We start from the raw sequence: 72,089 nt of genomic DNA on the forward strand, positions 1-72,089 counted from the left end.
TGGAGTTTGGACCGGCTGGAGTACAATGACATAACTATGGTGACTTACAGCTGAGTTCCCTCTCATCATGGATAAAGGAAACTTTTCAAGACCTCTCTTCATTGACTTTACCAAAACTTTTGGTTTCATTAAGTACTTCCTGCTCTTTTACTATCACCAAGAAGTAGAGGTTAACCCCAACACTGTCACCTGGTTCCAGCATTTCTTATCAAATAGGTATTTCGGAGTTAAAATAGGTTCATCCCTATCATTACCCCTTACCAGTGGAGTGCCCCAGGGATCCATATTTGTCCCACTGTTGTTTTCAGTCTTTGTTAACAAACCACCTTCTGACCTCCCTAACCTTCCTATTAGTCATTATGCAGATGACATGGTTATTTTTTGATCCATTCCCCTCACATTCAACTATTCATACCCAGCTTCTGTCTGACCTCCACTCCCTTCTTAGCTACCCCTAAATCCCTCCAAAGCAAAAAGTACATTGCAGATCTCAATTGTTCCACAAATAGAAACCACCACATTCTTTAAATACTTATGTTTATGGCTAGACTAGTCACTTAACTTCTAAAGCCACACTGAAAATACCAGGAAGAACATCTGTTCTTTTTTATTCTGGTCCTGGGAAGTATCTCATATTCTATCCAGACCAGTTAGAGCTGCAAAAGACAAAGACGTCCTCCTTGTTTAACTGGAATATGGAATCCCCATCATAGCCACTACCTGTAAAAAAAAAAAAAAAAAAAAAAAACTTATTCACCCAATAGTTAATTGAAAACAATATCTGCTGATTCATTTCCAGTCCCTCTCCCCATCAGGAATACCCCTTCACCACCCTCTCCAAGGTAAAATGACTACCAGTCTCCTACAGAACTGAACTATTCCTGGGGAGCTCTACTTTTCAAACTACTTCAGCCAGGTGCCTTCCCAACTCTTGCTACAAGCTCCATAATAAAACTACCCCCTACAACCTCAGCAGCAGCTCCCAATTAACTCCCTTGCACCATAGACCCCAAACTAAACTGCACTGTACCAACCACTCCTTCTCCATTCTTGCTCTCAGATTCTCTTCTGTCCTCAGTTTAGGACTCTACTGCAAAGACATCTCCATCAAACATCTGACAGCAAGTGCTTTTTCCACTGGACACATAACCTAACTGAATCCTCACCTGCATCACTCCTACTTAGACTCCCTGTTCTCACCCGCCGATTCCCTCTCTTACTTACTACTAAAACTAATTCACGTTTGTTTTTCTAATCTGTTAATGATATTTACATATTGTATCAATTTTCTATGGGATTGTCTTACTCCTACGATTACTGTGTTTGTGAATTTGTGAATTTCTTCTTCCAGGCTGTGCCTGCAAATGGTCTATTGTGATCAGAGTACGACCCATGCAAACAAACTAAATAAGAATAGCATTGGTGCAGCGGTAATTTTGTCGCTTTACAGCAAGAGGTTCTCCAGTTCGATTGTTGGCTGGAGTGCCTCCTGTGCAGAGTCTATATGTCCTCCCTGTGTTCATGTGGGTTTTCTCCGGGTACTCTGGTTTTCTCCCACGTTACAAAGACATGTGTCTGCAGCATTTTTTCCCTGGGCCTCCACTGAAAATTGGCTTTGTTCCAAGTCGGACTTTCCCGGTAAACAAATGTTAAATAAAAATATTGATCTGGTTTTGGTGCATGAGTTCCAAGTGACTTGCCAATTTGCATGCAGATTCTTTTGTGTTCCAATGTTGCTGACACACTGTTGCCTCATTTAAACTTAACTCACCACTTCAAGGCACCAAACTATTTAAACATGACCCCTTAGTTTAAGAGTCTATTGCTTTACAATTTCATCCACAGCACTTGCAGAGCTCAGGTCATTCATAACAGACTTTTGAGCTCTGCATGGCAGTTTCATTTTTATATCATTTTATTTCATTTATTTTCCCCCTTACTTTTTATAAGTTATTACGGGCTTCAGTTAACAATCATTTTCTAGCAGCTGAACTGACCCAAGCTTTTCAATCAAACATCCTTTCACCAGCTTTAACTTATTCCAGATTTGTTTCATTTCGCTATGCCACCCAGACATTACAAGTGCTTTTGGACTTTGTGACCAGTGACCCAATTCTACCTATTGTCCTCTTTCATTTGCATTCTCAAGTCCTTTAGGTCTGAGGCAGTTTTACTCATGTTCTGAGTTGTAGCATTCTAGTATTCATCTCTGCTTTATTGAGTATATCAGATATTTTTTTTCTCTAAAAAAAAAAAAAAAGCCTACATTTCCTTCACTGACTTCAGCTCATTTTATTACCTGAGATGAAGCTTCCTATACCAACTGTACTTCAGATTCTGCTTTAACCAGTTTCCTTTACGCATACAACTTATTATGCCTTGTTTCAACCCCTCTTTCTAAATCCGTACTCTGCTGACCATTTTGTTTGAAGCCATTAGCCAGTACACTAGAAGTCTCAAAATCTGCTTATTCACATTTATATCACCTTGTGCTAGACGCTCTGACACCCTTCTTGTCAAATTACCCATGTTTCACCTTTCAGTCTCTCAAGATCATCTATCAGTCCTTTATTACTTTCTTTCATATAACATACTTGCCCCTGGAAAGGTGGGAGCTAGTAGGAGACACTACTTCATTGAGCTGATATCCATAAAAAACACCATTTAATGTTGTTGGAATTCTCCTTTTTCAGTGGGAATGGTCAGGTTTGAAGTAAAATTCCCATGAAAAATAGTTTTTATCCTGAGGATAAAAGTTAATTGAAGAAAGCAAATGCAGAAGCCTGTTCTTCTTCTTTTTCAAATTGTTCTTTATTAGAGGAAGATGAGCGCTGTTTTACAAAAAAGTGACTGTAGCAGATTGTATTTATTGCAAACATGTTGGGGCATGTTCATCACTCGGCCATCCCCATGGGTGTTCCACTTTTGGAGGAGGGCCTGAGAAGGACAGACCCACAGTCACAGCCTACTGTAACATAATAAATGTTCCTATGCTCTGGGCTCATCACTACTTACCCAGGTGGCAAGTCAGCATTTCCTCAACCACACCATTTGTGGCAGGGCAGGATATTATATTATTATTTTTATTACTTTATTGGAAATCGGGTATCACATGCTCTGTGTCTGCCATCACATTCTTGTTTTGGCTTTTTTTTTGCCAAATTTATTCTAGTTTTGGTAACCATTTGTTATATATTTGCTCCTTTCTCCATATTCAGCAACAACATTCTCTGGTTCTTGACTCCACAAATCAACACTCTTAGCTATGGCAACTCAGCTTATTTACCACTTTTTTCTTTCATAAGTTCCTTTGTTGGCAATTCAACTTCAGTTTGCAAATTCTGATGTTTTGCTTTAATATCATTCATAGTTTGAAAATCTGGCAACATTTCTTATTTATCACTCTGTAATGTATTGCCTCACTTTGAATTTGTGCTTCAATTTTCTTTTTTATCTCCAATTCTGGAATTAGCTCACTTTGCTCTTTTCTCATTTTTCCAAATCTATTAAGATGGGCTTTTTTACATTTGATCATAGCTTGGAGTTTCTCTAGTTACTCAAACTCTTTCTGTAAATCTATCATCCTTTCCAAAATGTTATTTAATAATTTACACAATGCTGATATTCAGATAAGATGGATCAATTCTTCATTTTCACGCCTACTTGTCTGCTTATATGTGTTGTATCAACTTATTTGGAATTTTCAAACTTGCTGTTTTGTTTTCTAAGCCACCTTCCTCTGAGAGGTCAAAGAGCCTTTTGGACAAACCAATAATTTCTTTGTCTGCTTTAGTTAGAGTTATTTTGCTTCTCATGTTCAGCGAAGAAATGTTTAAAATAATATGTCACTTCTGAAGCCATATGTTCCAACTTTACTGTGGTTTTGTTTTGCATGGAGGCAGCATTTCCTGGGTGCCTTTGTAGTTCTACATGCTCAGGCAATATTTTGGCCTTTTTGTACAGAGCTGCAAAACACTGGAACAGTGTCTTATTTGCTCCAGCATGTTTCTGTTTTGTTACCAAAAAGGCCTACTTTACCTTTTAATGGCACCTGCTCTTTAATACCACTATCTAGTTTTGAAATCAAGTCCCGCTCCTCATTAGTATTTATTTGAGCTCTCAAAGAACCTTTAGGATTACAGTCATCAGTCTCAAATCAGTTTGACTCATGGCACCAAACTGTTAAGGTGCCAAATAACTTTCAGAGGAGACAGTTTTGCAGAGAAAAACAGTCTCCTTTATTGCACAGAAATACATGTACATGGGAGACTAGAAAATGAAGATCCTTAGGTTCATAAGTTTATAGATTAGTATTAGGCTAACTGACCTTGTGGGCCAATTTAAACCTCGTCAGTTACCCCATGTGAGAATCAAACCCTGCATATTGTGTCTGTAAGGTAAACATCTTAACCATTATACCAACCTCCCACCTGTATGCCAACCTCTCATCCTGTCTCCTACAGAAAACATACTATTTTATAGGTTCATAAGTTCATAGGTTCATACTAGGCTATCTGCCCTAGGGCATTTATAAGCCTAGCCAGAGTGTGTTTGGCTTTCGCCACCCATTTTAAATTAATTTTGCTATGAGGTTAGTATACTGTGCCTCTGACTAACAGTGACACAGAAGTGATACCCGGGGTAAACCTACGATCCCCCATCCACTCATCAAGATTCCTCTTGAATAGAGTCAATGAGGGACTCTGCCTAACCTGGACTGGGATTTTATTCCAGAGTGAATGGAGCCTCTGGGTTATGAATCTGTCCCTCCAGCATGTCCTATTTATTTCAGTGCTGAGGTTCAAGTCTCTAGAGCGCGTTGCTCGATGGGATTTGGATTTTCTGAGGTGCAGCATGTCCATTAATTCTGGGTTGGACATGGCTTTATACGTCAGGCACAGATCGCCAATGAGTAGAGCTAGAGTTTCTTTAATCGGGCAGCATATGGCATCTGTTTGAGCCCTTTGATCCTCTTGGTGAGGTACTTTTGGGGTCTTTCCAGTTGCTGCAGGTATCTGGTAAGGTACATCCCAAAAGGGGCATTGTACTCAATTATGGGCCTGATGAGGGATGAGTAAAGAGGCACGATGACCTCCCCTGATCTAGATGTGAATCCCTTCATGATTAGGTGGGCTATATAAAATATTTTTCTAACCACTTTGACCATGTGGTTGTCAAATGAGAGATTGCTATCAACTTGGGTCCCCAGGTCCCTAATTACTTCTTCCGTACTTAATGGATTACCACCTATGTGGTAATTTGTGGGCACTTTGCTTTTGCCAAAGGGGATGACTATACACTTTTTGGCATTTAGCTTAAGGCCATGGCTCTGGCACCAGTTGTCTGTTTCTATGAGGCCCTTTTGGAGGATGCTTGTGTCGGCTGGAGAGTCGATTATGGTGCCTAGTTTGCAGTCATCTGCGAACTTGGTCAGCCACAGTCCTTCCGTGTTGGCCTGTACCTCCGAGAAATATATACCGAACAAGAGAGGTCCCAGGACTGAGCCTTGTGGGATGCCACTTGTAACTGGTTTGGAGTCTGACATGGCTCCAGCAATTCTAACCATGTGGGTTTTGTCCTTGAGCCAGTTTGCAACCCATCTAGTGACATAGGGGTTTATATTTAAGCTGGTGAACTTATCTATAATGCCCGTGTGGGGTATTGTATCGAAGGCTTTTGCGAGTTCCAGGTAGGCTGTGTGGACCACCTTCCCCTCGTCAATGGCCTTAGTGACTGTTTCAAAGAAATCGACCAGGTTTAAGAGGCAGGATCTGCCCTTAACAAAGCCGAACTGGGTAGGATCCAGTGCCTGTAGGTCCCCGATATCTTTATTTATGAGGTCCATGTTGATCCTTTCCATAGCTTTGCAGACCAAGCTAGTCAGGCTTATGGGGCGATAGTTTCCAGGATTCGTTGAGGCACCACCTTTGTGGAGAGGGACCACTGTTGCTATACGCCACTCTTTGGGTACATAACCTGTAGTAAGGCTGAGATTGAACAGTAGTTTTATGTTTGGGTTTAGCTCTTCTTGGAGTTCATGTAGGATGCAGCCCGGGACACCGTCTGGTCCCATTGATGCTGTGTTTTTTGCTTTGGAGAGGGCGGCTCTTAACTGAGCATCTGAGATGTCAGGGGGGCAGTACTCTGCTGGGATAGATATTTGCCCTTTTGGTGGGGGGGGGTTTGCGCTGAACCTGTCAGCTAGGATGTTGGCAATGTCTGTGGGTTCGGTGTATTTTTGTCATTTTGGACTAATTCTGAGCATATCTGGGAATTCCCACCCAGGTTCCTAACATAACTAAAGAAAGCCTTGTGATTATCCTTAGTGTCCTGTGCAATTTTTCTCTCAAAGCTGGCCTTAGACGATTTTATGTGTGCCCGTAGTTTTTTGCTAATACTGATCAGAGATGCCTTCCCTTTTTGGGATTTTGCTCTATCATGTAGTAGCTTCCTCCTTCTATTGTATAGTTTGTTTATGGCTGGGGTACACCAGACAGGACGTCTGCCTTTGGTGGATTGGGTCTTGGTTTTATTTGGGATTGCATGATCCATGCATTCCTGATGGTGTTCATAGAATGCGTTTATAAAGGATTCTGTGGTCTGGGCCGTATTTTCCACAGGCCTGGGGGCTTTGAAGGATTCCACCTTGGTTTTGTGGAGTGTGAAATTTGCTTTAGAGAAGTTTTTCACTGTGGTTTTCTGGGCAGGGGGTGGGGTCGGGATGTGAATATCCAGTGAGATTAGTTTATGGTCTGATCTTACCAGTGAGGGATACACTTCTGGTCTGGAGCATAGAGTCCCCATGTTGGTAATGATCAGGTCCAGTATGTTTTCCTCTCTTGTGGGAGTGGTAACAAGTTGTTCCATAGCATTTGAGTTTATAAATTCTAGGAACCTTTGGGCTAGGGTGTTGGAGCTAGATTAATGCTCCCAGTCTATGTTTGGGTAGTTGAAGTCGCCCAATATAATGGTGTTTGGAGAGACCTTCATATTTTCCAGTGTTCTCAGGAAGGCTGAGTGGGGTTCCTGGGTTTGGGAGGGTGGTCTGTAGCAGACTATAAACTGGAAGGCAGTTTTACCCACTGTTAGTTGCACATGGATAGTCTCTGATGCTTCATGCTGTGCCACCAACCTGGAGGTGTGGGTATCTTTGACGAATATTGATACTCCCCCTCCTTTTGTGGTTCGGTCCAAGTTTTGGGGCCGAAAAGCATGGTATGAGGTATCACCTGGTAGTGCTGGGGTGCTCTTGGGAGCCTTGAATCAGGTTTCTATTAATGCACAGATATCGATGTTCTCCATGCTAAGGAGAGTTTCGAGTGCATGCATCTTGAGGTTTAAACTTCTGGCATTGAGTAGCACTACTCTTAGTTTCTTATCCCTTGTGATACCTATGGAGGTGGGTTTGTCTTTTGAGCCTTGCCTAAAAAAGGCACTATGGGGGTAGCAAGAGCCTTTGCCAATATCCGAAAGCCCAGGGGTGATAGGTGCAAGCCGTCTCTAGTGAAGCATCGTGGCTTGTCGAGCATGTCATCCCAGGCTGACAGGCATTGGATTCCCTTTGAATGACACCAATACTTAAGCCAATTGTTGAAATTGATCATCTTGTCTTCATATTGTGGCATCATTCTTTTTGAGGGTAAGCTGCTACTCAAGGTCAGGGTCATACCGGCCTGGGCTACATGCTCAGAGAGCTCCTCTATGTCTCTTTTCATGTAGTCCAGGGAGGTACATCTCAGGTCATTCACACCAGCATGGACAATGACTGAGTCATATTTGTACTTGCCTTGGAGTGACCTGAGTGCTTGTGTTATGTGGCAGATCCTAGCACCCGACAGGCAGCTCACCATGACCTTCTCCTTGTTCAGCCTGGTGAGCAGGACGTCAGTGTGCCTGATGATAGAGTCACCTATTACAAGTGTATCAGTTGTGTTGTTTAGCCTTAAGGGCTGTGAATGTTTGGCACACTGGCTTTGTGAGCTATGTGTTGCACGTGTTTTGTTTTGGGGTAGCGGTTGCTTGGGTGTCTGCTTTGGAGGTCTCTGCTGCTTAGGCAGATTTTTATTTAGAGCCTCCAAGTATGTTTTTGTGTGTTTATGTGTTTGGCTTGCTGTCGTGGTAGGTCTATGTGAGACTGGAATTGTAGTGAGTGTGGTTTCCTTCTCCTCCTGACTGGTTACTCCAGTACTGAGTTGAGAGAGCTTAGCCTCCAGTTTGGCTATATGGTTGCATCTCTCACATGTGTTGGAATTTGTTGGGAGGAGGAGAGGGTTGTCTGTGTACATGAGGCAGTTGTAACTTTGCCTCAAGATTCCCAGATTCACCAGCTGGACCAGAGAGGAGACTGACAACTGACCTTTGGACATGCTAGAATAGTATTGGGAATTCCTTTATAATTGAAAAAAGGGCCAATGGGGAACAAGGTACTCAAGGGGAGTTTGTGAGGGTGTAGTGCTTTTAATTTTTTAGTGCTGACTTATATAATTGCTTTAGTGAGCAAGTGCCAGGTAACTTAAATGCAATGTGTTACAGGTAACTTAAATGCAAAAATGACAAACAGTAACTTTCTTTCAAGTGAAACAAGGAAATAAGTACAGTAAGCAATGCAGATATCACTAGGGATCCACAGAAGCGCTGAAAAGCCGTGTTTTAGGTGGAATTAGCGTTTCAGGGAAATAACAAGCAAACAAACAACAAGCATACAAACAAAGCTAGATTCAGCAGGCCTGGATCTAGTCTATGCTACAGCAAACAAGGTATACCAATTTCAGTAAGAAACATTTCAAATATGCAGGCACTATAAGCCTTTAATCAGAAATTCCCAGCTCAGAAGGGCAGAGTCCAGCCTCTCCTCCCACAAGAGTGCAGACCACGAACCTTCTTAATGTAAAATAACTGGCCTGTAGCCCAAGTGCTTAAACCAGAACTAATACACTTTTAGAATAACAGACACTGAGCCCTCAATCAGCAGTTCCCAACTTAGAAGGATGTAAGCTACCTGTCCTGCCACCACAGTGCAGGCCACAAACCTTCCTAATGTAAAACAACTGGTCTGAAGCCCAAGTGCTTAATCCAAAAGACTTAGAATGATAGCTACACTTTAATCAAGTTACTACCAAGAAGTAATAAATACAATTGAATACTTTAAAGAATGCCTGGATTAGTGCTCAAGTTATACAAACAAAGCTAGATTCAGCAGGCCTGGATCTAGTCTATGCTACAGCAAACAAGGTGTACCAATTTCAGTAAGAAGCAGTTCAAATATGCAGGCACTATAAACCTTTAACTAGAAATTCCCAGCTTAGAAAGACAGAGTCCAGCCTCTCCTCCCACAAGAGTGCAGACCACGAACCCTATTAATGTAAAATAACTGGCCTGAAGCCCAAGTGCTTAAACCAGAATGAATACACTTTTAGAATAACAGACACTGAGCCCTCAATCAGCAGTTCCCAACTTAGAAGGATGTAAGCTACCTATCCTGCCACCACAGTGCAGGCCACAAACCTTCCTAATGTAAAACAACTGGTCTGAAGCCCAAGTGCTTAATCCAAAAGACTTAGAATGATAGCTACACTTTAATCAAGTTACTACCAAGCAGTAATAAATACAATTGAATACTTTAAAGAATGCCTGGATTAGTGCTCAAGTTATACAAACAAAGCTAGATTCAGCAGGCTTGGATCTAGTCTATGCTACAGCAAACAAGGTGTACCAATTTCAGTAAGAAGCAGTTCAAATATGCAGGCACTATAAGCCTTTAACCAGAAATTCCCAGCTCAGAAGGGCAGAGTCCAGCCTCTCCTCCCACAAGAGCGCAGACCACGAACCCTCTTAATGTAAAATAACTGGCCTGAAGCCCAAGTGCTTAAACCAGAATTAATACACTTTTAGAATAACAGACACTGAGCTCTCAATCAGCAGTTCCCAACTTAGAAGGATGTAAGCTACCTGTCCTGCCACCACAGTGCAGGCCACAAACCTTCCTAATGTAAAACAACTGGTCTGAAGCCCAAGTGCTTAAACTAAAAGGCTTAGAATGAGTTACACCAAGCAGTAATAAATACAATTGAGTACTTTTAAGATGACACAAAAGCAAAATAAAGTAGGAAGAAACACAAATACAGTAAAAGCAGATCATTTTTTTTTTTGAGTGAGCAAATGAGATGGGCCCAGGAGGAGTATCCAAGTGCAAATTTACAAGAGGGGTGGGCAGTTTCAAAGTCACCAAGATTAACACCAAGACAAAAACAGGGAGGGTGGGTGGGGACCTACTGAAAAACCAGTCACAACTTCCAGCTAGATATTGCTCAATGCAACACAAACAAATTACTTTAAATCGTGTATTATTTGATAAAAGTGCAGATAAAAATTTACTTAACTCCACTTATGCGTTCAGTTGATTGTATGCAGGTATTAGCTGGCCAAAGCTCACAGTTTAAACAGAAAATAATTCACTGTACCACTTGTATAAGACAGAAACTGAATAACAATGAAGTAAACTACCCCCACCCACTTATCACTGGCTATGCAGGTTTTTTTAACAAGCCTTAACTGAAAATACCACTGTATAAGACCTACTGAAAAAACAGTCACAACTTCCAGCTAGATATTGCTCAATGCAACACAAACAAATTACTTTAAATTGTGTATTATTTGATAAAAGTGCAGATAAAAAATTACTTAACTCCACTTATGCTTTCAGTTGATTGTATGCAGGTCTTAGCTGGCCTATACCTTCTTAGCTGGCTTATACCTTCTTTCATTAAATACAAGATTACTGTAATGATCAAAACTGTTACTGGCCAATTAGAAATGCACACTATAACATTAACTTTGCTTAGATCTCCTGACAGTTTATGGCATTCCATATTAGGCACAAGTTCCAAATTCCATTATATAATATTTTGCTCAGAAGAAAGCTTATACTTTTCTACATTTCTAATCCTGTTAGTACTTGTTAATATTAGACAGGAAGCAAACTAACAGATGCATGCACTACCTTTTTCTCTTCTCTGTACTTACTTGCTCTTCACATTTTGCACAGTTGTAAGAAATGAGTATAAAACTCCCATTTGATGCTGAATATCAGGAATGTTCTGGTGTAATGCATTCCCATTTTCCTGCACCAGAGCAATGTCAACCCCATGCTCTTTTGGAAACCTATATTGATGCATTTTTGCTGAACCTGATATATTTTCCCCCTTTGTGATATAAGCTTAATTCCAATCATATCTTTGCACGCAGCTTGGCTTTGCAGCAACTCCAGACTGGCCTACTTATTCCCATTTTTCCTTTCAGTTTCAGTACAAACATCGACTTATATTACAAATAAAAATCATTATACTTGAACACAATCCATGGTACAGGCTTTGTTTCAACTGTTTATCAGTACTATCTGTTGTCCGAGCTTCTGCACAGCACTTTTACAAGAAAAACGTTTTTGCACAGATTATAGACCGAGAAGCACAATATTGTTCACCATAATTTTAGTGTAGTTTCAATATAATGAAACACAAATCAAAATAACTTTTTTAGAGCAAAAATGTGATGTTATATCCTGTGAAGGCGAATGGCCAAGGTAACAGATTGATTGGCAATAAAAGGTGGTGGCTTGCTGAGCAATTTGGATTTCATTTGTTTCTTTGTTTTTTTTTTTTGTTTTGTTTTTTTTTTGCTTTAAAAAAGTTATTTTGATTTATGTTTCATTATGTCGGAAGATCCAGATTTTGCTGCTGTGGATGTATTTTGCACCCTAGCTGTGCAGGATAAATATGTTTTTGTGGATATTCTTCAAGAAAGAGGAAAGAGGCTTGCGGTAAATGACCCATGGTTTATGATGAATAATGATGAATCATGGGGCAAGTTTGAATGTTGGAGAGACTGATGATTAAACAGATATCATTATTTTAGGATACTAAATTGCTGGAAAAATATGTGAGTCTTAATATTACTCCCAGAGGTTTGAGAGTTGATCACCTTCCTGTCAAGGACTTTGTTGAGGATTAGGCCAATTTGCTAGAGGAATGGAAGCAGGCTTCTCAGCAATGTATGCTTGGTTGGCTTCATGTTTTGATTAAAAGGAATTTAAAGTTGTACAATAAGATTATGAATGAAACTGTGCATTTGCAGAACCAGTTATTGATGGAACAACCACATTTGGTATATGGTGAGAAGATGTTAAGTATAAAACCTAATGTGGAAAATGTTGAGTCAGAGGTTATTCATTGGGAAAAGAAAAAACTCTGTAAGGATATTAAAGATTTTGAGAATGGCCTTATATTTCTGTGGCAGCGAAAACCAAAATGTGGGAGGTCAACGGTGAGAAGTATGGGCAGCAGCATTGCTAGATGTGATTCTTCAGCCGATACAAGCTCCAGTAAAAAGAATCTTTTTATTTGAAGATTTATAGCTGGTTAATAATTAAAACATTGTGGAGCTAATGAACTTGGACTATAAATGGTCGAGGCAGGAGGAAGGGAAGAAATCATGGAAAGAAGATGTAACCTGCTTGAATAAAGACTTGGAATCTACTGTTTTAACTGCTGAGATTGAGAGTTGTTTGACTAATGTACGTAATAATAGTTTGCAACTTATTAACCTCTTGGATTTGAATGTCAGTTTAGCAGTGAGGTCTGTTTTGTTGAAAGGCAGTAAGTATGTTCCTACATGAAATCCTTCTTTAGCAGGTTTGTTAACTGATGTGAAGAAATTTAGTAGATAATTACACTTAAAAGTGTTTTTTGATAGTAAAGCACAGAATGTTTTATGAAACCTACCTTGCTTTTGATTCTGGTGAAATGTTTGATGTATGTCCTACTGATTCAAATCTTCAAGGTCAATTTTGCATGGGTTATGGGAGATAACTGTTTTCCCCTTCCTTCTATTAGCACTTTCTTACCCCTTCAAAATTTACCTGCTATTTGTTTATTTGAAAATGTGGGCTTGTAAAACAGTGGAATATGAATTTGGCAAGTTTTCAGATTCCCAGAGTGTGAGAAGTTAGGAAGTAAACCCCTTATCATTTTAATAAGGTCTTATTACAAATATTAGAAATGGGAAAGACTGGGTTTTCTTGGAGATAATGATATTAAAAAACTTTTTATCAAGAAACTAGTTAATGCATGCTTTATGCCATTCCATAAGTTCATAAGAATGTGCAAATCCCCATAGGTAGACCTATAATTTCAGGGGTAGTTTCTTATTTGCAAAATGTGGCTATGCTTTTGAATTTTCAACTTAAAAAGTGTTTGGGAATGGTGCCTGCTCATATTAGTAATACTAAGAATTGTTAGAAAGTTAAGGGCTTGTTTGGCAGCATGATTACTGTTGAATTACAGTGGATGTTCATTCATTATATACTAATATTCGACATAAGTGAAGACTTTAGGTGGTGGAAAATGTGATGGTGAGGGACCCCACACTCTCTTTTTGATTTCTGTTTTGGAATTTTATTTGACTCACAATTATTTTTGTTTTGAGAAGGAGTTTTTCTACAGGTGAATGGTACAGCTATCTTTTGCTCCCACATATACTATTATTTATATGGCTAATTTTGAAAGGAAGTTTGTGTATCCTACCAATTTTTTTTCTGAGCATGCAGTTTTGTTTAAGAGGTGTATAGATAATTTGATTTTTATTTGTATGTGTAATGTACATGACTTTTTGATTTTTTTTGAGGTCCTAAATGGTAATCCCCATAGACTCAACTTTACTTATGAATTAAATAGCAAAAAACATTAATTTTCTTGATGTTACTCTTTATGTGGAGGGAGAGATGGTAAAATTTAAGCCATTTAGAAAGGAAACAGCAGTTAATAATTTTCTTTATGCAACAAGTATGCCTCCGCATTTGTTAGATTCATTGCCCTATGGGGAATTTAAGAGAATTTTTAATAATATGTCAAATGTAGCATTGAGAGAAAATGAATTATACGGGTAGAAAATATACTTAAAGATTGAAGTTATACCATAGGACAAATTAATATAGCTAAAAATGTTTACTGAAGGGTGGTAAGATGAGATTGTACAATGTAACACTTAAAATGAGTCTAGTGATTCAAATGTGGTTAGAAGTAGGGATAGATTATTTTTTTTATTTCAAGATACTCTCCTTTTCCCACACTTTGGAGAATATTATACATGATTTGTGGCATGTAGTGAGTAATGATGAGGTAATAGCAATTTTTTTCCAAAGCATGTCGCCTTCTCTTATAGAAGAAATAATAATTTGAAAGAGATTTTGAATTACCTCTATAGAACTCAGAATGTATTGATAGGATGTAGAGGTATGTTTCCATTTGGGTATTGTAAGATATTTTCTAAAGTCAAAAATCTTATAGGAACCAAAATTAATTGTAGAAAATTCATTGCTAGTGATTTATTTAAATCTGAATCGAAGTGGGTTGCTTACATTATAGGGTATGACTGTATGTTTCCTGCTTGGTTTGTGGGCCAAACTAAACATAAAGTTAAAGTTTGTATATTATAACATTTGGATGATATCAGGAACCAAAACTTGAGAAGTCCGGTGGCAGAACATTTTAGTAAAACACATAGGGGATCGGATGCAGTTTTCTTTTTCTGTATGTTGGTACAACCTTTTCTTCCTGAGGGGTGATTATTTAAATAAATTAAATGAATTAGAAATTAAAATGATATTAAATTACAGAACATTGTCCCTAAGGTTTTGAATCAGGAAGTAAATGTCTGTTTCTAAATGTATTTGTTTAAGTGGGTAAATTATTGAAAATAGGCATTTTATATTTTTTACATATATTTATATTTACAGACATATATATTTATTAGTGTTTATTGTTGTTTAGTTGACTTGTTGCTTGATTGCTTGTTAAACTTGATTTAATTGGGTTCATATCTGTATAAAAGTTATGAGCTTACTTGTGATGTTATATCCTGTGAAGGTGGATGGCCAATGTACCAGACCGATTGATAATAAAAGGTGGTCGTTTGATGAGTTTGGATTTCATTTGTTTGGAGTTTTTTTTTTTTGTTTTTTAGTTTTAATACCACTCAGTTTTACAATGTTAATAATGACTATGGCTCTCATAATAGCAACAAGTTTTTAGGGCAGAATTCAGCATTTTCCAGACACAGATATCTTAATTTCATCTTACTATATTTTGCTAAGACATATATTAGTAGTTTGAGCTTTCTCTAAGGTATAACACTGCCTTCTTTGTAACTCAAGATAGAAATATTTCATATCAGTTAACCTCTTATACAACCTAAGGATGACTTTCTAAAATTTCAGATTGAAACACATGTATGCCCTGTGAGGGACACAGTTTTTAAACAGAGGACATTTTCCACTGCTACTGGCGTCACTTTTAAGAAGAAGTACCACAATGATTTTAAAGGTTAACAATAATTCATGCTTGTTGTGTACAGTCAGTGTCAAATGCCCTTAATTACACTTAATTTCCAACATAACTCTTTTAGCTGTCTTTAAACACATTTACCATTATGCCAACCCACAGTAAGTATGGGGCTTTCTGTCCTTGCGGGCCATTTTAAGCATAGCTAAGTTCTCTGAGGTGAGAATCAAACCCTTTACCTTGTGTCTGTGAGTTAAAGTTTAGTTACAGATGCTACATTGAAATTAATTTCCCAAATACAATTCCATACAGCTTGCTAGGAAGAGGCAACTTTAAACAGATCAATAAGAAATTGTGATTTTTGTCATCCATTAATATTTGCTGTCATAGAGACCATTTTTATCAGTTACTGCATAACAGTATACCTTTCTTTGGGCACACATTTTTCTTACTTTGACACCGATGTTTCATACTTTACAAACAGTAATAACATTTTAAACTATTTTCAATAGCTTTCTTCTTGTGAGAAATTTTCTTTAGCTGTCTACCAATCATACATAACCCAGCAGTGCTTCACAATTATTTTGTACTTCTGCCTTTAAAAGAGTTTGAGGGATGGCTTGTACTACCAAGTACCTCACTGTCTCAGGTTAGCCCCCACTTCCCACTACCTGACATACAGCTCAATCTACAAGTGGAAATAGGTACTGCAGGCAGTCCAGCTTCCCACCTAGTACTGTTTCTTGTATCTAGTTCAATATATAAATTGATTTTTTACCTCCCTGAGAAACCCTTTAATTTAATGGGCTTTGCCATTGATTTAGTGTTGCACATTGGTAAGCCTCACCAATTTACAATGCTGAATGATTTCAGTGAGGCAAACCTGATTTCCATTATAGAATCAGGCACAGGGTTCCGGTTCCACTAGTCCCTGTTAATATACACTGAATGAAGACTGGCAGAACCTTAAACTTTTAGAATCACTCTCATTTGTGTGTACTAATCTATCCCACAGCCTTTTGGAATATGGCCCATATTTGAAATATGATTCAACAAAATAAGTTCTGTTGGAAAATACTTCTTATAAAATTCAAGCAATCAAAACCCTTTCAATTCATGGTTAAAGTAACTCAAATAATGTTTCAAAGTCTGTAAAGAAAAAAAGGAGAATGCTACAAGTATGTTAAAGATGGCAAAATATTCCAGCACAAATACCTGAGACAAGAAAGGTAGAGCTTGTGACGATGTGAGTTATTGCCATTTGTGCCACGGAGAATAGGGCAGTGCATGTGTAACACATACTGACATAGTTAGCTGGAATTTTGTAAATAGTTTTGCAAATAATTTTCTGTCATTTGACTATCACACTGACTTGTACAGATACTTATGTTAAAATGTATCAACAGTGTTATTATAACTGATTAAATGTTTATGTTTAAACAAAGTATTCTATAATTTTCAAATACTTTAACATATCTTAGAAAAGCTCTGAGTCTGTACTCCAGAATCATGTGATCAAATGTGATATCATTCTATAACCAGCACTGAGGGTATGGAGCTCACAGATCAGCTTGCTTAGGTTTGTTTTCTTTGGAATCTGATATAAAAGATATGACAGTTATCATAGTTATTTCAGCTGAGTTAAATTTAGGGGGGAGATAATCACCTTGCCTAATGGAAGTAAGCATCTCAGCATCTCATATTGCTTTGCTGAATTAAATTAGTAAGCTAGGGAACAGTTCTGCTTTAGACAGTAAGGAATTACAGTGAGATTAGCTAAGTACTGTTTTTCTGCATCTGCTTGAATCTGTCCAACTGTGTAATTTTTATTTCTTCTGTGATTGAAACCCTGATGTTTATTGCATTTAAATATTTAATAATCTCATGTTTTCTATTTTACTATTTATTATTAAATGTTTTTATACCTTTTATTGTGTGTTGTCCTTTAGAGAATACTTTTAACTAGCATCTTGAGAGTACTTATGCTTAATCTAGTGTGAAGCCTTAGCCACTCTGGAAAACCTTGTTGCTTGGGTTACACTCTACCATTTATGTTAGTATTGATTTTACTCAGTATAATTAGATATCCATGTAAGAGCTTGAAAGTGACTGGCTGGTGGCAGCATCATTATCTTATTGCAGTGATGGCAAACCTATGGCATGCGTGTCAAAGGTGACACATCACGACAATTTGGGTGACACATCAGCGTTCATCAATAATCGAGTTACCAAAGAAACTGAATGAACAAAAATACAAGAAATATGTGACCCTGCACTTATCTATTAAAGCTCAGCAACAAAAAATTCATTAGTTGATGTTAATCAAATCAAATGAAATGTGTTTCATATTTGTTCAGTTTAATTCAAAATTACTATTAAAAGTAGGGTAATTTTTTGGTATACTGTTTTAAGCCCAATTATCAGTGTGCATATCATTTTCTCTATTGTAAGTAACTGTTTTTTTCTTTTAATTTTATAATACATAGCAGCGCACGATTGGACTATATTTTTTAAATAAATAATATGTAAAGAATTGTTTCTCTTTTGTTTGGAGGGTGACATGCCAGCAGAGTCAAGATAGGCCTTTTCTAAATTTTTGGCATTCCATCACTGGGGGAGCACAGCTAGTAAATTGGTACCAGACTTTCCCAGGAGTGTGTGTGTATGTAAAAATCAAATACCTAGCTGTGAGTGTGTCAGTTACTTGGAACTGCGCTTGGGGGAAATTGTGCTTGATGCAGAGGGCTGCATTTAAAATTACTGTGTAAATCAATCATTGTTCTTAGTGACAGTCTCTCACCTGTGTCAGTGGTGACGACTGAGGCTCCTTGATTGCTGTCCTGGGTAAAGAGGGCTCATTACAGACCTATTCTGGCAATTCTGCAATTTCTCTGCAGAAAATGCTCCATAATGGGTCCATGTCTCATTAAGAAATATTTACTAGAACTGTAATTCCTTAATGAGGTACAATGTACTGAATATGCAGACATCCTAAAACTAGGATGCACAGTGAACTTCATTTAGGCCAATATATGTCTGCAAAACAATTGGAATCACATCAACATTTGGCAAAAGGAATACAAAATACAGTTTTATATTTCAAAACCAAGGTAATACACCTGAGCTTTACTAATCTGTAGAATATATAGCAGAACTATTTACTATAAAAAGATAAATGTTTCCAAAATGAACTGTGTGCCATTCGTAAACATGGGCAGCAGTCATGCAGGGCTGATTTGTGCTCTAGCTCTCATTCCAAAGCCACGTGTGATTCATAAAGAGACCAGTGTCCAGTTTATGAACAATATACAAAGTTGTTTTCTTGTAGAAGCCAAGGTATATAGTTTGGATGCAAATGGCTATCTACAGTATAGATCAAAATTCTGAAAATCACGGTCAAATTATTGAACAATCATGCCCTAGATAATGACATTAACCCAAAAGCTCTACCCTTTCTAAGCAAAGTAAACCTTAAAAAGCTAAAGTTACACTTTTCCCTAAAAGGGTTAATTAAAACATTTCAGGAACTATTTCATTCCACTGCCATTCCATCTTAACCCAAATATAAACCTGAACAATAAAATGATTAAACTAAATAACCTTCCATTAGTCAAGGATCTTACCCTATGGGATATACATAAATACAATCATTTATCCCTAACAGAACTCCGTACGGCGCTAGACCTACCTAAAAAATATAACATCACCCTGAGGCAATTAAGAGAGCTTACCATATCGACATTCCTCAGTTTTCCCAGTACTGATATAGAACAAAACCAGGTGGCCACCCTACTTAAAAACCTAACTAACAAGAAAAATATGGTATCTGTTGCCTACAAGACCTTCTCCACACTTCTAAACCAAGGAAAAATCATATTTGCAGAATACTGGGATCAGCAGGGCTTAAGCCTCTCAATAGAACAGAAGCTTCAGGCTATTAACTATACACTTATGTATTCGCCCTATAAAAAACTTTACTACACACAATTTATGATTACCAGTAATCTATATCTAACCCCAGTACACTTGAATACATTTGATCCGAATATCTCCACTGCATGTTCCTGTTGTTTGTATCCACATGCAGATATCATGCATATTCTATGGTCTTGTAGGTACTCTCACAGTATTTGGTGCTCACTCAAGGTTCGTCTGGAGAAAATGGGGTATCTTAAATCTACACTGTCCTGGGAGATAGCGCTATTACATATCACGAGTATTTACATACCTAAATTTAAGCTCCGTGCCCTAATTATTCTCTGCCTCCTGATCAAATTCTACATTACCAAACACTGGATGGATCGCTCCAAAATATCCTGGAGGGACTTTAAAAATCTGGCCATTAAGTACATTACTTCCCAAAAACTGCTAATAATTAATTCCCGTAAGCGGACTACATACCAGAGATTGTGGGACTTTATCTTTATACTCTTGTCTAATGATTAATAATTATATCCTTATAGGTACTTCAACTTACCTTTTCTACTCTTGACCCCTATACCTACTCAGTTATTCTTTAACATCTATCCTGCTATATTGATCTTGGAATTGTAATGGTTTGATATGTAACTCCCTCCCTTCCTGCAGGATTATATGGATGGATTAAGGTGCATTGTAGCATGACATATATTTATTCAACATTACTTTACCAATATGTTAATGGTGTCTTTTTGTTTTCTCGGGCACATATGTATATATGTATATAGGTTACATTTTGATTTACTTGTACCTACCTGTGTAAGATTAATCCACTAAATATTGCAATAATGTTTATTTTTTCCTTTTTGTATCTGTAAATCAATAAAACCGTGTTTTAAAAAAAAAAAAAAAAATTCTGAAAATCACAAACTGCACTCCAAAGGAGGGAAGGTGTACACAGGGGTTCTGTTCTAGATCACAAATGTGAGATAATGCAACCCAGTACCTGACCTCCAATAAATCATGATGCATTGCTTAGCATAACATGACTGAGAAATGACATCATCAGTTCATGGAACAACACCTGCATAGCATATAAAAATGAAAAGGGATGCAAATTCACATCACACAATGCAGTACAATATATCCAGGCTTAACACTGAAACTATATTCTGCCCTTGCCCCACCATTGTGACAATGGCAGTTACACAGTAAAAGGAATACCCAGGCACCACATCTCTTCTGTTATATAATACTGAAATTACTAATCCTCGGTGGCCATGTCTAGGGAATCTGAAACCATCCTGAATTGCTCCAAGACGTGAATGTGGAGAACTGCAATTTTACAAACATTGTCATACAGAATGACAATGTCACCACAGACCTGTAGACTCTGTATGATATAGCCCAAATGTGTTTAGCCCCCTACTCAAGTCCTCTGCAAGCAAAACTAATAGCCCACTGACTCACCACTACAGCAACATTGTGACAGCACTCCACATTACAAGGCATAGCTGTCATCCACACCTGTTACCCTAGTTTACATCCAGTTTGTGTGCTATTATCCACATATTTTACCCCTAGTTTACTTTCAGTTTGTGTGGTATTATGCACATCTGTTACCTCTAATTTACTTTCACTTTGTGTGTTGTCATGCACATCTGTTGCCCTTCATTTACTTTCAGTTTTTGTTCTATTATGCACATCTGTCACCTCTAGTTTACTTTCACTTTGTGTGTTGTCATGCACATCTGTTGCCCCTCATTTACTTTCAGTTTTTGTGTCACAGTATTTTTTACAGTCCTGGAGTGGTACTCGTTCTAGTCAAACATTTACAGAATACTGCAATTTTCTTTTAAGTAAGCAATACAACAGAACAACGTTAAACAGATTGGAGCAAGCATTATGAAAACTATGAACAATATAATGCACATCCTCATCAGAAATGTAAGTAATATAGAGAGAATGCACCTTTCAAATGAAGTGTGACCTTTACCAGACAACTATAAGCTGACAACATAAGTGCCCTCAAGTTCACCTCCATTATGTTTCATAGTAAATTCAATGCAACCCTGGGAATTTGACCATCAAGTGGCTATTCCATTCACAAATGCCATCCCCTAGATTAGCATATTTGTATCAGGTTAATGTTCAGATGTGGTGTACTATGTATGTCTACACTTTGTCTCTGTCCAGCTCTTAGCACTACTTACTCATTGGATCCTGTAGCAGAATCAGACCCATGCAGGCACAACAGCACCAAGTCTAACACAGAGATGGGATACAGTTGATGCACTCCATGTGCAGGAGCGGGACATGTCCACAATCTTGTGGTTTAGGGACCTTCTGTGTACTATGTGATGTAAGGAGGTAATGCCAGCACAGCTAGCTGGAATTTCATAAATGATTATATGTCATTTGTGAATATCAAACTAATCTATCCAAGATGCTTGTGTTACAAATGTATTAGAACTGTATGTAATGTGTATATCAAACTGCTCTATACAGATGTTTGTGTTGAAAAGGTATTTGTAAAGTGCTGTGTTTAAAATGTATCCACAGTGTGCCCTACTGGAAGAGAACAGAAATGTACATGCACTATTGGAACTTTTTAAATGTATATATTGTAATAGTGGAAACTGGAATACAGAGGGTTAACCTCAGTCCAGCAAACTTTAGAAAAATATCTGAAACTAAATTAATTTATAGGCTAAGCAATAAAGAGGCTATCTCTCAAGTTTTCAGTGCAGCTAAAGACACAAGGTCTGTACTAGGTAGCTTTCTGTATTGTCCTTAGAGTGAACTAATTGCTACTTTTGAAGCATTAAGGAATGCAATTGTTTTATGTCTTCTAGCACCTACCTAAAGATCTGAGCAAAACCTCTTGTCTGTATATTTTTACAGGTAGATGCCAAATGCTGCCAGCTTCTAGCAATGGGAGTTTTGGCCTGGGAACTAGAAGTCAGATGACCAGAACTTATGTCTTTCTGTAAGCTATTCCAGCAGTAATATTTTAGATATTAATCTGAGAAGTCCCTTAGTGAGACAGAGTGTTCTGTATTCTGTCTTGGACCTGACAACAAGTAGATCCATTCAAAACACATCTGCATTGTTCTAATAGTTAGTTTATAAGGAACAATATAACTCTCTTAGATACAGTCAGGAATATAGTAAAGCTTAATTTAGATGCTTTTCTTTATTTGTGTGAGCCTGTACTGCAGTGTTACTTTCAATATTTCCTGTGGCTTTGAACTCATATGTCACTGTGAATATATGGATATAATATATATGGTTATATCAGTGGCCTTTCATGCATAAAATCATGTAAGGCCTAATATTGCATAAACCAGTGCTATGTTCTCTTCTCCCCTTACTCAGCATAGGCAATCCCTGCTATGTCACACAACAGCTGTGTTCTTTTATTATTTATTATTAAATATATTTAAAACTTTCATTGTGGCTGATCTGTGTAGAGATATTTAAGTTTTGAGAGTACTTGCATATTTATTTGGTGACACTGTGTGGGCCACTCCTAATAGATTTCTCTTGGTCAAACTACCATTTGTCTTAATATGAATATTACACAGTAAGATTGGACACCCTTTGTTAAAGACCTTAAAGTAGCTGGCAGGAGTGACTGGTGGTAGTGAAAACTATCTTATAGTCTGGGCAGAAGGGGACATAGCTAGTAAACCTGTGCCAACCTCTCTCAGGTATGTGTGTATGTGTAAATCAAACCTCAAAGAGTGTGTGTGTGTCAGCTACTTGGGCAGGGACAATAACCACTGGCTGGATAGAGAGGGTGCTGAAGGTCTCTTGCTTGGTCAGTCAGCTAAGATCTCAACGTTATAACTGTGCCAGTGGGGACTCTTATAGGGATCTGAAGGAAGAGGGAGAAACCAGCCCTGGACTGACTGTGGTCTCTGTGTGCTCTTAAGAAAAACTGCACTTGATGCAGAGAGCTGCATCTGGAAATACTGCGTGTGTACCTGTCATCCTCTCAGTGAACATTCACCACAGGTGCTAGTGGTGAGGATTGAGGCTCCTTGATTACTGGTGCAGTGGAGGGTCATCACATACCATATAAAAGCAGCACTATACAAGTGTATGAATCATGTTTCTGTCATGAGGTCAGTCTAGCTGCATAGCACACAGCTCCTTTCCTGGACTGCACACTACATGTATGAACAGCAGGAATCATTGAAAGGAAAGGAAATCATGTACGTTTACCTTAGTATACTGAATCAAACAAATGCAATGACAAATCAGGATATCGATAATTAGCCTTCAGATTGTATTGATTTTTGCAATGTTTATGACATCTTTATCTATAGGTGAAGTTACAATTAACTGAAAGTTAAACATTTTGTTTTTGCATATGCTTTTTTAAATCTTTATGTGTAAGGTTGGAATCAAGAAGATGGTAGCAATTGTCATCCCAATTTATAAGAGCAAAAGCAAACAAGATACACTTGGAAACTGTCACCAAGTTAATGAAGCTAACGACAGCTTAGATTTTCCAGAATAGACTGTCTGGGAACTCTACTTTCAGGATTAATCAAAAAGAAATCAAGAATGGCTGACACATTTATTATTTCTGTAATCTTGTTATCAGGACTGAACTAAAGCTTCCTATGGATGTAATATATATGGTTATACCAATGCCCTTTCACTCATAAAATCATGTAAGTCAGAATATTACATATACCAGTGCTATGTTCTCTTCTCCCCTTCCTCAGCGTAGGCAACCACTGCTATGTCATACAACAGCTGTGTTCTCATCTGCATCATATATCTTGTACTTCTGTCATAGCTATACTTTCTCCTACACCCTGTGCCCACTTTCCCTCCTCTACTCCTTGTAGTGCCCACATTTCATAAACCCAGTACTCAGACCCTACTATGTTTAGCACTCATGCTTTGCAAAATGTTTGCTGTTCAGTCCTAGACCTCATTCTGACATTTCATTGTGTAACTCTGTTCTTCAGCACTATAGTGTTTATCTACTTACTCTGACCTTTATATATGTATATTTGTTACATCTCTCTTCTAGTTGGTATGCATACTGATGTCACTACTGGCTCTGTTGCAATGTTATTTCTTATTTTAAACACACACTTTGTCATCATCATTGTGCAATCATTTTCAGTAATATGTATTTTCTTCTATTCCATTGCTACGGCGTGCTTTAAACGAATGGTTTCCAGGACTGCAGTAGGCTTCACACTCTTTGCTGTGCAATGAATAGCATCTTGTATAATATTTGCAGTTAATTGCAGTCTTGTCACTTTATCTGTGCATTCTTGTTGTGCATATCTTGTTCTTTGCGAGATGATTTTCCACCTTGGGTCCTCTCTGAAAATGACCATTGCCCTGCCAGGTTAAAAGAGTTAACAAAACATGCGTGAAGATATATATAAAAATATTTTTTTCATCTGAAATGTGATATGTACAGCATAAATAAGCATACTATAAATGGGATTCAGAATTAGGTAAATCGATCAGAATTAAATATAACGATAGTATCAGTGCACGGCTTTATATCAGAACCAGTATTACCAAACCTGCCTGTAGTGCTTCCTAATCCCTTGAATTTATGTTTACTACAAATGTTATTTGTTACTGTGGCATGACACAGCAGATTGACTAGGATGTCTCAACTTTAACAAGATATATCTTCACAAAGGTCAGTTATGAACAACTAAGTAATGAACAACTTAGTATAAAGTGGTCAGACTATAATGATGATGTAGATCTTGGTTATGCCATCTTGAAACCCTTGTTAACATCGTCAGTAAGAAAGACTAGGGTAGATTATGTGAGTCATTCTTCTAAATGTTTGTTTCCATTTTGATGGAATAATAATAATATTAATAATAATAATAATTTAATAATGTTGTTGGACTTTGTCAGTGCAAATGCTCTAAAACAGCTAGTCAGCACACCCACAACAGTTTCAAATGCCTTGGACATTGTGCTCACTCACATGGGAGAACAATGCACCCCCACCTGTGTGATTGCCTCCCTGGTAAGATCAGACCATGAAACAGTCTCATTTGATGTAATTATAAGACCAGATACCCCATCAAGTTCAAAAACGCCAAAGAAGTTTTCAAAGACAAACTACCTCTTACTAAGTAATGGTCTAAGAAGTTTCAAGGCCCCCTTTAAGGCAGATAACACACACTGCTATGCATAATGCAGATGTGTACACCAGTGCTCTATATAACCACTTAAGCAGTTGTATATAGTTGGCTGCACCTGACCAGATTAAAACCATGTCTTGCCGAAAAAACAAGCCATCCTGTGGACCGCTAGTTATTAATAAGCAGGCTGTACAACTGCAGAAAAAAACTAATGTCAAAGAACAAGAGGGAACTGGCTCAGCAGAGGAAGAAATCCATCTCTAGCTTAAACAAACAAATTAGAGATCTTGTCAAGTCCTCCGAAGCTGATTGCAAAGCAAAAATAGCCTCACTAGCTAAGGATAACCACAAGGCATTCTTTAACTACATCTGAAATCTAAAAGGGAATACCCAGCTATGTGCTGAACTGCTGAGACATATGGGGGAGGGGTTGCATTGAACAATGTGTTCTGACAATAGTGAGCTGAAAAAATATATTTCTGTGTGGCAATTATTTATGCATTTTTGCATTCATTTGACCACAGTCAGGTATCTGAGGTGTACATCACTGCCATACAAGTTATTGTAATGTTAATCACATCAATTCCTAGGTATACGTGTGTGTGTGTGTGTGTGTGTGTGTGTGTGTGTGTGTGTGTGTGTGTGTGTGTGTGTGTGTGTGTGTGTGTGGGGGGTAAAATAAATGACTATGACAAACTGTTACTGTTTTTATTTTATTACAGTTTGATATCTGTGGCGTATAATTGCTTGGTTCATGGGCTGGTAGTAGATAAAAGTGATTAACAGTGTTGGCATTTGGTCAAGATAAGCAGTCATTATTCTAACCTTGCAGAAGATGTGTGTATTTCTGGGACACCAGCTGCAGTACTTTACTATACCTACTTTTAACACAATCAGATATCTTTGATGTCCAGTCAATAAAGTGGTTGTAACTGATGAGTATAGGGATTGTCTTTAATGAAAATGACTGTGTGTATGTGGGTGTGGGGATAGCTATGCATCCAAAAACAGCAAAATGGAAATAATTTGTATTTCACTTTCCATCACAGTGTAACATCAGCACTGAACTCAGTAAATGACTGTCTGTGGAGGTTTAGGTAGGATGTATATGATAGCAACTGATCACTCGCAGAGTGTTGCATCAAGCATTGCTGCTGTCTAACAGTGATTGGTTAGACAGTCACTAATTTTGGCTTTCACTCATTTTGAGTGGACTTTGCATATACTTTGTCTCTCTACGTGGGTTTCATCCACGTGATTTCTTTTTCTCCCAGATGCTCAGTTGTATAATATATACCTCTGGCCTTTTCTTATATTACTCCCAGTCTAGCACCAGAGGGGTACAGAGAAGGTAACTATTTTTTTGGGAGAAGTAAGAAGGCATGCATTACTCCTAGATAGTATTCAGATATCCTTGCAATCACTTGTCTTCCCAGTTTATCGGGAACTGCTATTTTGTTACTTTTGAACATCTTTTGAGACAACCTATTTTTCCTTGGCAATCATTAGATCAAAAAGCTGTAAAAATAGTTCTATGATGCACCTAACAACATCTAGAACCTTATCACAGTGGCTCCCAGAGCCCCACCTTAATTGAATTATTTACTTCAAACTTATTACACTGATGTCTTGACCAGTTAGGGTGTGTTAAAAGCATGGATAAGCTAAAATGCTAGACAAAGTGTGAAAAACTAACAAAGAAGTAATCTGTCTAAGAAGTAGTCTGTGTGGGACCAGGATGAGTGGGAAGAGGAGAGAGACACTGGTGAAGAGCAGGGAAACTAATGTACTTCAGGGTATCATTGGAGTCATTTTTGTTTAGGGCTCCCTTTCACCTAAGGCTGTCTTGCAGTCGATGATCAAAGGTGTATATACCCAGTGAAGTCTCAATAGTGATCAGGTACATATAGAGTCAGTCTGTAGGTGAAATTGAATGAGCCCATCTGTAGATCGATCACAGATAATGGACATTGACTTACCATAATAGAGCACCACCCCATTTCAGTTAGTCTCAGCCATTCAGTTGCTTCCTACAACCCCCCCCCCCCCCCATGATTTGAAGTCACCAGTAGTGGCTGCTTCCCACTTAACTTCTTCTCCACTGCAACTATGACTTCTGTGATTGCTGTTTCTAAGGAAGACACATGCGTGTTATGCACCTGTGGCCAGTCTTCCAGGTTAATGTTCAGTACAATCATCACCTCTCTCATAACAATGCTTTCTAAACTGTAACACTCCTGATGAGGTCGGCATTGCAGTGGGTTGTGCCACCTTCTTCAACCAGGATAGCTAAGCCAGTTATCACTTGCTTACTCTAATAGCCTTGGCCAGATTCTCCAGTTTAGGCCGTTAATCTGGGTAATACCAAGGGCTGTACCCCTCTATACCACAGAGATAAGACCTGCTCACTGTATTCTTCTTTGACTTCCTAGTGTCATTACGAACCAACTGTTTTAACAAAATAAGGCAAATATACACAGGTGAAGGTAGCATTACTAAACAGCAGAAGGTTAAACAAAATATGGCTTTCTTTCACTTGGAAGACAGAAGCCTAAAATGTTAATAAATATTGCTAATAATATATTAAAGGTGTGTGATAGAAAGATTTTCTGTCTTTCATTTTTGCAGAACCAGTAGACAGATTGTGTCTCCAGATATGTGAAAAATAACCTAACAACTAGAATATAGGAGATAGTCAGAGTACAGAACGTTTATATGTTGTAACAACCACTGACACAAATTTGAGTTTTGGAGTATGCTGACACACCATGTCAATGTTGATAAGTAAACATGAAGATTTCTTAACTGTACTGTGACTGTATTTCTCAAACATTCTCAAATCATTTCACAATTGGAAATGTATGTTTTTGTTTTGACACACCTATTGCAAAGTAGGTCATAAATAAAATAGTTTCTTCTCATCATTTAGAATTAGACACAAGCTACATTGCTTCTACAACTCTATATCAACAACAAGATTTATGCTGGTTTTTAAATGAAAGATGCATACCTTCCTGTCAGTGGGTTATGTATGTGTAAAGTTTCTTGATTTGTGGTAGAATTGTTCATAGGTTCACAGGTAATTACTAAGCTGTCTGGCTGTGCAGGCCATTTTAAACCTTGACAATTTCCCTTTTTGTGCTCAAAATAACCTATCCCATTTGGTTAGAGCTTGGCCTTATCCATCCCATGGCTGATAATTAAATATTACCCCTAATGAGAATAGCTGGGATCATGTCATAGATAATGGATGGGTAAAGCATTTAGGAGCTACATCTGTCCATTAGTAGTACAGCAGGCAGTCCCGGGGTAAATTTTCTGTTTCTCATTAATAAATCTAAGTTGAGCTTGAATATAGACAGGGATGAACTTTGTTTTATGTGGATAGGGAGTCTGTTCTACAGCAGTGGTACCTTCTGCAAAATATACATGTCCTCCAAACCATTCTGTTGATGCTGCAGAAGAGGTTTAGAGCTGCTGAGTATTTGTGATGCATTTGTCTTGCTGATATGCAGTAGGCCAGTCGGTATTGGGTCAGAGGATGTCTTGTATGTTAGACACAGGTCGCCTCTTAGTTGTCTGTAGGATGCCAAGTATAGTGACAGGGCTTTGAGCTGGTCCATGAGGGACCCATTGGTTAGGCCTTATATCCTTTTGGTAAGGTGTCTCTGTAGGCATTCCAATTGATGCATGAATCTAGACAGATACATGCCAAAGGAGACATTTTACAATATGACTGGCCTAATAAGGGTTGAGTAAAGTGGGATAATGACATCCCTAGATCTAGACAATGCCTTTGTTTATAAGCTGCACAATATAAAGGATTTTCTCATGACAGTGGACACATGTTGGTCGAAAGTTCAACGTTTTGGGATCAATTATCCATGTGATAGTTCTCCAGGGTAGATGACTTCCCAAAGGCTACCATAATGCATTTTTTGGCATTTAGTCTCAGTCCATGAATTCTCACGCCAGTTATTTATTTCAGACAAAACTTCTTGGAGGATGGCTAAATCATTTGGGGATTCAATGACTGCTCCTAGCGTACAGTCATCTGCAAACTTAGTCAGCCAGAGCCCTTTGGTTTTGTGTTTTACTTCAGAGAAGTAGATGCCAAACAGGAGAACTCCCAGCACTGAACCCTGGAGTCTCTGCTGGTGTCTGGTCACTTTATGTTGTTTGGCAGACAAATCTTTAATTTCTGTTATATACATATAAGTTCAGATCTCAATCTGCTCTTAATTTGAGTTGGGCAAAAAAAAAAAAAAGATTAACTCTGGTGAGTAGTGGCAAATAGCTGCAGAGTGTGAACAACTTGTTGAGAAATCTTTGGATATTCCTGGCCAATGATCTACCAGAACTTGTCAAATCCATGTACATTGAGAATTATTTGTAATCTGTGATCAGTGCCTAACTCAGTCAGTTGTTCATGGGTGATAAGGTCCAAGTGTATAGCATTTATCACAACAGAGTGGTTGAAGAGATTTCTTACCCAATCATATTCAGCTAAGTCAATATTTGGAAAATAAAGAACAACCTTTTGATTAAGAATGTCAAAATGACCACAAACACCATTCACCAAAACTTCTCCTTTCCCATCACCAGCACCTATTGCAATGGGAGACACATTTCTAATAGAAGCATTTTACATCATAATTCCAGCTGCAAGTGAAAACCATGTCTCTTAACAGTAGTTTATTTTATGTATTCATTGTTGCTCAGATTAGACCCACTAGGGTGATGTCCTCTTTTCAATGGAAATCCAGTGTAGTATTTATACTACTTGGGGAAATTTGGCCAACGCATTAGGAAACTCCCCCAACTCTTTTCAATAGGTACAGTGGAATGTTTTATATCCACCTCAACTACCACCAAGTCAAGCAGATGGGGCCTCAGTTTAATCACTCATACAAAGGATGACACATTCAGGAGTGCAGCATCCCCCGTGTTGCACTGCTGTGTCAACAATCTATACACCCAGTGAGAAAATAGAAGCCACAGCCTTGTGTGCCACAGGTGAGTGTGCTACCTGTTACACCACTACCCATAGCCTTCTGTGCCAGAGGTGACTGTGCTGCCTGTTGCACCACTACCCACAGCCTTGTGTGCCAGAGCTGAGTGGGCTACTATTAAAAATATGTCGTCCAGAAATCTAGTATAAAAAACAATGTGGATGGAAAAAAATTGTTTTTTATACTAGATTCCTGGACGACATCTTTTTAATAGTTGATGTTGATAGTAATGTAGCCAATAATATAGTGGAATTTTTTAATGGTACAACAAGCTTTTTACAATTTACAAAGGATTTTCATGAAAATAAAATCCACTATTTAGATGTTGGACTTGAAAAGAATATTCAGGAACAAAAATACATAGCTAGGATATACAGGAAAAATTCTTTTTCACATTAATTCCTGCATATTACCAGCTCCCATCCACCCCACCAGAAAAAAATCAGTGGTGAAGGGGCAGTTGGTACGAGCTGCGAGGATGATTACTTGTGAAGAGGACTTCAGGGAGGAATGTGATAAACTAAGAGGAATGTTCTTGCATAGAGGCTACCCCAACAACCTCTTGACTAGTATTATTAATGAAGTCCAGGCAAAAAGAAGTAATGGAGTTTATAAACCCATACTGAGTAAAAGTTCACTGGGAGGGATGACAAGTGAGGAAACTATGTTAGTACAGCAAACAGATGTAGAATCAAGTAATACTGACGCATCAAATGTTGTTGTTGTGTCTTTCAGCTTTTCCCGGTTAGGGGTCGCCACAGCGGAATTCCGGTCCACTAATGATTGGCAGTAGATTTTTGCATGCTGAGTTGCCAGCTCTGATGCACAGCCTTTGACGAAGGTATGCCCATTCATGCATGTCTCCACACAGGAGACACTCTAGCTGAGAATCGAACAGGACAACATCTTACTGTGAGGTGACAACGCTACCGCAGCACCACCATAGTACTAGTAATTCTTATTCCCTCACATTAGTGATAACATACAGCCCACAGGCTGAAGAGATTCAAAGGATAGTAAGGAAATATCGGTATCTAATGTCTGTGGACAAAGACATTTTTAATAAAATAGGGGAACACCCAACCATTACCCATAGGAGGGGCAAGAACATGAAAAGTTTGTTGGAAATGCCATGGAGACTGATTAAGGGTAAAGCAGGCATGTACAGATGTGACTCGTGTCATTATTGTAGGTATATTGAGGTGGGCAGCAGGTTATGGATCAGGAATATGGTTTACCACATTAGGGACAAGTTTAACTGCAATTCTAGATCAGTAGTATATTTGGCACAGTGCCAAGGCTGTCAGGCATTTTTTGTCGATAAGACTGATCGTAGACTGTGTGAAAGAATCTACGAACACATTTATGCTATTAATAAGGACAAAACAGACAATGCTTTAGCAAGACACTGTGAGGAAAACCCGGACCATTCTTTTAAGTTCAAGGTTATAACACAAGTAGCTCCACAGGACAGTAGGAGGCCTATGGAGGGTAACATGGTTAAACTACTCCTTGAAGAAAGTGAGTTGAGATGGCAGCTTAGACTGGATGCTTGTAGTCCCCCAGGCCTAAATGAAATTTACTCATTAGCATGTATTTTAAAATTTAAAAGTTTATTAAGGTGAACATGAGTGTACTTATGTAACATGACTATTTGTTTATGTATGATTATGTATTTTTACACGTGTGTTTAAGCACCTTGGTACATGTTGAGACTTGTATCAGTGACATATTTTATTTTTACACATGCCTACTGTAGTTATTATATATATATATATATATATATATATATATATATATATATATATATATATATATATATATATATTCTTTTAATAGTTAATATATTTATTTACACATAATTCACTATATTAGTATGTACTAATTAAATATTTTAAATATTTATTTTAAACATCTATTAAATTTGTTTAATACATACATTTTTAAATATATTGTTAATTGCTAATCTTAACAACTAATTAGTAGTAGGAATGATTCACATATATTAGGAATTAATAAACTAATGTTCACTTAAAATACATATAATTTCATTAGGAAAGTGGTTACTTCTGTAAATTGTGGTACTTATCTCGCCTTAAGCATTTCAGGTATTCCTGGAGAAGTGAAACATAAAAAGGCACATGCTTTTTAATATATGCCCTTTAGGATTATGCACTTTAAATGACTACAACTTAAATGACTATTATTAGTGCATAAATTAGAGGCTTTAGGACTTTTGAAGGCATTGCATAGATAGCACGCAATTGAACATTTGTTTAGAATGGTAATGTATAGTTTGTTTTTAAAACAAAAGTACTTTAATTTCTTTTAGAAGAAAGTACAGACACTTCATGTGTTTGAAACATTTTAGGACATTTTAGATCATCGTAGAGTGTTTAAATGGAATTTTTGCTGACCTTCGGAGTAGTTATTTTGTTACCATATTGTTATTTAACTATATTATATTTATGTTATTTGGTGTTTAAATGCAATCATCATTAGCCTTTTAATGAAAATTTTGGTTTGGTACCACCCACTTGCTTGCATCATGTAACGTGGAGTTTTTAAACCTTACGAGAATTTGTGTTTAACATCTGAAGAAGTCTGGACATCATCCAGACGAAAAGCGCTTAATGTGATTTGTTCTGTTGTGGTTCTTTTCACACGTAGAGTGTGTAGGTCAATATTTTATTACACGTTTACTTCGTCTATCAACCTTTAGAGTGGGGTATTGGTTCCTGTTGCCTCATTTGTGTTTTTTGAAGTTTGTGGATCCGTTTAGTGTTTTTGGCTGGTTTCAACTATTGCTTTAAGCTTTGGCAAAAGTGCTTCATGATATAAAAAGTAATAGTTCATGTACACATGAAGATTTAGATGCTTAGCCTTGACAAGAAATTCCTTCAGTTTACTAGGCAGAGAAGCTATACAATCTGTGTAAACGTTAATGCAGTCTTTCCATTGCACAATATCTTCATTCAGCAATTTTGCAATTTCATTTCTTAAAAATAAAACAAACCAAAAAAATGTTCATCTTGTCATGTGACCAGGATTTTCTTTCCAAAACAGGACATTTTTTACAGCTGAGTTGTCATCAACATTTCTGATATGGGCGATAAATTAAACGTTCCCTTTGACATCAGTTGGCTCATCTAGTTGTATAGGGAGAAAGTTTACTTAGTGACAAATTTTCCCAAAGCTGTGTTAAATATCAAATGACATGTCATCAGTGTTATCACAGATTATACTGGCAGTAGAAACTGTGTGATTCCTTTGATAACAGCTTCACCTGACATAATAAAACTATTTTTAGACTGAGTGGCTTAATCTGAGTTTATTTTTTTTTTGTATAAGGGTGTTTAGACTTTTTGAAAAGTTTTGTAATCTCATTGATAACTCTCAGTTTCTTATCAGTATTTAAAGTAACACACACCATAAATTCTGTTGACTTTACTTTCTGGTATTCTAAGTGTAAATAAATCTAAATTAGCATTATTAGACAGGATCAGATGTTTACTGTTAATATGCCTTTTAATTTACTTGACGCTGTGACCTGATATGACAGTGTCTCACTACAAAACATTCAATAGCCCATTTAGGGAAATCCAAACTATAGATCACTACTGTTATACTGCATTTTACAGTAAAAGCAGCTGTATTTGCTTTAGACTCTTTTTTATTTATTATTTTCTTTATTTTATCTCCAGTTTAATGACCAGGGAAGTCCAATGGGCCAAGCAGGACCCATTTTCAGTGGAGACCAGGGGAGAAAAGCTCCAAAAGCAGTTAACAGAATATAACATAAAGTAAAGTATTTTTCATGTATCCAAGGACTTAGAGGTGGATAAACTTTCTCTCTTCAGCAAATACTTATCTAATTGGCAGAGGACAATGTTTATCAGCAGTTCATAGCAAATAGTAACTTGCAAAATTAGATATTGTTAAATTTGTATGTTAGCTAGCTGCTGCAAGTCACCATATCAAATAAACCCAAGCACTGGAGTTTTGGTAAATTTGCCACTAAAAGGGGACTTGTAAAACTAATTATTATTACATGCTTATTTGTCATTATTATAATCAAATACTTTGCTTTGGTTTTAACAGCAATTAACAAATCTTCCTTCAGTACCATTAATACAAAAATATTCATACTTACCAATTGCAGGTAAGTTATTTTGTATTTATTAATCTGTGCTCTAGACTGCAGCTTTACAGGAATTGGCCTGGTACTAATAGAATCTCAATGGATGCCTAAGAAATCTTATTAATTAATACACTCTGAACTTCTACTAATTAACCTACAGAAAACAGCTGAATTAAAAGGTAATCATTTGAAATATTGGGACCGGTGTTAGTGAGTCCTGTAATACTGAGTGAGACTGAATGGCCGAAAAAACAATTTCTCTATGGTATCATGATGTTGGCAGAAGTATCTATAAGTTAGACCATATGAGGGGGGCTTCCCCCAATATCAGCAAGTCACCTACAAAAAGAAGTTTAAAGTAGGAAAGCAATATTTGATAAATGCTCTTTTCCTGCATTTTGGGTGTTTTGTGTGTCATAACACAGTGTTATGAGTGCAGATATTTCAAGAGGGAATCCAGTTAAAAGCAAAACTGTAACCAAAAAGCAATTGCCTACCTTGGAACTTCTCAATAGTTATTTTTGTTTAGAAAAGCTGTCACAGTTTGCAGTCACCAAAAATGAGAATTGTCCACCATGGAGATTTTCAACATTTGTTAAAGAAGGGGATTTTGCATAAATCCCCAGTTCATCCAGCCACCCAGGCACTGTGAACCAAAAATAGTTATTAGAAGCTCTTACAGTTTATCCAGATGCCATAAAATGAGAATAACTAATTGTACTAGTCCCTGGTCTTTCAAAATGTCAGAATCTGGAGCTGCAGGAAATTGTTAGGGCTGTACAGAGAGCAGACCTCAGAGGGTCAAAGCAACTAATTTCTCATCTGCAACAGTTCTTGTGTTGGTCATAACTGTTGATGTGGCTTCTGCTGACTGAAAGGTAGACACACACACACACACACACACACACACACACACACACACACACACACACACACACACACACACACACAAACACACATATTAGTACAGCTTAAAACTGTTCAAAATGTGGAAGGGAGAAAAACAGTTGTCAGTACACCTATAACTTTCTCATGGCACATCAATGTAATTGGCTCACCATAGCTAAAACAATGTGCTAAGGGATTTATGTGTCAAGTCTAATACAGTATTACTGGGCTGGTTTTAGTATATCATTTTTGTTGTTGAAGGCCTTTTCATCAAATCATGATAGGATAAATAGTATGTATGTATGCATGCATGTATGTATGTATGTATATATGTATACATGTAGTTATTTATTTATTCATTTATTGACATTTGTTTATTGGGTAAGTTCAATTGGGCAATAACCTGCTTTCAGCTTGGTGAGAAAAACATATTATATGAAAGCGAAACGAGAATACAGCAAATATAAACATTTGATATTGATTGTCATTGTAGTACAATATAAAATAACACAGCTGTAAAGGTTGTCATTTTCCAAGTATAATACAATGCAATGCAAAGTAACCAAAAACATTGACTGTCTAGTGAAAGAACAAAGTTTAATTTGTTTAAATTATGAGAGGTGAAGTGAGGGAACTGTAAGCAAAGGTGAGGTAAGTAGGGAGATGCATAAATCTAAAACAGATACAGAAAGATCATGGTTGCCATCTTCAGTAAGTGATGTGTGTGAAACTAGATAACCAACAATGACAGCCTAAATATTACAAGAGAGCAGAAAAATGTGGTTTTTCTTTGAAGAACAGCTTTGGTGATATTGATTACAAGAAGAAGAAGAAGTAGGTACTGATAGAGGGTGTTTCCATTTTGTCTTAAGTTAGGATCATATAAATTAATGTGGAAATTATAATGGTGAAAGATTTGGAGTCCTACATATGTTACATTTTATTTTCTTGTATGTCTGGGAGCTAGTGCAGCCACCATATTAAAAAACAATCTGTTATTGTATTTCATTATGGTATAGAAATACTATAAAATTATTGGGCTCAAATTCTCTTAAGTTTTTACATATTGCACCATATTATTTAAAGTCGTTTTATTTTATAGATTCATCAACCTGCACACCCACTGGGCACATATGTCTCTTTTCAGGGTGACTCAGGACCACTGTCTGGACAATTGACTTAACCAGAGTCACACTGTAGGTAAATGGAGTAGGAAGGAATAAAACCCCATACCCATGACTTAAGACTCTAGCATGTTAATGACACAACCTTAATCTTCCTTTCGATTAATGTGTTTATAACTATCTGTTGATAATGTGATGTTAAATATTTGGAAATTGCTTTTGCGGTGTTTGTGCACATCTGTCATTGGGGTAATACTGAAGGATGGGCAATGTTGTTTAACCTCTTAGCCATGTGGTTAATTCAGAAATGTGCAAAAGTAGTAAATTAATCCCCCGGATTCATGAAGCCCTACATGGAGTGTCGTAATAGTGCAGGAGCTGCTGCACGCAATATGGCCCCCTGAGCGATCCAGGATTGAGCTCTCAGGACATGCATAAGAGCTCCTACACTATTCCGGTACAAACACCACTTCTTTATGCTAATTACCTCATTTGCTGGTAAAAAACATGCAAATGAGGTGAATTAGTGATCCAGGAAGCAGGCAGTTGCCCGTGCCTGAACAGTGTACAAAACAGAAATGTATTCAGTTAGTAGCTGAACACATTTCTGCAAATTAAAAAAACGGAGACATGACAGCTCAAAAGAAAGCATGTATTATAGTTAGTAGGCATGCCAATGGCCAACTATATGTCAATTGGCATGAAAAATAATAAAATTTTTATAAAATAAAACTTTTATTTTTTTTTTTGGCCAATCTCGGCCATTTAAGCATGGGGCTGTTGCATGCAAATGGGATCGTGCCGGAAAAAAAATGTGAAAAAGCATTTTTCAGGGAAATCTGCATTTTGGCATTATAGTCAATGGCATGTAGAATGAAAACAATACCAGGGAACACTGGTTGCTAAGGGGAAAGGCCCAGTGTAAGTACAGTAACTATGGAGTAAGGCAGTGGGGTATGCAAATGTGGGGAATATTACTGAATCACAAATTTCTTCTAAGTGTCAGACTGCACCTAACCATGTAGGTGCTCTAATACGGCAATATAAGCTTTAGAAGCAAATTACATCAAAAGGGGGGTGTGTCATGATTGCTGTAAGCACATTGGAGCACTATTGCCTGGGATTGCGCTTAGCTAAGCACAGCTAAGCAAGGGGATGTGTCTGAGACTGTAATGTCTGACACCGTGAAATGAAGAGCATGTTCGTATCCAGGGAACTAAAAGTGTTTAACCTAGTTAAAAGGGTTTGCACGGCACACATTGGGAGTTAAACAAACAAAAAACACAGGAAATGGTAGCACTGTGTGTATGTAAGTAAGGGAGTGTGTCTTAGGCTGTATAGCCTTGTTTACCTTGCGTAAATGGGAGTGTGCGGCGTGCATCGGATTTAAACCATAAAAATAAAAAAATACAGGAAATGGCAAGTGGAACAAGAAAAAAATTAGAAATAGCAGAATAGAGGCAGTCAAATACAAGTAATAGAGCTGGCAGGTGGAATGTATCATACTCAGCCAATCACACAGGTAACATCTGCAACACACCACTATAAACTATGCAAACACCTTTCAGTCTGTTTTTTCCGACAAACTCTACACCACTAGTTTACACAGACAGGGAAATTTTACCTGACAAAACTAACAAAATGTTAGAGGCTGCTGTTGCTCTCATGCATCAGTATGTGCAAGAGGCTGAGGGTAGTGAAGAGGACAATGCTGACAACCACCCCAGACATATGAGAAGGAGGAGAAGAACAGTGTTCAGGTCAGGGTAACCTACCAGGGCAACATGATCTGGAGATAGTAGAGTGCTACAGGGTGGACAGGGACATACTGCAGCAAACTGTGGAGCTGGGCCGGCCTCGCCTCACATCCAGAACAAACAGAGGGGAACCCATCCCAGTGGATACCAAGGTATGTGTAGCTCTAAGAATACTACCTACAGATACTTTCCAAAGACCAACTGGGGATATCAAGGGGGTCTCACAGGCATCTGCGTTCAGGATTGTCCACCAGTTCCTGGATGCCATGCGACCACATGCTGAGGAGCACATTAAATTCCCCAGCACCTGTGAGGAGCTGACTGGCAGTATGCATCTCTTCCACTGTGTAGCAGACTACCCGGAGGTACTGGGTGCCATAGACTGCATGCACATCCACATCAAAACACCACCTGGTGACTGGGGTAGGGCCTACATAAACTGCTAGGGGTTCCACTCCATCAACTGCCAGGTCATGTGTGATGCCCAGGGCATTGTCATGAATGTATTTGCTGGCTGCCCTGGAAGCTATCACGACTCCCACATCCGGCATTCCTCACAGCTGTATCAGTGGTTTTCCAGGGGGAACATCCCATATGGCCATTTAGTGGGGGATGCTGGCTACGCACTGGAGCTGTGGATGATGACACCCATCAGAAATGCTACGCACTGGAGCTGTGGATGATGACACCCATCAGAAATGCACACAGGCCAACACAAGAATGCTATAATGGGGCATATGCACAAGCCAGGATCATTATAGAGTGTGTGTTTGGGATGCTCAAGACATGATTCCACTGCCTTGACATATCCAGTGGAGCCTTGCAGTACTGTCCAGCCACATGTGTACACATGGTCATAGTATGTGCCATGCTACACAATATGATCCTGCAGAAATAGCTGCAGAAGGAGAAAAATGGGGAAGGGCCACATAGCCCCCCTCCATTGCCAAGGCCTCCACAGGCACAGAGTGACTCGGAGGAGGAACATCCTGAGCCTGCCCCTATAGGTGGATAGAGGCATGCCCAGTATGCCCTGGCCTTGGCAAAGAGTCAACGCATAGCACATACACTGACACTTTAGGGCCCCAGGGACTGATGTCTCTCTCTCTCTTTCTTCCTCTCTCTTTCTCTGACTCTCACACACAGTAAAATGGATGCCAAGCATCACACCACTTATACCTGACCATGTATAGGCAGTGAATTGCATGCATTCAGCATAGTCATCCCTCAAGCACCACCCTCAAAACTGCTGCAGGCACAAAGTAAGCCAGTCTCTGTAACAAATTAAAATAATGGAGTGGAACTTTCTGATGGCATATCTATGGTATTGATCAAGCATGTAAGGGAATGGGGTTACTAACTGTGATAGCAGCAGACAACTGACAGCTCTATGGGACAGCAGAAAGTGTATCCCCAGTACTGCCATTCCCACACCATGGAGTGCCACCCTAGTCGGCAAATACCACTGCAGTATATGTGATGAGCCAAATAACTAGGGGGAGGTCATAGGTCGCATGCATGGATGTCAAAGTGACGGTCCCATGCCCACCACCAACCCAACACAGCAGATCAGCTGTAAACAACCATACAGAAATGCCTGGCAAAGGCCCCCACATGGCAACATCCATGAAATCTCCACCCACAGAGTGTTACATAGTAATATCACAGCAGGTCTGGCAGTGGCAGTATGGCTTAGAAAGGTAGGAAGTCTGAAACTACAAATGTCTATGCCAGAACAATCTGACCTGTGGTTGATATTGTTACACCTGTAGTCTGAAAGATAGGGGACACCACTATGCTTCATGGGACCAAAATGTTAAGCAAATATCAGCACAATCTGTACAGATGTGTATTGTGTACAGTTATGTCATACCTCCTACAGAAATGTAGCAACATGTTCCTAGACTTAAGCAGCATCCAGCTATCACCCAGACTGATGGCACAATAGCAACAGAAAGCAATTATCAGTAACACCCACAGTCAACTTACTGGTGCCATCCCAGGGGTGTTTCCTGCTGACAGCCTGGGAACATATGATCATCAGAATGTACTGCTCTGCTACAGATGGCCTGCATCTGTCACACCTGGCCTACAGGACTCTGGCAAATGCCTATGCCTCACTCACAGTGCTCTTTAGGGAGTGTCATGGGGTCCACAACACCAACATAACACAGTCCACAAAAATGCAGAGAAAGGCCATGCTGACAACTGCTAAGAGTAAACCTGCAAGCCTCAGAGAGCCAGAAATTGGGACAAGGCCATGAATAATGGGGTGATGAAGGTCCAAAGAGAAGGACACCTGTGAAATACTGTTCTAATAATGTTATAAAGTTGATGGAATGATTTGTAGTAGCATGGAATGTCTGATGGGTACGAAGTCTGAAACTGCAATGTCAGCCGTCTGCAATATCTGACTTGTAAAACACTTTTGCTGGAAAACCACACTTGTTTGGGTAACCAACAAGATATATGAGTCATGGATGTGGACATTCTGCAATGCTCCATACAGTCGACAGGCAGGGCTAGGAGTTTAAACATGGGAATGCAGCCACTGCAGGCAGTTCTTACCCTGGAAGATGGTGACATGTCTGCACCCACAGAACCCTGGGCCACAGCCATGAGGAATAACACACCCCTCCCTGATCACTCATCCTATGCAACATTCTGACCCCAACATGTGGCCATCCAAGCAAAATAGGTGGGCCATACATATATGTGTGACAAACACAAACCTCCAGGCTGGTCAAACAGTCTGACATACACCAGATCCACCAAGTGCAGTCAACCATTGAGGAGAGAATAATGCAAATTACTGGTAGCTAAAGGCAAATATATCTGCCCAGGACACCCCCCCACATATCCTATCCTCTACAAATCTACCTGTCACCCTGATCCTGTCTGACTTATATTACCCAACTGTGAATTTGAAATCAGACCAGGCCAGAGCATAAACGCACAGAGATTCCACCATTGTAATATATCAGCAAGGTACTGGACCATTTCCACAGTACCAGCAGTTAATTGCTTGTAGGCACACTCCTCAACCGACTGGATATTGCAAGAGTGCATAGTATTTGGCACATAAACCTTATGTGTGCATCATCCGTCCTGTATTCCTTTGGTAAATCACTGTGATGATCTGAGGAGGTATGTCACCAGGTACTGAAACAGTACATGACAGTGTCAAATGGAATATATGACAGATGTCTGCTAAAACCAGCCCTGTAACCCTTGCAACCCATACACTATTGAGAGAAATTGTCACAATCATTGTATGGCCCATTGTTCCCACATTTTGATGGACTACCTCCAGATATCCTGCACCAACAAGTTGACAGGTATGGCGGTAGCACAAAACAAACCAGACTGGAGTACAACAATCCCTGGAATGGAGTCCCACATGTACTATAGAAAGACACACTGGGCATGCTCATACATTTAGAGAAATGTCAGTAGGATCTAGGAATGAACAGGGCTTCCCCACCCAGTGCACTTTCCATTGACCCACCTTAGCAGTCCTGAAGGTGACTGTTCACCACAGAAGTCACTTTTGTTGGGCCCAATCCCATAAGCTCTGTGGCATGTGCCATAATTGCATAACACTATAGTACAAATAATTAGTTAGGTACGAGTTCTAATCTCAGTCCTGGCAAATGTGAAAGTGTGTGTGTATTCCCAACTAAAAGCTTTTGAGTCCATTCAAACCCAGTACAACTCCCCTTTCCCCACTTTAGCAGTCCTGTAGATATCAGTCATCTTAAAAGTGCCTTCTGTCAAGTCTCAGCCCCATAAGCTCTGTGGCACATACGATAACTGCATAACACAATAATACAAATAGCTAGTTAGGTAGGAGTTCTTATCTCAGTCCTGGCAAAGAAGAGTGCATGTGTGACAGTTGTGTGTCCAAGACTGAGGGAGTTGTGTGTTTGTTTGTTTATAGGTGAAACATTTTAATGCCATTCCTACTCACGACACTTCACAGTGCCCCACCTTATCAGTCCAAATTATGTCATTCCCTTATCAGCAACCTTGGCCAGCTGTCAGCCCTGTAAGCTCAGTAGTGCATGTGATAAATGCATAACACTATAATACAAATTACTAGTTTGGCAGGGGGTTCTACTCTTCTGGCAAATGTGTGTGGGTATGTATGTTTGTAAGTCAAAGTATTTTGATATGTTTCCCACCCACTGCCTATACTTTGGTCAACTGTCAGCCCAGTAAGCTCTGTAGTGCATGTGGTAACTGTGTAACACTATGGTACATATCACTAGTTAGGTAGGGGTTCTATTATCATATCTGACAAGTGTATATGTGTATCTGTTTGTAGGAGAAAGTATTTTGATAGGTTAAACATCCACTGAACAACTTTATCAGTCTTGCTGATGTCATTCTCTTTATAGGTTCACAAGTGGGAAGTAGGTAATGGCCCAAGAGCCTTAACAAGCCTAGCACATAGAAGGGTTCTGCCATTGTGCCACCCAATGTTATGTCCCAGTGCCTGTATCAAGTATACCCACTGCAGTGATCCTTGGGTTGAACTGTCTATTACCAATCCACTCATCAAGATTTGTCTGGAACAGGGTCAGCTAGGTGCTCTGCATGACATGTATGGGAAGTGTATTCCAGGGCATGTGCGGTCTCCTGGTGAGGGACCTGTCCCACCAGCATGTTGTGGTGACTGTGGTACTGAGGTGGAGGTCTCTACAGTCCGTGGTGTGGATGAATTTACATGTAGCATTTCTAAACCAGCTGGGTCAGACATGGCTTTGTAAGTCAAGCACAGATAGCTGCTAATTAGGTGATATGACACAGAGAATAGCTTGGGTCTGCAGAGTCTGTCTGTGTAGTATGTGTGTTTAATGCCTAGGAACCCCTTTGTGAGGTGCTTCTTTGGCTTCCCCAGCTGCAGCAGGTGTCTAGTGAAGTAAATGTAAATGGGCTATAATACTTGGGGAGTGGTCTAATTAGGGAATAGTAGACAGCGATCATTACCTCTGTCTTCCTGGATGCAAAAACTTTGGTAATGCAACGTGCCATATAGAAGGACTTCCTGACCACAGCAATGTGGTGCTTGAAGGAGAAGTTGCTGCCAACCTGTGTCCCCAGATCTATTATAATACCTATAGTTTTCATTGGGCTCCCATTGATGTGGAACTTACTGGGAACTGAGTGTTTTACCAAAGGGGATGATGATGCATTTTGTGGTGTTAAGCTTCTGGCCATGGTTTCCATACCACTCATTGGTCTCAGTGAGGACTTTCTGTAGGATGTCTGCATCACTTGTGGAGTTCATTATAGCTCCAAGCTTGCAGTCCTCTGTGAACGTAGTCAGCCAGAGTTCCTCTGTGTTGGGCTGGACTCCTGAGAAGCAGATGCTGGACAGGACACTATTTATTAGATTAGGTTATTTGAGTTGGAACACTGCCTAATAAGGCTGTATAGGGGTGGCAAGACACTTACTCTGAACCTGGAAACCCAGAGCTGACAGATTTAGGACATCTCTGGCAAGGCATTGAGGTCTGTCAATCATGTTATCCCAAGCAGAGAGATACTGGATCCCCTGAGAATAACACACAAAATGTAAGCCAATGTTGCAGTCAATTATCTGTTGATAGTACTGCAGCATCATTCTGGGTGATGGCAGTATACTGCTCAAGGCTACTGTTACACCTGCCTAGACCACATGATCCAAGTGTTCAACCATATTGCTTGTCATGTAGCCCAGGGAGGTGTGTCTCAGGTCATTCATACCTACATGGATGATGACAGAGTGATACTTGTAGCTGTTGTGGAGTGGCCTAACTGGGTGTGTCATGTGTTGGATGCTGGCATGTGATACACAGTTGGCTGTTACCTCCTCCATAATCAACATAGTGAATGGGACATCTGTGTGCCGCAGTATTGAGTCACCCATGATCACTGTGTTGTGCAATGTGGTCAGCCTTAGGAGCTTAGGTTGAGGGGTGCACTGTGTAGGTGACATATGTGTCTTTTGGCATGTGCTTTGTCATGGTGTCTGACTAGGTGTCTGTCTTGCTTGTCTATGCTGTTTGTGTAAATGTCCATTGAGTGCCTCTGTGAAGGTGGGTGTGTGGCTTTTCAGTGTATGTCAGGGCTGTCATAGTGGGTATTGTGGCAAGCTATGCGGTCCATATGGTGTGGTGCAGGTGTTGATATCATCCTAGTCCAATCTTTGCTAGGGAGTGCATATTTCCACATTTGGTGATGTAGGGTTAACTCTCAGTGATCTGATTGTTTGGAGTTTAGAGGAGAGCGCTGTCTGTGTACATGAGGCAGTCGCAACACTGCCTCAGAATGGACAGGTTCACCAGGTTAGTGGGTGAAAGCACAGAAAACCTCACTTCAGTCATGTCAGGAGGGGGTTCATAAGTAGTGGGGCTAATTCCATGATGAATGAGTACTGCTGATGGCTCCCAGTTGTGATACAATTATTGATACAATAACCTGTTGAAGTGTAAAGCTATAATGCTATTTGAATTGCAAGAAAGAAAGAACTAGCAAGATGCATGGTAGAAACTGAAGGCACACTTCCTGCCACCTGTAATAATTTACCTCAGCTGTGCAGTTATCGGCACCTTTGGCCAGTTATAAGTCCAGTACGCTCTGTAGCGCATGCAGTAACTGTGTAACACTATAGTAGACATAACTAGATAGGTAGGAGTTCTCATCCCAATACTGGCAACTGTGTGTGTGTGTGTGTGTGTGTGTGTGTGTGTGTGTGTGTGTGTGTGTGTATGTGTGAGTTATACCATTTTTGACTTGTGTACCACCCTTTACACTTCCCCTCACTCCAATTTAGAAAATCTGTTGATGTCATTAACCTTAGAAGTACCTTTGGTCAAGGTGAAATTGTATAAGCTCCATGGTGTGCCTGACAACTGCGTAACACTATAGTAAATATAACTAGATAGGCAGGAGTTCTGATTCCAATATTGACAAGTGTGTGTGTGAGAGAATCATGTACTCTGTGGGTTATACCATTTTTGACTTGTGTATCACAATTTACACTTCTCCCTCCAATTTATAGGTCTTGTTGATGTCATTCACCTTAGAAGTGCCTTTGGAGTAAGTTAAATTATATAAGCTTCTTGGCACATCTCACAACTGTGTAACACTGTAGTAGACATAACTAGATAGGCAGGAGTTCTAATCTCACTACTGGCAACAGTTTGGATTGTGTGTTTGTGTGAGAATCATGTAATGTGTGTGTTATACCATTTCCAACTTCTGTACCACACTTTACACTCCCCTCACTCCAGTTTAGTAGTCCTGTTGATGTCATCCACCTTAGAAGTACCTTTGAACTACGTGCAAATGTATAATCAACATTTCAAGCATGGCCATGTATTTGGGCCTCTGTCCACCAGTTATGTCAGGCTTTGCCCAGATGTCATACAGTAGGAGGTTGATTGGTATAATGGTCTATCATTATTTAGCACTGTCATTCTTGCTGAGGGGAAAGACTGGAAAACATGCTGAAGTCTGTACATTCAATAGGTTGGTGTATAGAGAATGCTCTCAGATGCCCTTGTAAAATATTTTATGTGGGGGAGAGTAATGTGTTTTAAAACTAGGCTGTTAGAACATGTGAGACATATTACTGATAAGAAAGAAGACCATTCTATAGCTGTACATTTAAATAAATCTCACCATGAGGACAGTAGTGGGTTACAAGGTACTGTTTTGGAAAAAGTCTGTTTCTCAGTTTGATGAAACATTCATGAAAGAACAATTGCTATGTACAGAATCAATGTATTATTATTAAATGAGATTATTTATCACCTAGGGAGTTAAATGAGGAATGCAATTGGAGGCTGTGTATTTAATTATGTAATTTTTAATTGCTTATTATGATTAAGGCAAGTATTTATTATAATATTTTAACCTTTGAAGGCTTTAGCCAAGACATTTGAGTATAATAAACATGTGTGAATTACTGGCTGGTTGTATTTCTCTTTGCTATGTTCAGTTATTTTAGCTGTTTTGCTAAGAGGTTGTTGTATGTCTGTCCATTGTGTGTGAACTATCATGATTTTGTAGCAGTGTACTGTTCACTTATTTATTTGGACTGTGGGGGGGGGGCAGATGTGAGTGTCATGGGTCATTTTGTATCCAACTGTGCATGCTACCCCAGTTATGGATGGTCTATCAGCAGCATATGTTTGTATGGGCATCTTGAGACATGTATATATATATATATAGATATATATAAATATATATATATATATATATATATATATATATATATATATATATATATTCACACACACACACACACACACACACACACACACACCTCAGTATTTATCGGTAATATATCTATATTGTTATACACATATATGTATCTCCATATATATCCATCTCTCTCTCTCTCTCTCTTCATATATATATATATATATATATATATATATATATATATATACATATATATATGTTTCTTTTCAGATATACATATATATATATATATATATATATATTTGTAGACACCAATCATTCCTTATTGCACAGTGTCTCTTCCCCATTATAAACTGTCTGTAAAGTATGGTATGTTTGAGAAAACATCCTAAAACCGTACATATCAGATGGCTTACTGGTAAATTGCTGTAAGTATGGTGTGCAGGGTCCTGGGTTCAAGACCAGCAAGGGCTGTTAATTTTATTGCTAGGCAGAACAAGGACTGTTGGATACAGAGTGATTAAGGCAGTTTTGAGCAGCTTTAAGCATGTTTGCACAGGTTTGTGTGACAGTAAGCAGTGCTAATGTACGGTTAAACAAATAGGTGCTTACACTGTGTAGGCTTCACTTACCAGTGCACAAATCTCTTTAGCATTTTCATTTAAGCAATGCTTAAACCTACTAAGCATAGCTCAGCCCTGATCACATTCCAGTCTGATAAAATAACAGGGTAATGACATCTTTAATAAGTGTATTTAATTTTCTGTACATAACATGCTTCTATGTGCTGTCATTACAGTAGCAAGGGGTGTGACTATACTGTATGGGACACTTGTGTATACATGGGTAGTACCACAATCTTTTTTTATTCATTTTATACATGGTTAGTATAGGTTCATAGGTTCATAGGTTCATACTAGGCTATCTGCCCGAGGGCATTTACAAGCCTAGCCCATAGTTTTGTGGCTTACGCCACCCCTTTAGTATGGGGAACTATACCCATTATTTTGCTGTGCCTCTGTTGAGCAGTGACACTGAGGTAATCCCTGTATATCTGATCTCCCATCCATTGGTCAAGATTTCTCTTGAACAAGGCCAGTGCTCTGCCTCACATATACCGGGATTTTATTCCACAGCATAGGAGTCTTTGGGTGATGAATCTATCCTCCAGCCTATTAATAGCCGTGTCGAGGTTTAAGTCTCTAGCCTTGTGGCTCTGACTGATCTAGATTTTTGAGGTGAAGCATATTCATCAAATCTGGGTTTGACATGGCCTTGTATGTTAGGCAAAGGTCACCTCTGAGCAAGCGTGTACTGAATAGAGCTGGAGTTCTTTCAGTCGGGCAGCATAGGACAGATGTTTGAGACCCTTTATCCTTTTGGTGAGGAACTTTGTGGCCTCTCCAGCTGCTGCAAGTGTCGGGTCAGATACATTCCAAATGGGGCATTGTACTCAATCATTGGTCTGATGAGTGATGAGTATAGGGAGACTATGACCTCCCTTGATCTAGATGAGAATCCCTTCATGATAAGGTGGGCAATGTAGAAGGTCTTCCTAACTACTTTAGCTACATGGGTGTCGAATGACAGACTACTATCAACCTGGGTCCCCAGGTCCCTGATAACTTCTTCTATGCTCAGTGGATTGCCACCTATTTGGTAGCTAGGGGTAACCTTGTTTTTCCCGAAGGGTATGACTATGCATTTTTGGCATTTAACTTTAGGCCATGGCTCTGGCACCAGTTATCCGTTTCTGTGAGACCCTTCTGAAGGATATCTGTGTCAGATGTGTTTTCTACTATGGCCCAGTTTGCAGTCATCTGCAAACTTTGTCAGCCATAACCCTCCTGTGTTTGCTTGTACTTCGGAAAAGTAGATGCCAAACAAGAGTGGGCCCAGGACTGAGCCCTGTGGTACACCACTTGTGACAGGCTTTGAGTCTGACATGGCGCCAGCAACTCTGACCCTGTGGGTTCTGTCACTCAGCCAGTTTGCAACCCATCTTGTGATGTATGGGTTAACATTTAAGCTGATGAGTTTTTCAATGATACCCAGTGGGGTATTGTATCGAAGGCCTTCGCCAGATCGAGGTAGGCTGTATGGACTGCCTTTCCTCATCAATGGCTTTGGTGACTGTTTGAAAAAGTCAACCAAGTTTAGAAGGCATGATCTGCCTTTGACAAAGCCAAACTGGGATGGATCCAAAGTCTGCAAATTCCTATGTCTTTATTTATGAGGTCCATTATGATCCTCTCCATGGCTTTGCAGATAAGGCTTGTCAAGCTAATGGGCGGTAATTTCCAGGGTCGGTGGAGGCACCGCCTTTGTGAAGTGGGACCACAGTTGCAGTCGCCACTCCCTGGATGCGTGGATCCAGAGGTAAGACTATGATTAAACAGCTGTCCTAGCTGTGGGTTTAATTCCTCGTTGAGTTCGTGGAGCACACAGCCGGGACACCATCAGGTCCCATGGATGCTGTGTTTTTGCTTTGGAGAGAGCAGTTCTCACTTGGGCGTTGGAGATGTTTGGGGGCTGCAATCGCTTATAGATATCTCTCCTTTTGGGGAGGGGAGAAGTTTGCACTGAACCTGTCAGCCAGTATGTTGGCAATGTCTGTAGGATCAGTAATCTTCACATCATTTTGAACTAGTTCTGAGCATATCTGGGAGGTTCCTCCCAGGTTTCTAACATAGCTAAAGAAGGCCTTATGATTGTCTTTTGAGTCTTTAGCTATTTTTCTCTCAAAATTTGCTTTGGATGATTTTATGAGAGCTCTTAGTTTTTACTTATAGTGATCAAGGGTGTCTTACCTTTTAAGGATTTTGCTCTATCTTGTAGTAGCTTCCTCCTTTGTTGTAGAGTTTGTTTATGGCTGGGGTCCACCAGACTGGACGCTTGCCTTGGTACAAAGGGTCTTTATTTTGCTTGGCATTGCCTTATCCATGCTGTCATCCAGGTGCTGCTTGAAGGCATTTGTAAGTGATTCAGCGGCTTGAGTACTGTTTTCCTCGCGCTTGGGGCGGCTTAAAGGAGACCACAGTAGTCTTAAGAACTGTGAACTCCGCTTTATAGAAGGACTTTACTGTGGTCTTTTTATTTCAGGTGGGGGTGGGATGAGGACCTCCAGCGAGATTAGTTTGTGATCTGATCTCACCAGTGAGGGGTATACTTCCGGTGTTGAACATTGTGCTCCCATATTCGTGATGATGAGATCAAGTATGTTTTCTCCTCTTGTGGGGATGGTGACTAGTTGTTCCATGGCATTTGAGTTTATGAATTCCAGGAACTTTTGGGCTAGGTGTTTGGGCTTGAGTAGTGTTCCCAGTCTATATTAGGGTAATTGAAGTCACCTAGTATGATGGTGTTTGGTGATACATTTATCCCCTCTAGTGTTTTCAGGAAGGCCATGTGAGGTTCCTGAGTTTGTGAGGGTGGCCTGTAACATGCTACAATTTGCAGAGCAGTCTTGCCTATGGTTAATTGCACCTGGATGGTCTCCGATGCATCTGCCACCAGTCTTGAGGTGTGGGTGTCTTTGATGAATATGGCTACCCCTCCTTTCTTGGTATTGTCCGGATTTTGGGGCCGAACAGCATGATAAGAGGTAAAACCTGATAGTGCTGGGGTGCTCTCAGGAGCCTTGAACCAGGTTTCTGTCACTGCACAGACATCGATGTTCTCCATACTGAGAAGGGCCTCGAAAGTGCATTTTGAGATTTAGACTTCTGGCATTGAGCAGCATTACCCTTAGTTTTTTTCCTTTTTTGTGTTCTAGGGTGGTAGGTTTAGAATTTGAGCCTTGCCTAAAAAAGGCACTATGGGGGTGGCAAGAGCCTTTGCCAATATCCGGAATCCCAGGGGTGACATGCATATCCCAGGTTATATGCAGTCACACTTGCATGTTACACCAGCTACAGTACACTGATTGACAAAAATAGTTTAACACATATTGTATTATTAAGTTAGTACCTTTAACAGTGCTTTTCCAAGTAAAAGTAGATTGCAGATTGTAGTATTTGAACCATGCATCCCTGCTTACAAAGCTGGGACTTTGAGTACTATCTTGTTCTTGGTGTTTGAGCTATATGTTTTTATGTATCTCCTATTGGATATTAATATGATATTATGATATTAACTGTAGATTACTGTGTTTTTGGACATGTCATTGAGGACTGCTGTCATGTAATAATGGCTTACCTTTCAGTTTCAGACTTCTGTCCTTCAAATCATTGATCCAAATGCATAACCTGTTGGCTATCTACGTTCTGTCTGTCCTCTGTACAGACATGAAGATATCAGATATTGCTAAGGCCATACAACTGTGTAGGTGCCCTCATAGTATTGTGCTGTGGGCCTGGACACTCCTGCTAATTCCAACATATGGGACATTCCTTAATGTGGGCCTAGCCCCTTTTCCTTGCCTGTGTGAAGGACATTACAGAGGTGGTGGGCTACAGATTCACATACAGTAGATGGCAATAAATCACAGGACAGGACATTTGGAGACAGCCCAACAACATGGGGGACATATCCCCAGAATTGTGAACAGATTCTAAGTCATCAGTGCTCTTATACACATGGATTGATATATTGACAGGGTTTGTGTGGACATGCATTTAGTGAGTGACTTCATGGCTGACAGTGATATGTCTCTGACATACCTCTCCACCGGCACACTGTCCACAGAATGGCCACATGTTTGCCTGTTATGTTTTGTCTGTTCCCCAGACAGTTGGTGTCCTTGGTAAATCAGTCATGGACTCTGGAGATTGCAGTCAGTAAATACTCACATCTATTGGTATTACTGACTTCATATTCCTCATAAAGGATACGCTACAACAAACCCAGTATCATCTGCAACTATCTCAATGTGTGACAGCAATATGTCCAGTCTACCCCTGTGTTTGTGCCTCTGTGCCTGAATGATGTCAGGCTTTGTCCAGATTTCAATGAGGCTCAGATGTATTTAGTATCATTATTTCTTTCCTTCATTCCTGCTACCATCCCAGTGATGTAGTAGACCCACAGACATTTCAGGGAAGAGGCTATAGATATGAGTCCTGAGCCTCTACATTCTGTGGTTAACTGTACATGTTAGAGGCATGGGTATGTCTGGCCATTGTTAACAGACTGTCAGGATTGTGTACACATGTCATGTGTACATATTATTTGGGCTGTGTATAGAGGGAATGGATGTAAGTGTTATGGCTCCTTTTTTATCTGACTGTGCATGCTGCCCCAGTTTCTGCTGATCTACTGGTTGTATGTGTTTGTAGGGGCAGACTGGGACATGTCCTGTACCAAGGTCAGTATTCAAACTACACTGAGAATTGGGACTGTATATGTAGGGCTAGTGTATGAGTGGCAAACAATGATGTATTTGTTTACACAGACCGTATACTCTACTGTTCACTTGACTTACTGGTATGTGACTGTGACTGTGGTGATATTGGTTGTGGGTATACACTTTTACACTGGTGTCTGTTTGTCAGTGTGTTACATCCCTGTAGTGCCTGGTATATTTTTAAATACATGTGTAATTACCCATAGCCGATTTCCTATTTCAATTACTTGTTGTATTTCACTACATATATGTTAGAGCACACAGGAGGGTGTTACTACAGCAACTGTGTTAGCTTATCTACACCAGTAATTCACATATATCCCAATTTTCATGGCTTCCACCCACCACTTTGTCAGCCTTAGGTAAAAAACTTTCTTACACTGTGAAGGACACCAATGAGGAAGAGAAAATGCAAACACTACTAGAAACTCCTGATGTCCACCACAGCAGTAAAACTTAATAGTAAAATCAAAACTTTAATAAAAAGAATATAACATAAAATAAGCAGTCCTCAGTCTTCCGATAAGCGCTTTAGGCGAATAAGCCTTCCTCAGATCGTATAAAAAGGACTGTTCAGCTTTTGTATTTATAAGGCATCACAGCCATTCCTCATTTAGTTCTCTGACACGACCTTGTTGCAAACCAAAATGAGGCCAGCTAGCAGAGAGGTATAATTTCCTTCATTGTAATTAAAGGGGCAGTGTTTCTCTTTACTATAGGATTGTATATGAGAAAACTAATAGCTATGGATGTGAATACATTATATGAATGAAGCAACATTCAAGTAAACTTGCTAATCATATTCCTTCTATTCTTAAGTGCAGGTTTTAATGGCACAATAGTATTCAAACCTGGTGATCTGTTTGCTCTTAAATTAATTATCCAGCATGTTTCCCTTAGCTCTGTGCGATTATGAACATCACCTCCTCTTGTGGTCTGACAGACTGCCTCTATGGCCTTAAATACAAAGTAATGAGAAGGATACTGTGCTACGTGGGCTGCTAAGGGCCTCTGTGGCGTTAAATACAAAGTAATGAGAAGGATACTGTGCTACGTGGGCTGCTAAGGGCCTCTGTGGCCTTAAATACAAAGTAATGAGAAGGATACTGTGCTACGTGGGCTGCTAAGGCATTATTGGGATCTTTCTGTTTGATGCCCCTCAAATGTCTGAGGATACGTTCCTTAAGACATTGATCTGTTATGCCAAAAGAGAAAGCACTACATTGGCAGCAAGTTGCTAAGTATATGATGTGGGACCTAGTACAATCAGCATAGACATTAAAAATGTACTGTTGTCTGGAGTATGGATGTACAAAAACATTGGAGCTGTCAATGGAGTTGCAAGCTTTGCATCTTAAGCACTTGAAAGTGCCCTTTCTGTTAGAATTGGGCCTATTTCTTTCAAATCCATCTTTGTTGCAAATGAGACGTTTCAAATTCTACTTATTCTTGTATAGGAATCTGGGCTGTTCACCTACAATGTCTCTTATTTTGTCATCAGTTGTCAATACCGGCCAAAACTTCCTAATAACTTCACATACTTGCTTATTGTCAGCAGTGTATGTTAACAAATATTTAAGTTGCTGTGATTGTGTTTTAAGATCCAGGCTCTCATGATGACTCGATGAGGGTTCAGAGAAGTCGGGACGTCCCTTTCCTCTCCTTAATTCCTGTGGATCATGCTTCAATCTTAGATTCTTTCTTTTATAGGATCTTTTACTTAAATGTGTCTCAATATTTCTCTGTTCTGCTACAAAGTCTTCATTCTCAGTACATAATCTTGAGGTTCTTAAGATCAGATTCTCAAAGATGTTATCAAAAATATGTCCCGGGTGCATACTCCCCCTATGCAGATAATGATTTCTCCAGGTTTCTTTGTTATGAATTCCTGTACTGATACCTCTATCAGGATGCAGATGAATCTTTACATCCAGAAATTCTATGGTCTCTGAAGAATGTTTACCCACAAACTCTAGAAAATCAGTGCTCTCGTTGATAAAGTTGACAAAAAGGTCCAGTTGTGTAGAGCTGCCTCTCCAAAGGATAAAGACATCATCCACAAAACAGCTGTAGTACACTAGATATTGTTTCCAAGTGCTGGGTATCAGTTCGTTATGTTCCCACTCAGCCAGAACCAAATTAAAGTAACTATTTGCACATGGGGTGCCCATAGCCACACCCCATGTCTGCAAAAAGAAAGAATCCCCATACATAAAGATGTTATTTTCCAATACAAGTTCCAGCAAGGAACATATTGGTTCTACTTCCATACTGATCCTTGCTAGGAAAGATCTTATTGCCTGTAGACCATAGTCATTCGGAATCACCATAAACAAACTGTTGATGTCCATACCAGAAACTATGGAACATAGAGGTGGGTCAAATGGATCCTTGTGAATTTTGGCGGGGAGCTCTACCACCACATAAGGAGAAGATACTTTTTTCTAGACCTAATGGAGAAGATGTGATTACTCATGTCAGTTTAACTGATCTGGACCCTTCCATTCACAACCCTGTTATTCTTAACTCATCAGTACCGACCTCCAATTTTGTAATATCTGAAACAGATTCAAGAGAAGCGTCTAGTAGTACAGCCACTATGGGTGCAGAAACTGGCAACAGGAATGCTCTCCTAGCCCCCAATCTAGCAACTAGACTAAAAGAAGGGGCAATGCATGCACTGATAAATTGGCCCTTGCTGTTTTTTTCCAAATTTAACAATCACATGACTCAAAGAACACAGAGTCAAGAACGGAAAAGGAAGAAGCTCACACTTTAATTGGATCTGAACCAAGTTTAGTAGTGAATCTTTCTAATAAGAGTTTAAGCCCTGTTATGATTTCCTTGTTAGACAAGGGCCTGAGTTTTATTCCAGCCTTACCGTCTGATATTAGTGAATTTGTGCTGGATATCAGAATGTTTTGCAGGAACCTTGCATTAAAATGTATTTTTGGACAAGCTAATGACAGTAGATGGCTACCTTATGCAAAATTGAGTAGCTTTGTTCCCCCTAATCCTCCACCAGTGGAGATGTTCTTGAGATTATGTGAAGATGAAATCTTCAAAATAAGGGGTAACACAACCAAAGGACAAGGACGTTTCTTCAACTTAACCACTAATGAGAATGAGATGCTGAAGCAGCTAAAGGAAACAGATAGTTTGGCCATCAAGCCTGCTGATAAGGGAGGATGTATAGTAGTGATGGAAGCCTTATGGTACAGGCATAAAATGCTCTCTATGTTGGATGATGAAAGAACGTATAAGAGATTAAGTTGCAGTAAAGCTACGACTAAGGTAGATCATTTTCGTAGCCATCTATATGATCTATTGATAGAGGCAAATATCTCACAAGAACTATATGAGTTCTTTGATTGCCCTAAACCTATGTTTCCATACATCAGCGGACTCTCCAAAAGTCACAAGGATCAAGTTGACCCACCCCTACCTCTCATAGATTCTGGTAGGGGGTGGGTAACTGAACCTGTTTCCATGTACATGGAGAATGAATTAAAGAAGGCCCTGCCACTACCAGGAACTGTATTCAAGTACTCAGGAGATTTTCTGGAAAAACTCTTTTTAGTTACTAAGGACCTCAAGAAATATGAAGATTTGTTACTAGTGACAATGGACATCAAGAGTTTGTTTACGGTGATTTCGAATGACTATGGTCTACAGGCAATAAGATCTTTCCTAGCAAGGAACAGTATAATATTAGAACCAATATGTTCCTTGCTGGAACTTGTGTTGGAAAATAACATCTTTATGTATGGGGATTCTTTCTTTTTGCAGGCAAGGGGTGTGGCTTTGGGCAGCCCATGTGCAAATAGTTACTCTAATTTGGTTCTGGCTGAGTAGGAACATAACAAACTGATACCCAGCACTTGGAAACAATATCTAGTGTACTACAGCCATTTTGTGGATGATGTCTTTATCCTTTGGAGAGGCAGCTCTACACAATTGGACCTTTTTGTCAACTTTATCAACGAGAGCACTGATTTTCTAGAGTTTGTGGTTAAACATTCTTCGGAGACCATAGAATTTCTGGATGTAAAGATTCATATGCATCCTGATAGAGGTATCAGTACAGGAATTCATAACAAAGAAACCTGGAGAAATCATTATCTGCATACGGGGAGTATGCCCCCGGGACATATTTTTGATAACATCTTTGAGAATCAGATCTTAAGAACCTCAAGATTATGTACTGAGAATGAAGACTTTGTAGCAGAACAGAGAAATATTGAGACACATTTAAGTAAAAGATCCTATAAAAGAAAGAATCTAAGATTGAAGCATGATCCACAGGAATTAAGGAGAGGAAAGGGACGTCCCTACTTCTGTGAACCCACATCGAGTCATCATGAGAGCCTGGATCTTAAAACTCAATCACAGCAACTTAAATGTTTGTTAACATACACTGCTGACAATAAGCAAGTATGTGAAGTTATTAGGAATGTTTGGCCAGTATTGACAACTGATGACAAAATAAGAGACATTGTAGGTGAACAGCCCAGATTCCTATACAAGAATAAGAAGAATTTGAAATGTCTCATTTGGAACAAAGATGGATTTGAAAGAAATAGGCCCAATTCTAATAGAAAGGGCACTTTCAAGTGCTTAAGATGCAAAGCTTGCAACTCCATTGACAGCTCCAATGTTTTTGTACATCCATACTCCAGGCAACAGTACAATTTTAATTTCTATGCTGATTGTACTAGTTCCCACATCATATACTTAGTGACTTGCTGCCAATGTAGTGCTTTCTATGTTGGCAAAACAGATCAACGTCTTAAGGAACGTATCCTCAGACATTTGAGGGACATCAAACAGAAAGATCCCAATAATGCCTTAGCAGCCCACGTAGCACAGTATCCTTCTCATTACTTTGTATTTAAGGCCATAGAGGCCCTTAGCAGCCCACGTAGCACAGTATGCTTCTCATTACTTTGTATTTAAGGCCATAGAGGCCCTTAGCAGCCCACGTAGCACAGTATCCTTCTCATTACTTTGCATTTAAGGCCATAGAGGCCCTTAGCAGCCCACGTAGCACAGTATCCTTCTCATTACTTTGTATTTAAGGCCATAGAGGCCCTTAGCAGCCCACGTAGCACAGTATCCTTCTCATTACTTTGTATTTAAGGCCACAGAGGCCTTAGCAGCCCACGTAGCACAGCATCCTTCTCATTACTTTGTATTTAAGGCCACAGAGGCCCTTAGCAACCCACGTAGCACAGTATCCTTCTCATTACTTTGTATTTAAGGCCACAGAGGCCCTTAGCAGCCCACGTAGCACAGTATCCTTCTCATTACTTTGTATTTAAGGCCATAGAGGCCCTTAGCAGCCCACGTAGCACAGTATCCTTCTCATTACTTTGTATTTAAGGCCACAGAGGCAGTCTGTCAGACCACAAGAGGAGGTGATGTTCATAATCGCACAGAGCTAAGGGAAACATGCTGGATAATTAATTTAAGAGCAAACAGATCACCAGGTTTGAATACTACTGTGCCATTAAATTCTGCATTTAAGAACAGAAGGAATATGATTAGCAAGTTTACTTGAATGTTGCTTCATTCATATAATGTATTCACATCCATAGCTATTAGTTTTCTCATATACAATCCTATAGTAAAGAGAAGCACTGCCCCTTTAATTACAATGAAGGAAATTATACCTCTCTGCTAGCTGGCCTCCTTTTGGTTTGCAACAAGGGCGTGTCACAGAACTAAATGAGGAATGGCTGTGATGCCTTATAAATACAAAAGCTGAACAGTCCTTTTTATACGATCTGAGGAAGGCTTATTTGCCAAAAGCGCTTATCGGAAGACTGAGGACTGCTTATTTTATGTTATATTCTTTTTATTAAAGTTTTGATTTTACTATTAAGTTTTACTGCTGTGGTGGACATCAGGAGTTTTTAGTAGTGTTTGCCTTTTCTCTTCCTCATTGGTGTCCTTCACAGCGTAAGAAAGTTTTTTACCTATTGACTGTTTTTGTTTCTTACACTGAACATGGAGAGCCAGCAATTGAACCTGAATGACAAACTCAGAACATGCAATATTTCTAATCTATCGGGAGACTTATTGAACCTGCTTTTAGATCTGAATTTGGGTAATGTACCTGCTTCCACAGTTGTTGCATCGGTTCCTGATAATAATTTTAACTGTATATTTCGGGAAGTGGAGAATGCAGCTTACAGGCTCAAGAGACTGCAGTGGCAACGCTTCCATATGGAAGTGTGCTTGCACCATCAAATTGTACCTCAAGGTATGCGGTGATGTGTTTACCCTCATATGGGAACACTTATCCGGATCTGCTCGCAAAATGACAAATTATAAATCTTGAAACACGTCAAAAATACATGAACTTGCTGATAGAATTTTTCAAGCCAGAAGAGGAAAGGATGGCAGCGATTATATCAACTAAGCAAACTGAGTTGGAAAGCTTAGAGCTGCATGACTCACATCTGAATAGCCTAGAACAACTACAGATTAACTTGAATGCTTATGAAGCAAAGCTAAGACAGCAGAAGGTTAAAAAGCTAGCCCGTGACCATCAGCATTTTGTGAGAGGCCATATCTTTGAATGTCCGAAAGAGGAATTCAATAATAAGGGGTGGGGAGCTCTACCACCACATAAGGAGAAGATATGTTTTTCTAGACCTAATGGAGAAGATGTGATTACTCATGTCAGTTTAACTGATCTGGAACCTTCCATTCACAACCCTGTTATTTTTAACTCATCAGTACCGACCTCCAATTTTGTAATATCTGAAACAGATTCAAGAGAAGCATCTAGTAGTAGCCACTATGGGTGCAGAAACTGGCAACAGGAATTCTCTCCTAGCCCCTAATCTAGCAACTAGACCAAAAGAAGGGGCAATGCATGCACTGATAAATTGGCCCTTGCCGTTTTTTTCCAAATTCAACCATCACAGGACTCAAAGAACACAGAGTCAAGAATGGAAAAGGAAGAAGCTCACACTTTAATTGGATCTGAACCAAATTTAGTAGTGAATCTTTCTAATAAGAGTTTAAGCCCTGATATGATTTCCTTGTTAGACAAGGGCCTGAGTTTTATTCCAGCCTTACCGTCTGATATTAGTGAATTTGTGCTGGATATCAGAATGTTTTGCAGGAGCCTTGCATTAAAATGTATTTTTGGACAAGCTAATGACAGTAGATGGCTACCTTATACAAAATTGAGTAGCTTTGTTCCCCCTAATCCTCCACCAGTGGAGATGTTCTTGAGATTATGTGAAGATGAAATCTTCAAACTAAGGGGTAACACAACCAAAGGACAAGGACGTTTCTTCAACTTAACCACTAATGAGAATGAGATGCTGAAGCAGCTAAAGGAAACAGATAGTTTGGTCATCAAGCCTGCTGATAAGGGAGAATGTATAGTGGTGATGGAAGCCATATGTTACAGGCACAAAATGCTCTCTATGTTGGATGATGAAAGAACGTATAAGAGATTAAGTTGCAGAGAAGCTACGACTAAGGTAGATCATTTTCATAGCCATCTATATGATCTATTGATAGAGGCAAATATCTCACAAGAACTATATGAGTTCTTTGATTGCCCTAAACCTATGTTTCCATACATCAGTGGACTCCCAAAATTCACAAGGATCAGTTGACCCACCCCTACATCCAATAGTTTCTGGTAGGGGTGGGTAACTGAACCTGTTTCCATGTACATGGAGGATGACTTAAAGAAGGCCCTGCCACTAGCAGGAACTGTATTCAAGGACTCAGGAGACTTTCTGGAAAAACTCTTTTTAGTTACTAAGGACCTCAAGAAATATGAAGATTTGTTACTAGTGACAATGGACATCAAGAGTTTATTTATGGTGATTCCGAATGACTATGGTCTACAGGCAATAAGATCTTTCCTAGCAAGGAACAGTATAATATTAGAACCAATATGTTCCTTGCTGGAACTTGTATTGGAAAATAACATCTTTATGTATGGGGATTCTTTCTTTTTGCAGACATGGGGTGTGGCTATGGGCACCCCATGTGCAAATAATTACTCTAATTTGGTTCTGGCTTAGTGGGAACATAACGAACTGATACCCAGCACTTGGAAACAATATCTAGTGTACTACAGCCATTTTGTGGATGATGTCTTTATCCTTTGGAGAGGCAGCTCTACACAATTGGACCTTTTTGTCAACTTTATCAATGAGAGCACTGATTTTCTAGAGTTTGTGGTTAAAAATTCTTCAGAAACCATAGAATTTCTGGATGTAAAGATTCATCTGCATCCTGATAGAGGTATCAGTACAGGAATTCATAAAAAAGAAACCTGGAGAAATCATTATCTGCATAGGGGGAGTATGCACCCGGGACATATTTTTGATAACATCTTTGAGAATCAGATCTTAAGAACCTCAAGATGATCTACTGAGAATGAAGACTTTGTAGCAGAACAGAGAAATATTGAGACACATTTAAGTAAAAGAGCCAATAAAAGAAAGAATCTAAGATTGAAGCATGATCCACAGGAATTAAGGAGAGGAAAGGGACGTCCCTACTTCTCTGAACCCACATCAAGTCATCATGAGAGCCTGGATCTTAAAACTCAATCACAGCAACTTAAATGTTTGTTAACATACACTGCTGACAATAAGCAAGTATGTGAAGTTATTAGGAAGTTTTGGCCAGTATTGACAACTGATGACAAAATAAGGGACATTGTAGGTGAACAGCCCATATTCCTATACAAGAATAAGTAGAATTTGAAATGTCTCATTTGCAACAAAGATGGATTTGAAAGAAATAGGCCCAATTCTAATAGAAAGGGCACTTTCAAGTGCTTAAGATGCAAAGCTTGCAACTCCATTGACAGCTCCAATGTTTTTGTACATCCATACTCCAGACAACAGTACAATTTTAATGTCTATGCTAATTGTACTAGTTCCCTCATCATATACTTAGCGACTTGCTGCCAATGTAGTGCTTTCTATGTTGGCAAAACAGATCAACGTCTTAAGGAACGTATCCTCAGACATTTGAGGGACATTAAACAGAAAGATCCCAATAATGCCTTAGCAGCCCACGTAGCACAGTATCCTTCTCATTACTTTGTATTTAAGGCCACAGAGGCCCTTAGCAGCCCACGTTGCACAGTATCCTTCTCATTACTTTGTATTTAAGGCCACAGAGGCCCTTAGCAGCCCATGTAGCACAGTATCCTTCTCATTACTTCCTTCTCATTACTTTGTATTTAAGGCCATAGAGGCAGTCTGTCAGACCACAAGAGGAGGTGATATTCATAATCGCACAGAGCTAAGGGAAACATGCTGGATAATTAATTTAAGAGCAAACAGATCACCAGGTTTGAATACTATTGTGCCATTAAAACCTGCACTTAAGAATAGAAGGAATATGATTAGCAAGTTTACTTGAATGTTGCTTCATTCATATAATGTATTCACATCCATAGCTATTAGTTTTCTCATATACAATCCTATAGTAAAGAAAAACACTGCTCCTTTAATTACAATGAAGGAAATTATACCTCTCTGCTAGCTGGCCTCCTTTTGGTTTGCAACAAGGGCGTGTCGGAGAACTAAATGAGGAATGACTGTGATGCCTTATAAATACAAAAGATGAACAGTCCTTTTTATACGATCTGAGGAAGGCTTATTTGCCGAAAGCACTTATCGGAAGACTGAGGACTGCTTATTTTATGTTATATTCTTTTTGTTAAAGTTTTGATTTTACTAATAAGTTTTACTGCCATGGTGGACATCAGGAGTTTTTAGTAGTGTTTGCCTTTTCTCTTCCTCAATGGTGTCCTTCACAGTGTAAGAAAGTTTTTTACCTATTGACTGTTTTTGTTTCTTACCCTGAACATGGCGAGCCAGCAATTGAACCTGAATGACAAACTCAGAACATGCAATATTTCTAATCTATCGGGAGACTTATTGAATCTGCTTTTAGATCTGAATTTGGGTAATGGAGCTGCCTCCACAGTTGTTGCATCGGTTCCTGATAATAATTTTAATTGTATATTTCAGGAAGTGGAGAATGCAGCTTACCGGCTCAAGAGACTGCAGTGGCAACGCTTCCATATGGAATGTGCTTGCACCATCAAATTGTACCTCGAGGTATGCGAGTGATGTGTTTAACCTCATATGGGAACACTTATCCGGATCTGCTCGCAAAATGGCAAATTATAAATCTTGAAACAAGTCAAAAATACATGAACTTGCTGATAGAATTTTTCAAGCCGGAAGAGGAAAGGAGGGCAGCGATTATATCAACTAAGCAAACTGAATTGGAAAGCGTAGAGCTGCATGACTCACATCTGAATAGCCTAGAACAACTACAGATTAACTTGAATGCTTATAAAGCGAAGCTAAGACAGCAAAAGGTTAAAAAGCTAGCCCGTGACCATCAGGATTTTGTGAGAGGCCATATCTTTGAATGTCCGAAAGAGGAATTCAATAATAAGGGGCGGGGAGCTCTACCACCACATAAGGAGAAGATATGTTTTTCTAGACCTAATGGAGAAGATGTGATTACTCATGTCAGTTTAACTGATCTGGAACCTTCCATTCACAACCCTGTTATTTTTAACTCATCAGTACCGACCTCCAATTTTGTAATATCTGAGACAGATTCAAGAGAAGCGTCTAGTAGTACAGCCGCTATGGGTGCAGAAACTGGCAACAGGAATGCTCTCCTAGCCCCTAATCTAGCAACTAGACCGAAAGAAGGGGCAATGCATGCACTGATAAATTGGCCCTTGCATTTTTTCCAAATTCAACCATCACAGGACTCAAAGAACACAGAGTCAAGAATGGAAAAGGAAGAAGCTCACACTTTAATTGGATCTGAACCAAGTTTAGTAGTGAATCTTTCTAATAAGAGTTTAAGCCCTGATATGATTTCCTTGTTAGACAAGGGCCTGAGTTTTATTCCAGCCTTACCGCCTGATATTAGTGAATTTGTGCTGGATATCAGAATGTTTTGCAGGAACCTTGCATTAAAATGTATTTTTGGACAAGCTAATGACAGTAGATGGCTACCTTATGCAAAATTGAGTAGCTTTGTTCCTCCCTAATCCTCCAGCAGTGGAGATGTTCTTGAGATTATGTCAAGATGAAATCTTCAAAATAAGGGGTAACACAACCAAAGGACAAGGACGTTTCTTCAACTTAACCACTAATGAGAATGAGATGCTGAAGCAGCTAAAGGAAACAGATAGTTTGGCCATCAAGCCTGCTGATAAGGAGAGGATGTATAGTAGTGATGGAAGCCTTATGGTACAGGCATAAAATGCTCTCTATGTTGGATGATGAAAGAACGTATAAGAGATTAAGTTGCAGTAAAGCTACGACTAAGGTAGATCATTTTCATAGCCATCTATATGATCTATTGATAGAGGCAAATATCTCACAAGAACAATATGAGTTCTTTGATTGCCCTAAACCTATGTTTCCATACATCAGCGGACTCCCCAAAATTCACAAGATCCAGTTGACCCACCCCTACGTCCATAGTTTCTGGTAGGGGGTGGGTAACTGAACCTGTTTCCATGTACATGGAGAATTAATTAAAGAAGGCCCTGCCACTAGCAGGAACTGTATTCAAGGACTCAGGAGATTTTCTGGAAAAACTCTTTTTAGTTACTAAGGACCTCAAGAAATATGAAGATTTGTTACTAGTGACAATGGACATCAAGAGTTTGTTTACGGTGATTCCAAATGACTATGGTCTACAGGCAATAAGATCTTTCCTAGCAAGGAACAGTATAATATTAGAACCAATATGTTCCTTGCTGGAACTTGTATTGGAAAATAACATCTTTATGTATGGGGATTCTTTCTTTTTGCAGACATGGGGTGTGGCTATGGGCACCCCATGTGCAAATAATTACTCTAATTTGGTTCTGGCTGAGTGGGAACATAATGAACTGATACCCAGCACTTGGAAACAATATCTAGTATACTACGGCCATTTTGTGGATGATGTCTTTATCCTTTGAAGAGGCAGCTCTACACAGTTGGACCTTTTTGTCAACTTTATCAACGAGAGCACTGATTTTCTAGAGTTTGTGGTTAAACATTCTTCGGAGACCATAGAGTTTCTGGATGTAAAGATTCATCTGCATCCTGATAGAGGTATCAGTACAGGAATTCATAAAAAAAGAAACCTGGAGAAATCATTATCTGCATAGGGGGAGTATGCACCGGGGACATATTTTTGATAACATCTTTGAGAATCAGATCTTAAGAACCTCAAGATGATGTACTGAGAATGAAGACTTTGTAGCAGAACAGAGAAATATTGAGACACATTTAAGTAAAAGAGCCAATAAAAGAAAGAATCAAAGATTGAAGCATGATCCACAGGAATTAAGGAGAGGAAAGGGATGTCCCTACTTCTCTGAACCCACATCAAGTCATCATGAGAGCCTGGATCTTAAAACTCAATCACAGCAACTTAAATGTTTGTTAACATACACTGCTGACAATAAGCAAGTATGTGAAGTTATTAGGAAGTTTTGGCTGGTATTGACAACTGATGAAAAAAAAGCGACATTGTAGGTGAACAGCCCAGATTCCTATACAAGAATAAGAAGAATTTGAAATGTCTCATTTGCAACAAAGATGGATTTGAAAGAAATAGGCCCAATTCTAATAGAAAGGGCACTTTCAAGTGCTTAAGATGAAAAGCTTGCAACTCCATTGACAGCTCCAATGTTCTTGTACATCCATACTCCAGGCAACAGTACAATTTTAATGTCTATGCTGATTGTACTAGTTCCCACATCATATACTTAGCGATTTGCTGCCAACTTTCTTTCTATGCTGGCAAAACAGATCAACGTCTTAAGGAACGTATCCTCATACATTTGAGGGACATCAAACAGAAAGATCCCAATAATGCCTTAGCAGCCCACGTAGCACAGTATCCTTCTCATTACTTTGTATTTAAGGCCACAGAGGCCCTTAGCAGCCCACGTAGCACAGTATCCTTCTCATTACTTTGTATTTAAGGCCATAGAGGCCCTTAGCAGCCCACGTAGCACAGTATCCTTCTCATTACTTTGTATTTAAGGCCACAGAGGCAGTCTGTCAGACCACAAGAGGAGGTGATGTTCATAATCGCACAGAGCTAAGGGAAACATGCTGGATAATTAATTTAAGAGCAAACAGATCACCAGGTTTGAATACTACTGTGCCATTAAATTCTGCATTTAAGAACAGAAGGAATATGATTAGCAAGTTTACTTGAATGTTGCTTCATTCATATAATGTATTCACATCCATAGCTATTAGTTTTCTCATATACAATCCTATAGTAAAGAGAAGCACTGCCCCTTTAATTACAATGAAGGAAATTATACCTCTCTGCTAGCTGGCCTCCTTTTGGTTTGCAACAAGGGCGTGTCACAGAACTAAATGAGGAATGGCTGTGATGCCTTATAAATACAAAAGCTGAACAGTCCTTTTTATACGATCTGAGGAAGGCTTATTTGCCAAAAGCGCTTATCGGAAGACTGAGGACTGCTTATTTTATGTTATATTCTTTTTATTAAAGTTTTGATTTTACTATTAAGTTTTACTGCTGTGGTGGACATCAGGAGTTTTTAGTAGTGTTTGCCTTTTCTCTTCCTCATTGGTGTCCTTCACAGCGTAAGAAAGTTTTTTACCTATTGACTGTTTTTGTTTCTTACACTGAACATGGAGAGCCAGCAATTGAACCTGAATGACAAACTCAGAACATGCAATATTTCTAATCTATCGGGAGACTTATTGAACCTGCTTTTAGATCTGAATTTGGGTAATGTACCTGCTTCCACAGTTGTTGCATCGGTTCCTGATAATAATTTTAACTGTATATTTCGGGAAGTGGAGAATGCAGCTTACAGGCTCAAGAGACTGCAGTGGCAACGCTTCCATATGGAAGTGTGCTTGCACCATCAAATTGTACCTCAAGGTATGCGAGTGATGTGTTTACCCTCATATGGGAACACTTATCCGGATCTGCTCGCAAAATGACAAATTATAAATCTTGAAACACGTCAAAAATACATGAACTTGCTGATAGAATTTTTCAAGCCAGAAGAGGAAAGGATGGCAGCGATTATATCAACTAAGCAAACTGAGTTGGAAAGCTTAGAGCTGCATGACTCACATCTGAATAGCCTAGAACAACTACAGATTAACTTGAATGCTTATGAAGCAAAGCTAAGACAGCAGAAGGTTAAAAAGCTAGCCCGTGACCATCAGCATTTTGTGAGAGGCCATATCTTTGAATGTCCGAAAGAGGAATTCAATAATAAGGGGTGGGGAGCTCTACCACCACATAAGGAGAAGATATGTTTTTCTAGACCTAATGGAGAAGATGTGATTACTCATGTCAGTTTAACTGATCTGGAACCTTCCATTCACAACCCTGTTATTTTTAACTCATCAGTACCGACCTCCAATTTTGTAATATCTGAAACAGATTCAAGAGAAGCATCTAGTAGTAGCCACTATGGGTGCAGAAACTGGCAACAGGAATTCTCTCCTAGCCCCTAATCTAGCAACTAGACCAAAAGAAGGGGCAATGCATGCACTGATAAATTGGCCCTTGCCGTTTTTTTCCAAATTCAACCATCACAGGACTCAAAGAACACAGAGTCAAGAATGGAAAAGGAAGAAGCTCACACTTTAATTGGATCTGAACCAAATTTAGTAGTGAATCTTTCTAATAAGAGTTTAAGCCCTGATATGATTTCCTTGTTAGACAAGGGCCTGAGTTTTATTCCAGCCTTACCGTCTGATATTAGTGAATTTGTGCTGGATATCAGAATGTTTTGCAGGAGCCTTGCATTAAAATGTATTTTTTGGACAAGCTAATGACAGTAGATGGCTACCTTATACAAAATTGAGTAGCTTTGTTCCTCCCTAATCCTCCACCAGTGGAGATGTTCTTGAGATTATGTGAAGATGAAATCTTCAAACTAAGGGGTAACACAACCAAAGGACAAGGACGTTTCTTCAACTTAACCACTAATGAGAATGAGATGCTGAAGCAGCTAAAGGAAACAGATAGTTTGGTCATCAAGCCTGCTGATAAGGGAGAATGTATAGTGGTGATGGAAGCCATATGTTACAGGCACAAAATGCTCTCTATGTTGGATGATGAAAGAACGTATAAGAGATTAAGTTGCAGAGAAGCTACGACTAAGGTAGATCGTTTTCATAGCCATCTATATGATCTATTGATAGAGGCAAATATCTCACAAGAACTATATGAGTTCTTTGATTGCCCTAAACCTATGTTTTCATACATCAGTGGACTCCCCAAAATTCACAAGATCCAGTTGACCCACCCCTACATCCAATAGTTTCTGGTAGGGGGTGGGTAACTGAACCTGTTTCCATGTACGTGGAGGATGAATTAAAGAAGGCCCTGCCACTAGCAGGAACTGTATTCAAGGACTCAGGAGACTTTCTGGAAAAACTCTTTTTAGTTACTAAGGACCTCAAGAAATATGAAGATTTGTTACTAGTGACAATGGACATCAAGAGTTTATTTATGGTGATTCCGAATGACTATGGTCTACAGGCAATAAGATCTTTCCTAGCAAGGAACAGTATAATATTAGAACCAATATGTTCCTTGCTGGAACTTGTATTGGAAAATAACATCTTTATGTATGGGGATTCTTTCTTTTTGCAGACATGGGGTGTGGCTATGGGCACCCCATGTGCAAATAATTACTCTAATTTGGTTCTGGCTTAGTGGGAACATAACGAACTGATACCCAGCACTTGGAAACAATATCTAGTGTACTACGGCCATTTTGTGGATGATGTCTTTATCCTTTGGAGAGGCAGCTCTACACAATTGGACCTTTTTGTCAACTTTATCAATGAGAGCACTGATTTTCTAGAGTTTGTGGTTAAAAATTCTTCAGAAACCATAGAATTTCTGGATGTAAAGATTCATCTGCATCCTGATAGAGGTATCAGTACAGGAATTCATAAAAAAGAAACCTGGAGAAATCATTATCTGCATAGGGGAGTATGCACCCGGGACATATTTTTGATAACATCTTTGAGAATCAGATCTTAAGAACCTCAAGATGATCTACTGAGAATGAAGACTTTGTAGCAGAACAGAGAAATATTGAGACACATTTAAGTAAAAGAGCCAATAAAAGAAAGAATCTAAGATTGAAGCATGATCCACAGGAATTAAGGAGAGGAAAGGGACGTCCCTACTTCTCTGAACCCACATCAAGTCATCATGAGAGCCTGGATCTTAAAACTCAATCACAGCAACTTAAATGTTTGTTAACATACACTGCTGACAATAAGCAAGTATGTGAAGTTATTAGGAAGTTTTGGCCGGTATTGACAACTGATGACAAAATAAGGGACATTGTAGGTGAACAGCCCATATTCCTATACAAGAATAAGTAGAATTTGAAATGTCTCATTTGCAACAAAGATGGATTTGAAAGAAATAGGCCCAATTCTAATAGAAAGTGCACTTTCAAGTGCTTAAGATGCAAAGCTTGCAACTCCATTGACAGCTCCAATGTTTTTGTACATCCATACTCCAGACAACAGTACAATTTTAATGTCTATGCTAATTGTACTAGTTCCCTCATCATATACTTAGCGACTTGCTGCCAATGTAGTGCTTTCTATGTTGGCAAAACAGATCAACGTCTTAAGGAACGTATCCTCAGACATTTGAGGGACATTAAACAGAAAGATCCCAATAATGCCTTAGCAGCCCACGTAGCACAGTATCCTTCTCATTACTTTGTATTTAAGGCCACAGAGGCCCTTAGCAGCCCACGTTGCACAGTATCCTTCTCATTACTTTGTATTTAAGGCCACAGAGGCCCTTAGCAGCCCATGTAGCACAGTATCCTTCTCATTACTTTGTATTTAAGGCCATAGAGGCAGTCTGTCAGACCACAAGAGGAGGTGATATTCATAATCGCACAGAGCTAAGGGAAACATGCTGGATAATTAATTTAAGAGCAAACAGATCACCAGGCTTGAATACTATTGTGCCATTAAAACCTGCACTTAAGAATAGAAGGAATATGATTAGCAAGTTTACTTGAATGTTGCTTCATTCATATAATGTATTCACATCCATAGCTATTAGTTTTCTCATATACAATCCTATAGTAAAGAAAAACACTGCTCCTTTAATTACAATGAAGGAAATTATACCTCTCTGCTAGCTGGCCTCCTTTTGGTTTGCAACAAGGGCGTGTCGGAGAACTAAATGAGGAATGACTGTGATGCCTTATAAATACAAAAGATGAACAGTCCTTTTTATACGATCTGAGGAAGGCTTATTTGCCGAAAGCACTTATCGGAAGACTGAGGACTGCTTATTTTATGTTATATTCTTTTTGTTAAAGTTTTGATTTTACTAATAAGTTTTACTGCCATGGTGGACATCAGGAGTTTTTAGTAGTGTTTGCCTTTTCTCTTCCTCAATGGTGTCCTTCACAGTGTAAGAAAGTTTTTTACCTATTGACTGTTTTTGTTTCTTACCCTGAACATGGCGAGCCAGCAATTGAACCTGAATGACAAACTCAGAACATGCAATATTTCTAATCTATCGGGAGACTTATTGAATCTGCTTTTAGATCTGAATTTGGGTAATGGAGCTGCCTCCACAGTTGTTGCATCGGTTCCTGATAATAATTTTAATTGTATATTTCAGGAAGTGGAGAATGCAGCTTACCGGCTCAAGAGACTGCAGTGGCAACGCTTCCATATGGAATGTGCTTGCACCATCAAATTGTACCTCGAGGTATGCGAGTGATGTGTTTAACCTCATATGGGAACACTTATCCGGATCTGCTCGCAAAATGGCAAATTATAAATCTTGAAACAAGTCAAAAATACATGAACTTGCTGATAGAATTTTTCAAGCCGGAAGAGGAAAGGACGGCAGCGATTATATCAACTAAGCAAACTGAATTGGAAAGCGTAGAGCTGCATGACTCACATCTGAATAGCCTAGAACAACTACAGATTAACTTGAATGCTTATAAAGCGAAGCTAAGACAGCAAAAGGTTAAAAAGCTAGCCCGTGACCATCAGGATTTTGTGAGAGGCCATATCTTTGAATGTCCGAAAGAGGAATTCAATAATAAGGGGCGGGGAGCTCTACCACCACATAAGGAGAAGATACCTTTTTTCTAGACCTAATGGAGAAGATGTGATTACTCATGTCAGTTTAACTGATCTGGAACCTTCCATTCACAACCCTGTTATTTTTAACTCATCAGTACCGACCTCCAATTTTGTAATATCTGAGACAGATTCAAGAGAAGCGTCTAGTAGTACAGCCGCTATGGGTGCAGAAACTGGCAACAGGAATGCTCTCCTAGCCCCTAATCTAGCAACTAGACCGAAAGAAGGGGCAATGCATGCACCGATAAATTGGCCCTTGCCATTTTTTTCCAAATTCAACCATCACAGGACTCAAAGAACACAGAGTCAAGAATGGAAAAGGAAGAAGCTCACACTTTAATTGGATCTGAACCAAGTTTAGTAGTGAATCTTTCTAATAAGAGTTTAAGCCCTGATATGATTTCCTTGTTAGACAAGGGCCTGAGTTTTATTCCAGCCTTACCGTCTGATATTAGTGAATTTGGGCTGGATATCAGAATGTTTTGCAGGAACCTTGCATTAAAGTGTACTTTTGGACAAGCTAATGACAGTAGATGGCTACCTTATGCAAAATTGAGTAGCTTTGTTCCTCCCTAATCCTCCAGCAGTGGAGATGTTCTTGAGATTATGTCAAGATGAAATCTTCAAAATAAGGGGTAACACAACCAAAGGACAAGGACGTTTCTTCAACTTAACCACTAATGAGAATGAGATGCTGAAGCAGCTAAAGGAAACAGATAGTTTGGCCATCAAGCCTGCTGATAAGGGAGGATGTATAGTAGTGATGGAAGCCTTATGGTACAGGCATAAAATGCTCTCTATGTTGGATGATGAAAGAACGTATAAGAGATTAAGTTGCAGTAAAGCTACGACTAAGGTAGATCATTTTCGTAGCCATCTATATGATCTATTGATAGAGGCAAATATCTCACAAGAACAATATGAGTTCTTTGATTGCCCTAAACCTATGTTTCCATACATCAGCGGACTCCCCAAAATTCACAAGATCCAGTTGACCCACCCCTACGTCCCATAGTTTCTGGTAGGGGGTGGGTAACTGAACCTGTTTCCATGTACATGGAGAATTAATTAAAGAAGGCCCTGCCACTAGCAGGAACTGTATTCAAGGACTCAGGAGATTTTCTGGAAAAACTCTTTTTAGTTACTAAGGACCTCAAGAAATATGAAGATTTGTTACTAGTGACAATGGACATCAAGAGTTTGTTTACGGTGATTCCAAATGACTATGGTCTACAGGCAATAAGATCTTTCCTAGCAAGGAACAGTATGGAAGTAGAACCAATATGTTCCTTGCTGGAACTTGTATTGGAAAATAACATCTTTATGTATGGGGATTCTTTCTTTTTGCAGACATGGGGTGTGGCTATGGGCACCCCATGTGCAAATAATTACTCTAATTTGGTTCTGGCTGAGTGGGAACATAATGAACTGATACCCAGCACTTGGAAACAATATCTAGTATACTACGGCCATTTTGTGGATGATGTCTTTATCCTTTGAAGAGGCAGCTCTACACAGTTGGACCTTTTTGTCAACTTTATCAACGAGAGCACTGATTTTCTAGAGTTTGTGGTTAAACATTCTTCGGAGACCATAGAGTTTCTGGATGTAAAGATTCATCTGCATCCTGATAGAGGTATCAGTACAGGAATTCATAAAAAAAGAAACCTGGAGAAATCATTATCTGCATAGGGGGAGTATGCACCGGGGACATATTTTTGATAACATCTTTGAGAATCAGATCTTAAGAACCTCAAGATGATGTACTGAGAATGAAGACTTTGTAGCAGAACAGAGAAATATTGAGACACATTTAAGTAAAAGAGCCAATAAAAGAAAGAATCAAAGATTGAAGCATGATCCACAGGAATTAAGGAGAGGAAAGTTATGTCCCTACTTCTCTGAACCCACATCAAGTCATCATGAGAGCCTGGATCTTAAAACTCAATCACAGCAACTTAAATGTTTGTTAACATACACTGCTGACAATAAGCAAGTATGTGAAGTTATTAGGAAGTTTTGGCTGGTATTGACAACTGATGA

Source organism: Protopterus annectens, chromosome 9.part0, assembly GCF_019279795.1.
Source record: "Protopterus annectens isolate FY-2018-M chromosome 9.part0, PAN1.0, whole genome shotgun sequence".
Taxonomy (NCBI): Eukaryota; Metazoa; Chordata; order Ceratodontiformes; family Protopteridae; genus Protopterus; species Protopterus annectens.